Here is a 72,089-nt window from a genome sequence, read left to right as displayed (position 1 = left end):
CCAATCTTAGGTTTGTTAACTTATGATCATGATTAAGAGTTTGAGTGTTTCTGAAGTCGTGTGATGTGAGGAAGGAATGCGTTGGTATTTGTCTTTGGATACGATGTCTTACGGTTTGATCCGTGGGCATTCCAGAGGGTGGAGATATGGTGCTTGGTGCTGGTGGTGGCGTGGGAACTTCTCCGCCGTTGAGCCCTTCCCAGATAGCCCTGAGCAGGGGGAACTTGACACCGTGACATCCTCCGTGGAAGTCGTCTGTCTCAATGCTCCAAACCATGGCACCCTTGAGGCCTAGTTGCGCCGCGAACTGGGCCTGAATTGTAAGGAAGCATGATTAATAAGCTGAACATAGGTTTCTTACTTAAAGATAATGACCTCAACCAGAAATCAATATCCCAACAACATCCAGACAGCATTGTCGGCGTTACCGTATGGCAACCGTGCAATGTCTATGTTAATCTAATAAATATTGAATGCATATCTGTCAAATATACAAAGGACCCACCAAATAACGTTGAAGCGATGCCCAACAGTGTAAATGGAGGTCCAGGTCAAATCATCTCTAAGATATCTTCAAAACGCCAATTGAGAAGATGAGGGTGTGCTTATTATGGTTTTTGGTAATCCCCAGACATGGGTTAACGACATAAGGCCTGGCGCAGAATCCCCGGCGACAATACCCCCGCCGACATTAGGCCCGACGACAGAGCGCCATGAGGACATAAGGACATGAGGGATTCTGTCTCCGGCGTTTTGTCTCATCGGGCCTTTTGACGCCGGGGATTTTAGGAGCGGGCCTTTTGACTGCGACCCCTTTGGATGGGCAATTTTTTAATATCACGGATATTACAACTTGGATATCAATATAATCGTGCGAAAGTTCCACAGAGAAAAAAAACATTTGCCTCGACCGGGATTCGAACCCGGATCCCCCGATATCCGGTCGAGTGCTTTAGCCAGTCAAGCTACCGAGGCGTCATTCTTCCCTGTAGATATTTTCGGATTTTTTTATCCATACTTTCGCACGATTGTGCATTGCGGGTGACTCCCGTAAAAGTTATCACCGCGACTAGTCCCGGTATACTTTAAACTATATCAATATAACTTTATTTTTACCACTCATCGTGGATGCTACAAATAGGATATCTATGTAACGTTGTCAAAATATCCATCATGAAAGAACATTGTATTTTCGGATATATCAACCTTATTTATATATCCGATAGATATCGTCAGCTGCTAGGGACACAGGGGAGCAACCATTTTGTTGTCTTGAATATGCGTCTTGTTATTGACTAACTTTTGGCTTATGGATGAGAAAAATACCTCAATTTATATATCACGTTAACTTTTTAAGTTCCAGGATACCTCCTTTTTGTCTCATTTGTCAAACAAAATTTGCAAATGAATAATTTAAATGGAAATCTTAGCTTTGTACTGCTAATAGAGAATGATTTAATTTGTACAAGGGTATTGATACCTTTTATTCTAATGCATCATAGAGATTTGCGTGATTTGACAAAAACATCCGCTTGTTATCTCGTCAAAAGAATATCCAGTTAGCGAATGACAATTTAAGCTGTGAATCCCAATAGACCCATGTCCACTTAACAGGATATGAAAATGAATCGTTTTGCATATTTTTTATGCTTCTAGATGCCTTGCTTTGATATATTTATAATAATGGAATTTAAATATAGTTAAGGAATACATGCATTTAAAATTTCAAAGTAACGGCTTTTGTATACCGGAGTATGCAAGGGAAAAGTGCCCTGTCTCAAAACCACTGAAAAGGCCGGAGCTGTTTTGGAATTCTCAGCTTCAGTTTTTCATGATTTTTTAATAAAAAAAACTAATTTTGGGGAGGGACGCTTCGATCGATAATGATAGAGACTAGAAATTATAAATGAAAGTCCTTAATTGATATTTTCTAGTGTGCGATAATATTATTTAGCGTTTGAATGCCAGACAAAAAGTCCTCCTTTTAAGGGCGGAAGAATTTCAATTAAATGGCTGAAAACGCTAACTCCAGTATTTGATTGAATCTCGATGCTTAGGGATGGGCATAATATTGAAAATAGATTATTTGAGTTTATGCTTTTATTTTTTAATTAAAAATATTCTGCTGTGAATAATGTAAAGATATCGCTGTTTCCCAAATTATCATGGTAAAAATATATGAAAGGTTAAATTTACCTTGAGTTTGATGGAAGCTGGATCATCGTATCCAATCCACTGATTACCTTTATATGTGTATGGAGCCATAATGTATTTATCGTTGACGATTGTCCATTTGGACGGATTGGTCTTCATCTGGTCACAGAGCTGAAAAGGTAAAACGTGAATTATAACATTTGCATTCGCCTTTATCAGACACTGCCAAATTTGGATTTTGTGATTGTAGTTATATTGCTATTCGTTTTAATTCCTTGACACATTATTCCCCAGATTTTATGTAGGACTTTTAATTTCGGTTTATTCGTAACTCCGGTTTATTTTGGTCTAGTTATGATGAATTTTCAGGAAAAAATATTATATTCATTATCCAAGTTCCTTGTGTCCCAAGTGTCTTGTACCAGATGATGGCTCAGTGAGCCGAAACGCGTCGTACGCATTACATTATTGTGGAAAATTGCAACTACCTTTCATTTGGATATGTCAAACTTCCACTATATCGCGCCTGAATCAGTTGAACTTATTCATCATAATATATGATTTACGTAAGGCTGCGTTTAACGCTACGCTGGAAAAACTCCGGTAAATAAAATTAAGAAACAACTTAGCACAGAGCTACTTTATGCTTAGGGAAAAGCCCCGTGGTCCAACAAAGAATTCCAAGCGTTGCGTAAACGCAACATTTAAAATAAACATGATTAATGACAAAACTTAGAACTAAGAGAAAACATTATCGATATCGATTTGTAAATCATCATTTACAATTTCAATGCTTTAAAAAAATGCTAATTTTGAATTTAAAAAATTTTTTGATGAAAATTTTGACGAAAAGAGCATGATAAGAACTAGAGATGTTTCAAAATGTACGTCAACTGAAGAAAAAAATTATCCTGGAGTAAAAGTTTGTTCCAAGCATTAAGACTCAATAATGTTGCGTATACGCAACGCTGCGGGTTAATGGGTTAATTCCAAACGCTGCCTTATTGATTATTACTGAAGAAATGTAAACTATTGACAACAAATGTCTTTATCGATCATTATCCCCTGTACGTAATAGGGTCAATGCGTCAGGGTACGTTGAATAGCGAGCTTAAGTACAAAATCTTTATGCGATTGCCCTTATTATTTTTTCGTTGTTTTCATAGCTTATGTATCGATTCACCCTCGTACTTCAAATTGAAATAAAGTTTATGATCGATAATTGAGATAGTTTTGACCTACCTCGTTGTAACCTAGATATCCAGGCTCTTCCGTGTACGCCCCAGCGTTTCCGGGTTGGTTGGATGGCGCATAGAGTCCGTTTTCCTTGTTGTTTGACAGGGTGAATGAACGTCCATAAAGGCCCATACCCAAAACCAGCTTATTCGCGGGAGCTCCTTTCTGCATCCAATAGTGCATCGTGAAGTTCTGGAAAGATTTTTGAATTTATGATCAATCTACATTTCATGAATATGTATGTCTAGCTGATTTGATTGGAGGTAATTAGAATATTGTTTAACGTGTTCATTATTACAAAAATTCCTCTTTGGCTTTTATTGTCCCCTGTGGAGACTACCATTTCTGTAATGACAATTTTTTAAATAATTAATTTTACTTTTTTAGCTACACTAAATTTACTACCATCAGTGAATTTTGACTTGTAATGAAGACAATTACTCTATCAAAAAAATTGAGATTTGGATTTTTAACTGTCATTCGTTTCAATAAAGTAATATATGTTCGTCACAATATACTTTACGCGGGCAAATTGAATGGAACATGTCATTCAGTACTCATATGTGAAAGTTTGTATTTAAAAAACCATCATCATTTAAAAGAAGATTTGGAATTTATGGAATCAGCAAACACATTTCTCATGAATATAAAGTAGAAATAATTACTTAAATATCTTTTTTATGACAGACATATGTATGTAAATTCTTAAAATTAATTAGCTCAGCATTATAACTAGAGGATTTCGTTGTACTATGTGGAAAGAACGTTGGGAAGACTAAAGTTATTCCAGTAGTACTTACGACATTAAAGTAAACATAGTCGCCGTAATCCATTGGATGTTGATAGAGGGGAGCATTATGTCCAGTAACCGGATCCCATGAACCGTGATAATCGTAGCACATCACATGGATATGGTCTAGGTATCTAACAGGCAAGGAAATAAAAGTGCAGTAATTGTTAAATTAACCAATAAATTGGAAGAGTTATATTATGCTAGCTCGCCAATCTCCTCATTGTTTATGGTATAACGTTAATATGTAAGGTTTTACAAAAATAATTTTTTAAATGTAGAATGGAAAAGACACTTTTCGCAATGTACAGCAATTTCATGAATCTTTCACGGGTTCTCCTCCAGGTAACTAATTCGGTGGCCTAACTCTAGTATAGTGCTTAGGGCGTTTAGTTTGAAATAAAATAGGCTTTGTTGTAACCTACTGTGATTGCGTTCCACCTCACCTAACCGGTGGAGAACCCGCAAAATCTTCATTAGCACCATGCGACGAGAGAAAACAGCGTCCTTCACAGTTATTTTTCTGTTGTTTTCTTAATTGTTAGTATGCTCAAATTCCTCGCAGATACGAGGGTTCCGAAAATTACGTGATTCTTACAGTATATATCATAAAAAATTGTTTTACACTTTCCGCCTAAATGGCTGTAAGTGAGTTGTCGGCAGGCAGCGTTTCGACGCTAAACTTAGACGTTATGATCAGGGCATATAGTTTGAAATGAAATCGACTTTTTCGTGAACTATGGTGACACCATGTCCAAAGCACGACGCCAGAGGTAGGCCGGCTATCACCGTCTCATTTAGTCAGGGTAGATCCCAAGAAGTCTTCATAATCAACATTCGCCTGTGAAACACCATATCATTCACCCTCATGTAATTGCTGTTAATTTCCTTATCTTCCAGTCTAATGCGATATCCGAAGAAAACTGCCGATAATTTGATCAGTCTGACAACCAGAATCATGCGAACTGGGGCCGTATTCTGTATTTCGTCGGTGCCGCACCGGTCGGTTTCCCTTACAAGCCCACCGACTGGACATCAAACCGTACCGACAACGGATTCCGCACCGACGACGACACTTTCAGCGATTCTGTAAGGTCGTCGGTTTCAAACCAGTCGGTACGGTTCCCCTTCCTTCCCAAACAGGGAAAATCCGAATATATCCGAAGTTTCACGTGTCTCCACCAATGAAAGAAGGGTAAAAACAAGTGAAGACTCATAGGCACAGTTTGTTGTCATCATTCTCAATCTTTTTATTTGCGGAAATTACGACTTATTGCTAGATTAAGATAAACGATATTGGATAAGTTGTTAACAATGCTTATATAATGTGTGGTAGTAATGCTGTACCTACAGAATCGAAGGAAACAATATTACAACATCACAATAAAGTTTGTATGTGATGGAGATTGTTGTTGCTGGAATGAATTATTGAAACTATCCTTGAGATCGTAGTTTCTTTTTTTAAATATTGGTTCCGTATAATGCTATTTATTCATGATTTGGTAATATAGTTGTCATTAAGTAAGTTCCGTATAAATGTTATCAACGGAAGATTATGCCATTGGCACCGTAGCAGACGAAAATAGCATACCATGGAACGTGAACGTAGGATTCAAATGCAAATGTAATATTAGAGGAACAAGTTAGGAAATTGTTATAAAAATATGGAGCTGGGTGCAATTAAAAGAAGTGTAATGACGAGGAAGTAAATAAATTGTGATTGGGTGAAATACATATGTATAAGTTGCGCATTCCAAGTGAGAGAAAATGATAATATTGCGGTAAACCTCATACTTATTAACAAATATCTTCTTTTATCGTCAAGGGAATCAATGGCTGACGATGAAATGAAATATAGTTGCCCGTTAAAAATGAAAGAAACTGATACCGTTGTGGCAAACTTCAAACTTAAATAAAAAGATCTTATTTCTATGCCGAGAGAAACGCCAAATGATGATTGAGTGAAATAATAGTTGCCTATTCAGAGTGAGATAAAGTGATAACATTGCGGCAAAACTCATATTTAATCAAAAATATCTTTTTTATGTCAAAGGAGCAAGTAAATGATGATAAAGAGAAATAAAGCCTATTACAAGCGAGTGAAAGTGCGGTAACATAAATGAGAGAGTCATTATATGTTAGCAAACCTCATTTTTATTAACCATTATCTTATATTTCTGTCAAGGTAATTAATATAGATGATGACACAGTGAATCATAGAGGCGTATTCGAAGGGGCAGAAAAAGATAACATTGGAGAAAACCTCATTATTTACTCGGTGATGAGGTAAAAACAAAATAAAACGTACAATGCGCACCGGGGAATTCATGAAACCCACTAGTCGGTGGCCGTACCGACACCTCTTTGCTGTCGGTACGGCTACCGACGATCTCCCGTCCTCTCGTCGGTGCCGCACCGACCGGGTTCGTACAGAATCACACGACTTCTTACCGGGAGTCGGTGTGACGTCGCACCCGACGAATCGTTGCCGCACCGATCGGTTTGGAGTTACAGAATACGGCCCCTGAGTAGATTTAGCCAATTATTTCCGTGCTCCGTTGTTGCCTGAGCTAAAATCTTCAACCCCTTTCACTGAAACGACGAGACTAGCTCGTCATGACCTTCAAATGCCAAATCACGCGATGATAAGTGTAGTCCGTTTTCTGATTTTCATAATTTTAGCATTATTTCGGGGAACAATATAAATTTTTCGTAATTTTATCAATGTTAAGACATCCATAATTTACATATAGCATTCATATTTCATAAAATATGATGCATTGGAAAGAATAAAATGACTTTATTTGAGTTGTGATATCTGTATTCTCGATTTTCTTTCGCGAATCGTACGTGAACAACACGTAGTAATTATCACTTTTATTTCACTGCTCTGTTGACTACCATTTACAAAAGATTATTTCATTACCAAACATTCCTTTTAAAAAGAACCACAGAAAAAATATTAGAAGATAGGAGGACTAAATTGAGAAAATTCTAAAAAATTGTGTTCTCGATTTTCTTGCGGAAAGAGAGAGAGTTCGTGAACAATTTCTAATAATAATCACTTTTTATTTCACTGTTCTATGTAGACAACAACCTACAAAATATTATTTCATAACCTACCATTTCATTTAGAAAGAGCAACAGAAAATGAAGATAGCAGGACTATATTGTGAAAATGAATTGAAGTGGAATGGAATTAATAATTGTATGGGTAATTTTTATCTACAAATAAATTAATTGGGTAATTTTTTTTCTTTTTGCTATGGGTAATTTTTATGCAGCACTTACTTGCCCATAGCAGGGATGTCATAAGCGGGGTCGATCGTTTGCTTCCCGGCAGACACGGCAGCGGTCATCATGAGACCATGCTGGTCGAATAACTCTCGCATTTCCGAGAGGAATGTGGCGAAGTTTTCCTGTGACGAGGGAATTAATATGACATATTTTTTAATTGTATAGAGTGAAACTCGTTTATAGAAATCACGAATGTTACGAGACCCCGCCTATAACGAGGTGGGTTTGCTATGTATTTTATTGATACTGATTGGGTGATAAATCAAATAATTCGTTGCATGTCATGATAATAGGGATCGTGAATACATTTGTAAAACTTATAATTGGGTATTTTAATAGCTATTATTTATAATGTCTTCACTCGTAAGTATGTATTCAGAAAAACATTCTTTGTCATAGTCAGTTATTAAATAGCATTTTGCGGTAAAAACCGGGAAAAAACAAAAATTATATCATAGGATTTAGGTCGTTACAATCTCTTCCGATGGGAGTTTTCAATATTATACGTATTTTCTCTCAAATATCAGGTGGTCAATTTAATTAACATTCAGTGAATATTTCATGGCAATTCATACTCTTTGCGTCTATAATTACTACTTGTAGTTACTACAATTTTAAATGTACTGTAAATACTATGTACTACTATTAATAGATTCATATGCCGGTTTTAGTCATTTTTCATTACAAGTAATTTCAATTTTCTGTTAGAAATTATGAACATAGATGGCATATTAGTTATTAAGACAAGGACCAGTTATTCGACTGCGTCGTAGACTGGAGAATAGATTGTAATCTTTGCCTGTATGTCCATAAACACTCTTTGAGATCCATTTCAGCGTGTACGTTGCCATAACCAAAGTCTTCTTTTCTAATCGTCTCTTGCCTTAGATATTTAGGATTCCTATCCTTTCCATTGTCATCTTCTCTTATTTTATGAGAAGACTTTTAATCTACGTATAATCCCCTCCCCTGATAAAGTCAGAAGAATTAAATCGCAAGGTCACTCTTTGCTATACTGGAATACCGGAGCGGTATCATAATTAAATATTCACAATGAAGCATTGGCGGATACATGCGGGGGGCGCGCACCCCCCCCCTCTTGCGGAACTACAATTGTATTTTTTTATCGTAAGATGATATTGTCTTGTACATGTGTATAATCAATTTAAATAACTTTCTTAAACTTTGCACATAACTTTTTTATTTGATTATAATTATATAATTTTTAATTAATTATCTTTTTATTACGATAAAACTAAAGGTAACTCAAGATATCTTTTGCGCCCCCTATTCAGTTGTTTCTCTATCCACTACTGCAAAGAAGTAAGTTATAAAGTGTAGCTATTGTTAGCACATAAATACGAAATGTGCGTCGGGCATTACTTTTCTGAACTTTTTCATGAATTTATGCCCTCAACTAGATCTTATAGTGTATAATCTCACCCTGTCGGAGTCGTCACCGCCTCTTTGCGTTGGATATTCCCAATCGAAGTCCAAGCCATCGAAACCGTACTTCTTCAAGAAGTCCACTGCGTTCACCAAGAAGGTCTTTCTGCTTTGCGGTGTGGATACCATCTGAAAAAGGTCGTATTGCAATCACATATAGAAGAGAGAGACATATGGACGTATATCTTTGGATTTTGGTCGTCTCATTTTCTTCTAATGGGAATTTTCAATTCTATTCTCATTTTGTCTCAAATCAGTAACAATAAGTTATTGGCGCAATGGCTTCTACGTTGTTGTGTAATGAATGACAGCATCTTCTGGGGTTTATACCGTGTTCGTCGTTTATGGTGACAACTGTTCCTCCTCCGTTCCAGCAGATGTGTTCAGGTCGAGCTGGTGATGACCCGAGCGGTCTGCCTTATATAGGCTCGTTGTCTAGGTCCCTTGTCTCTTTGGCGCCAAATGGGACCAAGGCCGCAGGTCTATAGAGGTCTGTTTACGCGGTACATTAAAACATACGGATTAATGTCTTAATCTATAAACGCGAGAATGAATGCGAAAATGCACCGTCTAACCACCCAACTTGTGCGAATGCATGCACAGAAAATAGAACCTGTTCTAATTTGGTTCATCCATTCGTACATGTTCCGTTCCGGTCCACAAAAATCATTCATGCAAACAGACATTAACTTGTACGTGTTAATGTATCGTGTAAACAGGACTTATAAAGTGGACCACCCGAATCATCCATACTTCGACCTGAAGACCCCTTTTTACGCTGGCAAAACTGTTTTTATTATAAATAACAAACACTGTTGGAAACCTTAGAAGATATTGCCATTCGTAACGATAAGTAATGTTCTGTAACATCACATTAATTATGTACTCATCCGTTTGTATGAAATACATATCTAAGCATGCTCAATGACCTTAGGTTTTATTATGTGTTTGTATTTTAATGGTTCCCAGTGAATTATTTTTACAATATGTTACCAAAGAGTAGGAAATTTATCGTATTTCCTTAACAATTTTAAATAAAATAAGCATTTGTTGGGTTGCGATTCAAGTAAGTTACAATAGGATCGTATAAAAAGTTTTAATGCCTTGTGGTGATCAGAATAACTTGCAATAATATTGAAAACCAATCTAATGTAGGTAAGTCATCTATATTTCATTGATATTTAAAGTAAATATTTAATACAACGAAAATGCTAAATACATAGGGCTGATTTTATAATATCTGGCTAGCGTTAACCGGAACATGAAATCCTATTCGTGAGAATATTTTAAACTCTTAGTAAATCGAAGCAGTTGTGAAAAACGTTTATTTAAGCTCATCACATTACATAGCTGAATATATTTACTTCCAATTTCAGGCAAAATGAAACAGGGCAAAAAACATGACATTTTCTAACCCGCCAATAGTGGTGAAAACATTTTCTTTCCATGGCTGCTGTGAGTTATGGAATATCATTGCAATAATGGAGTCTCATAGGTATTTTAAATTGGCCGAGATTTTTTCATTTTGGGCTTCAAAGAATGCAAAAGCAAATGAGTGAATTGAAACTTACCTTTGAGTACTTGGGTGATCCCTCATTCCATCCACCGATTGCCAGGAGCGTTTTGAGCTTAGGATTTTTTTCTTTTAGCTTGCAGAAGCGAGTGAATGCACCTGTGAACAAGAAAAAAAGGAAATTAATCCATTACCGTTGTTAGGAGAACATAAATTTGCTGATAAATGTGTTCGCATCGAAAGAAAAGCTTTTTTGTGACATTTCGATTCCAATTTTTGGTTTCGGGAGCACACTTCATCAAAAAGTAATATTAATGATTCATCCTATGCATTAATATGGCTTCTGTTCTATATTGATGTAGTGATTTAAGTATAAGATAGGTTTATGATCGATAAAATAAATAATATATTAAAAATAAAGAACCGATTTTATTGTAGACCGACATGGCAACATCAGTGAAATGTCTCAAAATCGGTAGATTTTGTATCGGTACTTTAAACGTAGCAGTTCTTTATAAATGATAGTATGCATATATTTCCATAAGGAGTACCACTATTTGCAGCTGTTATATGCTACTTTCATTTTTGGCACGATGTATATTTAAAACAGTGGAAAATGTTAGTTTTAATCTATTTTTCCTTCATCTCAACAATCTTTTCGGTACTCACGAGTACATAATGCGTCATTATTCTTTTCGCTTCAAAGTGATTCTGTCACAGTCTCTCCTTTCACTCAGTCAGTGTTGCAATGCCTAAATTGGTTCTTTGGTAGGTGAGGGTAGAGCTCTACCCAGCCAAAGGCTGGGAGGAGAGGCCAGTTCTCTTCCCTGGGTCAGCACGTCCGAGGTTTTCGAGTAAGGGGGTCCGCGGGACTTCTTCTGGTATTTGAACCAGTGTCACATCGGTTACTTGTGAAACGCTTTATCCTTTTGGATGAGTATTAGTCACCAGAAGACCAAGGCCATATGGTTTTGTAAATCATCGTGAGCGAGGAATGTGGGGCTCAAGATAAAAGTAGTTGAGAAAAAACTTGAGCAAAACTTGAGGTAGAGCAATGCAACTATTTTGGCAGCACAGTAGCGGAAAACGGATACAATAGTAAGGACATCAGGAAGAGAATTGCATTAGCAAAGGAGGCGTTCATGAACGAGGAGGAGCTCATGAGAGGATCGTTATGCAAGAGTTTAAAGAAAAGGTTAGGGAAGACTTTGCAGTGAAGCTCTCTACGGTGCGGAAACGTGGACACTTAGGAAAGAAGACGAGAGAAGACTGCAGGTATGCGAGATGTGGGTGTGGCAAAGAAGGTGAAGTGGACGGAGAGTAGGAGAAACGACGAATTGCAGGATAGTGGATGAGGAGAGGCAGATTTAAGACGAGATACGGAGGAGACAGAAGGTATGGATGGAGGGAGTACTTAGCGGGGAGGGGATGTTGAAAACGGTGTTAGAGGGTAGAATGTTTGGTAAACGAGGGCGGGGAAGGAAGAGAATAGGATTTTTAGATAGATTGAAAGGCAGTAGCGTAGAAGGCAAAGGGATTAGATAGCCTTGGAGGGAATTGAAGAAGGTAGTGCTTGAAGGAAAGGGATGCTCCCAGAATAATTCATTGGAACTCAATTGAAACCTACTTAATCGGTAGAATAATATAATAATAATAAAATAATTATACACATTTTAATGGCATTTGGAATGCCGAACGCATCTCGGAACTGGTAGTGGTTTCATTGAATGGGCCTTAGTTTGTTTGTAGCTAAATATTTTTCACGCGGCACTTTTGACATGTCTTATATTATTCCGAAATCACTGCACTTTTGTCATTTGGGTCACTTAGTTTGGTGGTTAGCTTCGCTAATTTATATCGCGGGCAGAGGGTTCCGCGGCTCCATCATGGGGGTATACTTTGACGTCTTTATTTTGACGATCTGGCGCCAAGTTATTCGGTGTCTTTTACGGAAATACTTAAAGACGTATGTTCCTTTCCATTAACCTGCTATATTTCTCACGTATTTGTACACAACATTGGTGAATCTCAGGTTTATTTAATTGAAATACATGATAACAATGGGTTGAAAGTTGAAACTGACGAGCTCTGGATTCTTGCAAATGAAAGGATAATCTACGTTGAAAGAATCATTCGTAAATCCTACACATTTTGTTGTAAAGCCGTGTGTTGTAAAAATTTTGCGTGCTGAAGTGCGATTGTTTGGTGGTGTTCTAAATCGAAAAAAGCTCCCATTAACAAATATTAGTTCTATTCTTGACATAACTCGGTGTTATAAAATTGGTTAGGTAATTAACGCCTCATGGGAGAAATCATTTGTTGTTTGTGAAATATCTTTGAAATACCCCTATCTGTACTTATTTCCTCCATAAAAAATGTATTTGCGTTTCCATTGGAACAGATAAGATAGCTGTAGCTTGAGATAACCAATGATAACATGTTTTTTTTTAATCATTTCGCCTTTTAAATATTTCTTTTCGAAATTCGTGAAATATAAGTGCTCTAGCTTTTAAAATAGGTCTTCTCATTTAGCGCAGATAAGAAAGGAATATTTGAAATCATCTATAAACCTGATACGCTTGAAGCACTAATTATATAAACATAAAACTCTGTCTTTTATAATGAATGTCGTAATGAATCCTGTGGCCGAATCAATTTGTTTTGGTGATAAATAAATGGATCTAATTTTTCTTCGTGATTTTTGTCTTGATTGAAACTAGAGTGAGTTTGGGGTTTTTTGAAAAATAAAGAATTAAGTTCAATATCTCCAATTTCATTGGACGAAAGTTTTGATATACGACAATGAAACCTCATTTATAGGCGCTAATAGCTTTATATATGTATGTGGACCACCTCCTACTTTCTGTATTGATGCCAGTGTGTTCACTAACTCAGTCCTGAACTAGCATATTTCGTTACTGCAATAATTAACGGGTAAAGGTACGAAAATTCATCATCAAAGAATATCATCCATCATTGCCATGTTGCTGTCATTATCGAAGTTAGCCGACATTATGATCAAATGAAAACGCTCGCCGAAGCACGTGTATGTAAATGCATGTATTAAGGATCCGGTCCCAGAGCAGTAAAAATAATTTCTAACTCTAATCTATTGTTTCAACGAGCGACTCGCTAATCATCTTCAGGGATCCAGGAACCCAAGTTTGAATTCGGAGATACTTGAAAACCATGAGCAAGTCGCTCTCTAAAAGGTTGGAAGGAGATATGGTGTTGGCGAAATTGTCATCCGTCTTCGAGTCATCTAGAGACTTATTTTTGTAAGCCCTTATTTGCACTAGGCCACCAGGTGGGGCAACCAGCCGCGCAACTATTGACTCGACGGCAACAAGCGCAGGGCAACCGGTGGCGGAGCCAATCACTCGTTGTTCGACGGTTCGATAGCTCTTTCTAGAAACAATAGTCTATTTATTTTGTGTGTGTGAGTGAGCTTTCGTGAGATCCCGGACACTCTCGGAGGGCTTCGTTGACGGGGGAGGGGTACTAGTGAGAGAGAGGATGAGCGAACATAACGTTGCCAAATATACATAGCCGCCCTACTTTGTCACTGAAAACGTCTGAGTCATAGGTGGCCACAGGTATTTTGGCCCCGGCGCCGAGACAATATGCAATACAATATATCATTTGGAAGGCATTGCGGATAATCCTTTCACAGAAGAGCATGATATTGTTAGCTACCGTGCTGAATGACGCACTATTGGTGAAAGGCATACTTAGTCATGTACAAGGAGAACGCGTGAGGTTTGGCAACACTGCTCCACGAGCAGGTTCACGATGTTCACTCGGCGGAGGTCTGAGAGCGGCTCACTGAGGCCACGCCTACTGTTTGCTGATTGGCAAAGGCATAGTCACTTGTCGAGAAACTTTCCCTCCCCTCATCTTCAATTGCTTTGGCCACACCAGCTCACCAGCAGAGATAAAATGAACAGAGTATAATATGTTTTCTGTTTGTCTCGCAGTCTTTTCAGCCCTCTATTTTATTTACGGAAGTGTGTACTGTAATGCGTCAAGTGAACTGTAGAAGAGAACATAGTTCATCAAAAAGAGTATAGTACAGCCCTTTATATTCTCTTAACGATAGCACAGAGTGTACACGCTTCTTCCTCTTCCGTCGCCTTCTCCTTTTCATTAAAAGTTCAAGTAGGACCATACATGTATATTTGTTGACTGACATGTTCTCTCATCACTAGTGCGGTTTTGGGGAAAACCGATTGGTGGCGGGAGTGGCGGCGCCCGCGCCGCCGCCTGGCTGCTCATCAGTGTAATAGGTTTGGTATGATAATATGCCCCGCCACGACTCTGCCACCAGTGGCTGCCGACGTGGTGCGGGGCACGGCAGCAAGTCAGTAGCTAATTTCTGGCGACGCAACCGCCTGCTCTAGTCTAATAGGCTCCATAACAAACAATGTCCAATGACGAGCAGCGTCACCGGTGGCGCGACTGGTTGCGCCGCCAGGCGGGCAGCCTAATGTGGCCTAGTGTGATAAGGGCTAAAGGTATATAATCAGATGATTATAGATGCTGATTTCTCGGGGGAAAAACAAGTGAACTCTCATATAAAATCTGAGCTTTGTTACGCCAGATGTTGAGATTAGCACTCCTTACTTATTTCTGACTTCTTCCCTGTGGCACAAATTGATAAGAAATAATCTCGTATCATATCATTACCTAGTCCGTAATCATCGTAGAGGTCGTTCCATGGGTCCAAAGATATCATCACCCCTTTGTACTCGCTCAGTCCGGCGAAGCCGTAGATTGCATGGGTACAGATGAACGGGTCAATGTCTTCCACGTCGAATTTTCCTGCTCCCTGCCGGTATACAGCCCATGTGCCGTAGTAACATACGACTACCTTGTCATTTTCGGCAGTTTGTAAGGTCGCAGCTGCAGCTACGCCGACCAGGAATAATAGCAGGGCGATGCGGCCCAGGTCCATGGCTATCCTATCTGGTCTAACTGTTGATATGAAAAGTTAAAAGATGTTTATATCTTAGGTATAAATCTGATCAATTGTAGCGCTTTCCTCTTTTGTAGAAATTGAAGAGAATTAAGAATATGAAATAATAATAAGACGGGCTTTCGTTGGTGAACCTAGGCGGGCGTAACAAGTATGTACACCGTCTCATATGAAGTTTATTTTACACTAAGTGTCCTATTGCAGTGAAATTTCTCTTGCACGCTTTGAGAAATAAAATTTTTGATTGTATAAGACCAACTTGTTATTCAGCTAGTTTATTTTTATAATAGTGCTAATGTGAGTTTAAAATTTTTGAGTGCCGAAAATAACTTGCAATAAACGTTATCCCTCTTTCTTCTTTTTTTAGCTGATTGCGAATTTCTACATGGATAAGAACTTTATACAGATTATTTTCATGGAGTAGTCGTCGTTTTCTTTTAAATTATAGAAGTAGCAGTTTTGCTTTCATGGAAACAACCAATAAAATAGGCCATTTTTAAAATTATCAATGACTGACCTTAAGCTGATGTTTGATGCAGAATCTTGGAGCGGTCCTCAGTCCGCATTAGTGAGGAGTCAACGGCGGGATTGTCTTCTTATATACTTCAATCATTCTCAGCTCTCCGTATCTAAACGAATCTTGCGGATCTTCTTTCTTTCAGATAAGGTGGTTCAAGAAATACTCGTAACAAGATCTTAATCGAAATACACGATAGTGCATTTTTTGTATGGTAAGATCTGCTTAAGTTATCTTGACAGTACATAGTGATAAGAAAGCACAGAACTGAAAGATAAAGATTTCTATCTAACTTACGTATATATAAAAAAAGGATGTCTGTTTGTCTGTCCGCTATGAATTTCATTGCGGTTCGACGGATTCCGACCAAAATTTGTACGTAGTTTCAGCTTAGCCGATCAACAAAAATCTCTGGCTTCCAAACCCCGTAGTGCCACTTAATGTTACGTTAGACACGACCTTTGTGTCCTTATCTCATTACCACTAGTTACGTCGCGTCGTACAACTTCTGCGGTTAGACATAATTCCGTATAGGCACACCTCTTGACACGCTGAAAGAGGAAACATAAAATCCTTTATGAAGATGAAATGCAAGTTCCAATTTTCCCCCCTTCTCTGGGTACTATCCTTCCAGCAACGTTGGGCGGCCTGCTAGTACAAGGTGTGATCAATAAAATACCGGGCTGATTTTTTTTCTGCGCAAGCCGTTCAACGGATTGAGATGAAACAAAGTGCGCTAACTTGCGACATATCTGACTACTAAAAAGAGTGGTGTTGCGTTTGCTTGCGTCAAGTCACTTGTTCGTCGCCACGTGCAACGGCAGCAATGAGGGATCTGGAGTAACAGTGTGTCTGCGTTCAATTTTGTTTCAAACTTGGCAAAAGTGCAAAAAAGACGTTTGGAATGATTTAGTTCGCCTTTTTTAATGACGCTATGAGTTGAAGCCAATGTTTTAAGAGGTAGAGTCTTTTTAAATCGGACAGAACCTCGACAGATAAAGATTCGCGAACAGGGTGGCCTTTCACATCGACAGACCCGAACCACGCCAATAGAGTATGTGCACCCGGGAGGAATACGATTGAAATGCAGTTTATTCGATAAAGTGTATCGTAAATATCATTACTTTCGATTAACAGCATTAATTGTAGCTTAGTTTGTTTAATAATTAATTTTCAATATGCATTGTTTTCGTAACGATATTCAGCAGACGAAAACGCTCATCTATTGCCTCCTCGGTATGTGACGTCATTCTGTTCTATCTCATCAGCGTGCAAGGTGTTTATCGTGTTATGATCGTGTTTATGATACAATAAACTACGTGTGCATAGGAAAAAGTTGGCGGATCTGATCTGTGTAAAGGGAAATACGTTTAAGTGCTTATAATGGAATCAGGTTTCGTGAAGGTTTCTTCAAATAATATCCCGAAGGTGGATGCTTCAATGATTGACCGTGCTGATTATGTTGGACTATACCTACATGCCTCGGCACTAAGTTTTAATGTTGAACTGGAGCTTTTTTGTTGTTGCCTCATTCATAATAAAGAGCAATCGACGGGAAACCTCATCGGAAATTAGGTCTAAGTGAATTAAATAAGATTGTTTACATTAAGTAATTGGCCAAAAGTTTGTTAGCACGATTCGAAGGTTTACGGAAGTAAAAGTGCCGGTACGTAGATAACTATCGATATTTGTATTTTTATCATTTCAAATACCGATCATAATTTAATTTATCTATTTAACTATTTTCTATTATATTATTATTTAACCTACTGACTCGCTAAAAGTATTTTTTATATTCAGTTATGGCCCGTGGTGACTGGATGAATATCCATAGTTCTTTATTTAATTACCGCTACTGAGCTGGTTTCTTCTTCTTCTGGGCTATTTAAGGTTTGAAACGTAAGCACAAATAACTGAAGTTCCATTTTGGTCCAGTCTAAGCCGTAATCTGATCTTATTTTCTTTAAAGAAACGCTCTTTTTATCCACGTATTTGTTCTTTCGCAGAATTAATGTATTCAAAAGCAGAGTTCTGATTATCTCAATGTTTCTACAAGTTATTTTCATTTCGCTAAAAGAGATATGTCAGTTAGATATACATTTGCTTGGTTGAAGTTTATGAATAGCATTTGTGGGGTATATATAAATATAATGTTATAGAAAACTTGGCCCGGATGTATGTTAAAAATATCTCGGGCTGGAAATCAAATGTTTGATAGTTAGATCTGTTTGGTTGTGAATTTCCCACACAAAGTCGAGCCTCGCCACCTGTTCGCGATACCACGCGTATTCGGGTTTTCGTTTCGTTTTTTTTTTGTCACTCCGAGAACGTGAGTGAATTGTGCAGTCGTCCTGTGAACTTCGCAAGCGCAGGGTTGGAGAGCAACCCAAGGAGACGGGAACAGCAGCGGTGAGTGGTATGCGCCGGCACGGCTCGACTTTGATTTTAACAATATAAGTCGTAATATACTGTCCACATTTATAATCACGTTCGAGAATGATCATATGGTCCTTCGGGCCGGATTTGTCGTTTTAGAATCATTGTTGGTGTTAGAATACTTTTGGTTTTCCCTTTCTTGGTTGGTTTTATTAGGGAACGTTGAAAATGCCAGCGATCGACGATGTTTCGTATTGCATCTCTCTTAGCGAAGATGGGTCGTATTGATAATGTCGCTAAAGATTTCGAAAAGAATTCGAGTGATGTAAAAAAGAGGAATTTATTACGAGCTATGACAGACCAGGTTGATAGTCTTTTGGAGGAATTCAATGAGAGTATTTTGAAATTATCCTCGTTATACGCGAAACAGTCCCCTCCCGTCGAAAAGGACAAGGAATTGCGTAAGTCTACGGAGGAGTTCGAGGCTATGTTTTTTAATACTAAGGCAATTCTTCTGACATTTCCCAGATATAGAGCCACACTTAAGGTCAACGGGCCATCCTGCGACCGGGGAAAATAATACAACTCATACCGTAGCTCTTCCTAAGCTCGATTTAGTCGCGTTTAATGGCAATTTAATGCAATGGCAGTCGTTTTATGATGCATACCTATCTGCGGTTCATGAAAACCCGTCCTTGAGTGACGTGCAGAAATTTTTGTATCTCAAATCTATTCTTAAGGGGGAAGCACATTCGTATGTTTCGTCTTTACCTGTGTCCTCGGCGAATTACTCGGTCGCGTGGGAGAGTTTGAAAGCGCGCTATATGGACTCAAACAGGTTGACTAATGCCTATCTGGAGGCTTTGTTCGATATCAACCCGATCACCCGGGAAAGTCAAGCTATTCGCAAATTTTGCACATTAATTACCGAGTATGTTGGTGCGTTAAGCGCTGTGGGGCACAATGTCGAAAGTTGGTCGTTCCCAATGCTTTTTATGTTGCGCCGCAAACTCAATTCCGTGTAACGGGAGCGGTGGGAAAAGGTAGCGCTCAACGTTGGTGAGCCTTCCCTACAAACATATTTTGATTTTTAAGTGAGGAAGCCAAGATTTTGGAAGCAGCCTCATCGTTTCATTCAGATACTGGCCTGAATAAAAGGCCCCATAAGCCAATGCAATCTTTAAGGAAATCTACTAGTATGGTTGTTAATACTGATAGGCAAAGGGTTCAGAAATCGTGCTCAAATTGTTCGTTGCCGCATTCTTTGGAAAAATGCAGAAAGTTTTTGAAATTGTCAGTGGGATCTCGGCTAAGATTAGTTAAGGCTAAAGGGTGTTGTTTAGTTTGTTTCAGCCAAGACCATTATTTAAAATATTGTGAATTCAAAATGCCATGCCCTAAGTGTAAATTGCCTCACAATGAATTAATTTGTTTTGCCAATCGTGAGGGCTCATGTTCGAAATTAGATAAAGATAATACTGCGGTAGAGCAGAAGCAGCATAACCCTCAATCAGTGAGCACAGACCCAGATGAGACGAAAGAAAATCCAGTTCGAGAGGTGTCTTCTTTCCAAACGTGCATTCATCGGTTGGGGTCTGTCGTGATCCTTGCGACTGCTAGGGCGATCGTATTGGATATTGATGGCAATGGCCGCGTAATTAAACTCTTGCTTAACACTGCAAGTCAGGGAACCTTTATCACGGAATCTTGCGTTCGAAAGCTACGGTTGAATTCCAATAAAATTAGAACTCCTATTTTTGTGTTCGGAAATAATAATTCCGTGATATCGTCTGGAATTGTCAGTTTGGAAATGAAACCTTTGTCTGAAAGCACGTTGAAATTGGAAGTCAAAGCTATGGAGGTTCCTCATATTGCTCAATGCCCAAAATTATCGGTCTTTAATAGATCATGGCCTCATATAAAGGGGTTGAAACTTACCGACCCGAGCTATTACGATGAGGAAGAAATAGATATATTATTGGGGGCAGAATAATTTGCACGCGTGGTAGTTAACGCGCCGATAACACTGAACAACAAATTTGAGGTGAAAGTGTGTAAATTGCATGATTTTGAGTTAGTTATGTTTCTTTCAGTATAAAATGATACAAAATCATTTTCATAAATACTTAGCTCTAGTATTTCAAAAAAAGTAATCTACATTTTTGTATAAATAACTCACTAACTAAATATGCATTCGTGTTCCAAGATTCAGCATAATAAATTTTAAGTGAATAATTACTTTAACTCTTTTATGTGTTAAGCATTGATGAGTTTCAGTGCCATTCTGGAAGTACTAAAGTAAAATATTAAGAAAAAATGAAGATAATATTACATGAATGAAAATACTTTGTAAGTCTACTTTGTACCAAAAATGTGTGAAGCACAAAATGAAATATATAAATTAACTGGTCACAAATGTATATAAAGGATTACAAATGTTAAATGTCCATATGTACAGTATATACAATTACATATTTTGTTCAGAGATAAATTCAGAAGATGAGCATTTTCGCTTGGCTTGACGTTTATACACATACTCGGGAACATCCCTTATGACAGTCCAGCAGTAATCTGCTAAAATAGTAGGGCTCCACTTTCCGGCATACCTCTTCTCAAATGTGGCAATATCTTGATGAAATCGCTCCCCATGTTCATCACTTACTGCACCACAATCTTTGGGGAAGAAATCAAGATGGCTATGTAAGAAATGCATTTTCAATGACATGTTGAAACCAAGTTTTTCATAAGATGACAACATGTTATCTACAATTTCCTTATAATTTATTGCTCGGGTGTTCCCCAAAAACTGTAAACACACTGTCTTAAAACATTCCCATGCATGCTTCTCATCACCTTGTATGATTCCATCAAATGTATGGTCTCTGAAAAGCTCTCGAATCTGTGGGCCTACAAAGATGCCCTCCTTTAATTTGGCATCACTTAAGTAAGAGAATTTTTGCCTCAAATACTTAAATGCGTCACCATCTTTGTTCATTCCCTTAACAAAGTTTTTCATGAGACCCAACTTGATGTGCAAGGGCGGGAGCAGAATCTTTTTAGGGTCTACAAGAGGTTCACTCTAAATGTTCTTTATACCAGGTTGAAGAGATTTTCTGGTGGGCCATTCGTGTTTACTGTAATGAGATGCATGAGCTCTGCTATCCCATTCACAGAGAAAGCAGCAATATTTAGTATATCCTAACTGCATTCCTAATAGTAGTGCTACCACTTTCAAGTCACCACAGATTAGCCACTGAGAGTCATTATACTTGATGGCTTCTAGTAAAATTTTCATATTTTGGTATGACTCTTTCATATGCACACTATGCCCAACTGGAATAGAAGGAAGTTTATTACCAATATGTAAAAGCACTGCTTTTAGGCTTAACTTTGACGAATCAATAAAGAGTCTCCACTCATCAGGGTTGTAATTAATTCCGAGAGCCTTCATGAGACCAGTTATGTCTACACATGCCACAAGACTATCTTGCATGTTAAAAAAAGGAGTGAATTGTTGCTCTCTTCTGCGGTAAAATGAAACATTTACATTGCTTTCCAGAAAATTGCGCTGTTGCAGTCTTGATGCTAAAATCTCAGCCTTAGCTTTAGAGAGCTCCAAGTCTCTAATGAGATCGCTTAACTCATTTTGAGACAATTTTTGTGGCTCATCAGTTGATGATATATTTGGAATGAACTCTGGATCTTGTGATGTACATGGTTCAGGACAATCAGAATCCCCCTCAGAAGTAATGTCGTACTCTGTCGGTGGATCAGGTATTGGCAATCCTTCCCCATGTAGAACTGGACGTATGGCAGATGGAATGTTAGGATAGATCACTGTGTGCTTCTTCTTCTTAGACATTCCCTTTTTGATTGGAGGAACCATACAAAAGTAGCAGTCACTGACATGGTTAGTTGGCTCACGCCAGATCATGGGCACTGCAAAGGGCATTGAACGTCCTTTCCCATGCATCCAGTTCCTGAGGTTGCTTGCACAAGTGTTGCGTATCACATGTGGAGCCCAGGGTTTATCCTGATCACCTATTTTGCACCCAAAATAACAACTGTAAGCTTTTTTAATCAATGGAGTTATTTGCTGTTTTTGTGAAGCAAATGTCACTTCTCCACACACATAGCAAAATGTGTCACTACTGTTAACACAAACTCGAGGCATTTTTGTTCACTTCAATAGCAGTCAACTTGAACAGCTGGTAGTTAATCTGGAAACAAATGTGCAAAAATTATTACATGCATTAATAAAGTCACTGAAGGAGGGAGACAAAAATATCACTAAAATATCACTAAATATCACTAAAATTGGTATCAAAATATTTATATCCAAAATATTACACACAAGTAAGACCAGAAATAATAATATAATCCATTGTTACTAGTTACTATGACTTTGAGAAACCATTGTAATATATGATTTTAAAGTTAACATAAAAATGCGTGTATAATTATCTCACCATAATAACACAGTGTAAAATGAAAACTAGAGCTAATTTCGAATTTTCTTTGTGATATTCGCGATCAGCACATTAGAACGGATAGGAATTGGCTGCTTTCATTCGATTTACATTTTCATTGTTGAACAGTGTAATTGGTCCTCCAGGGACACCAGATATTTTGCCAACTGTCTTTGGTCATTGCCTAATGAGGAAAATTGAAAATAGAGTAAATCAAATCCGAGTGTTCTGCTCAACACTTGGTGATAATTTTGAAGGTTTACTGCGAAAGTTCTGGGAGTCTGAGGAACCTCCTAAGAGATATCAGTGTAGTCCAGAAGATGCTGCTTGCGAGCAGTATTATAAGAACAATATTTCTCGTGGATTGAAACAGTATGTTGTTAGTTTACCTTTTATCTCATCTACCCCTGAATTGGGGTTAAGCCATGGTTCCGCGCTGCAAAGGTTTTGTATGCTAGAACGCAGATTAACCAAAAACTCCGCTTTACGCTCGAAGTATAACGAATTTATGAAGGATTATTTTGAGCAAGGCCATATGATTGTGGCAACTAGTGCCCCATTGAGAACATCTTATTACATTCCGCACCATTGCATTTATTGTTCAAAGGCGGAATTATCGCGATTTAGAGTGGTTTTTGATTGTTCTGTGAAAACCACTAATGGCATATCATTGAATGATGTGTTGCATAAGGGTCCCAAATTACAAGTGGATCTAATCGACATCTTGATGCGCTTTCGATTGCATGAGGTTGTGGTGATCGCCGATATACGCCAGATGTATAGAAATATTAAGCTACACCCGGCCGATTATGATATGCAACGAATATTTTGGAGATTTAGTCCCGAGGAAGAGCTCCAAGAATATTGCTTGACCACTGTGACTTATAGAATGAAATCAGCTCCATTTTTGGCAATTCGGACACTTCATCAGTTGGTATGCGATGAAGGCGCAGAATTTCCACTTGCATCTCGAATAATTCGAGAAAATACTTACATGGACGACATAGTTTCTTCAGTTCGAACCATTGACGAAGCATTAGTATTGCAGAGCCAATTGAAGAAGCTTTTAGATCGTGGAGGATTTGAGTTGCGCAAATGGTTGAGCAACCAGTTGGAACTGCTAGAGAATGTACCCTCAGAATTTTGCATTCTGAAGCCAGAGTGTTTTACTTTTCAGTATGAAAACCAACCTGCCGCTGAAATTTTGGGTTTGGAATGAAATCCTAGAAAGGATAAATTTTCATATAAGTTTGATGCTGGATTTGGTGTCATCACGAAAAGAACCATATTGTCGGAGGTGGCTCGCTTATTTGATCCACTTGGATTTATTAGCCCTGTCACATTTTATGGAAAATGGCTCATCCAGCACCTTTGGCATTGCGGACTTGAGTGGGATGACTCTCCTCCCGAAGAAGTGGTTGTCAAATGGAAACAATTCCGACATGAGTTACCACTCATTTCGAAATTTGAATTGCGTCGTTGCTTGAAAGTAGACTGGGCAATCGACCTTCAGTTGCACGCCTTTGCGGATAGTTCGGAGAGGGGATATGCGGCGGTGGTTTATTTACGAATTGTGAATTCCGACCAGACAGTTGCCACGTGATTACTGATAGCTATGTCTAAGGTGGCACCGATCAAGCGGATATCATTACCTCGATTAGAATTATTAGGTGTGGTTTTGGCTACTAACCTTATTGATTACGCAAGAGATATATTGCTCCCTCACTGCATAATTTCTGATGTTGTCGTATGGAGTGATTCAATGGTTGCTCTTCAGTGGATTGAGTCATCTCCTCACCGCTGGAAATCATTTATCGCAAACAGAGTCACTATGGTGCAAGAGATATTATCTCCGAACAAATGTCGGTATGTTCCATCAGACTCCAACCCTAGTGACATAGCATCGAGAGGAGCCCTTCCTCGTCAATTGATCGAGGACGCAGGTTGGGTGACGGACCCGTTATGGCTAAGTGAACAATCGGAGGCATGGCCGAGGGCGCCCAGTCTATCTCGCCAAACGGATCGTGATGCCCTTGAAGTGGAAGCTCGAACAATGAATCTCCATACGGCACTAGAGGAAAACACGCTGACTTGGTTGTTGATGTTTTCCTCATTTTCACGACTGAAGAGGATAGTAGCACATTGGCTGCGATTCATTCATAATTGTAAGCACCCTAACGAGAAACATATTGGTTATCTCACTACTGGATAGTTGGACCAGGCTGAGGTGCGGTTGGTAATCTTAGTGCAGCGAATTGAGTTTCAAAAGGAATTAGATTTATTACGGAAAGAAGAAGTGCGAAGTCGCTTAAGAAAATTGAACCCATTCATCGATGAGGAAGGTGTGTCAAGGGTTGGAGGCAGATTGAAGCATGCCAAAATTGCATTCAGCCAGAAGCATCCAATGTTGCTTCCAAGTTCACATCATTTAACGGCTTTGATTATCGATTATTATCATGAGACCTACCTACACCCGGGGTCACTTCATTTGCACTGCCTTATCCAGTCGAAATTTTGGATCATTAATGCTAGAGACGTTGTTCGTCGAAGAATATTGCACTGCATTAAATGTTTTCGTGCAAACCCCAAACCGAAAGAGCAGTTTATGGGCAATCTACCGCCCTCTAGATTGAAAAAAATGAATGCATTCAGCATATATTTGCTTGTTCGTTTGCTTTGCAACAAAGGCAGTATATTTGGAGCTTCTTTCGGATTTTAGCACAGACTGCTTCTTAGCCGTGCTAAAGCGGTTTATCGCTCGTAGAGGCGCTGTGACAGAAATCCATAGTGACAATGGCACTAATTTTGTAGGGGCACAGAGAAGAATTGCGCCTTGGAGGAAAGTAACGTCATCAACTGACTTTAATGACAGAGCTGAACGATATCTGGGTGGAAGAGGAATCACATGGAAATTCATACCACCGGGCAGTCCTCATATGGGAGGACTATGGGAAGCCGGGGTAAAATCTGTGAAAAGGCATTTGGGTGCATCACTCGGCGGTCAAGTGCTGACGTACGAAGAATTTTACACGGTGTTAGTACAGATAGAAGCTGTACTAAACTCAAGGCCTATTACTCCAGTTAGTTCGGATCCTACCGATTTTGAGGCTTTGACTCCTGGCCACTTTCTCCTACAAGAGCAAATTTACGCACTTCCTGAAGAACTGGAACATGGTAATAGTGGATTGGGGAGACGATGGAGTTTGCTGCAACAAGTAGTAGGGACATTCTCGAAGCGATGGCAAAATGAGTACTTAATGACTCTGCAGCGGAGAGGAAAATGGACTTCAAAAAGTGGTAATATCAAGGAGGGTGACTTAGTTATATTGAAGGAACCGAATCGTAGCCCATGTAGGTGGAGACTTGGCCAAATAAACCGTTGCTTCTTGGGGACAGATGGCTTGGTTAGGGTTACTGAGGTTAAAACCGAGCAGGGAGTGTTTAGACGGTCAGTAAAAGATTTGTGTCCATAACCGCTATCGCATAATTAACGTTTGAGGTCAGGATTTCGTTTTGTTTTTTTTTGTGATGTTAGGTTTAGTACTTTAGTTGATAATTAGTGATTCGTATTTGTGAACCTTTCCTAGGGCTACCCATTCCTATTAAGTCTCCTTGATGTCCCCCTTGGAGTGAAGAATAAGCAATCCTTTCCTTTTTTGTTCTGTCTTTCCCTCTCCTTACCCAAAGTTGAAGTTGGTATAGTTAAAGTTGGACTATATGATCACATTCGAAAGATGAATTAATATATGGTTGTTTATCTATTAGTTATTAAATTAATTGGTAATTACTCTTGTTTTTTTTGCTTTGGAACGTCGTTCCAAGGGCGGGGGAATGTTTGGTTGTGAATTTACCATACAAAGTCGAGCCTCGCCACCTGTTGGCGATACCACGCGTATTCGGGTTTTCGTTTCGTTTTTTTTTTGTCACTCCGAGAACGTGAGTGAATTGTGCAGTCGTCCTGTGGACTTCGCAAGCGCATGGTTGGAGAGCAACCCAAGGAGACGGAGCCATGTCCCGCCCCCGACGGGAACAGCAGCGGTGAGTGGTATGCACCGGCACGGCTCGACTTTGATTTTTATAATATAAGTCGTAATATACAGTCCACATTTATAATCACGTTCGAGAGTGATCAAGATCAGACGATTTCTTTTCATTCATTCGGTTTCAATATGCTTCTCGAAGCATTTTTTAGCACAATTTAAAAATTGGTTCGTTTTACATTTCTTCTCAGCTTAAGTTTATAGGTTATCAAGGTACAACTGTCTTGTTGTGGCCATCCATTAAGCGAGTAATCCCTGCGCGCGGTGCATTTCCAAAAAGTAGTCCCGACTTGTGATACGTAATAAGGAGCTTATTTCACATCCGATTTGGAAAATGTTAGCATCACTGTGGTTAGAATTAAATTACAAACATTTTGAAAACCCAAACTATCACTTTTTATCGAAAATTAATTTTCCGTTTTTTAGTTAGTAGTACGGGTACTGTTACTGAGTCAGTTAATTACTAATTAGTGACTTATTTTTCACGAATTAAGTCGTACTATTTTCAAGGATCATCACTGTTTAATTGACTATTAGTATTAATGTCACTATAAATCTGCAAACGAACGCAAATGCGAGAACCGAGGAGTAAGAAATACGATTAGGTAGTTCAGGTAAAAAAGTTGATAAAGTCTTGTCGTCAGCGTAACCGAGAAATGAATGAATTAAAAGATGTAGATGATGGCATGTACACACTTTTAATCTAGTTCATAAGCCATTCTATGGCTTCTTTCCAAACTCAGTATACGCTGTAGAGGGGCTCACCCTAAAGAACAAGGTATGCCTGAGAACACATCGAGAAAAATGACGTCACAGCCTTGAGAATATGGCCGACTGGTGTTTCAGCGCATCATTAATTTTGCAAATTTTAATAATTAATATATCACTTAAAAAGTACCTCTCTATTCTCAGACTCGGAATTTAGCCTAATTGAGTTTTAAATTTTTTTTAAAGATCACTTCCCAAAAACGTGCACATACTCTATTGGTGAACGATTTGGTGCGGGAAAATCGCCGTTTAAATGTGAGGGAGGTAGCCAGAGAATTGAACATTATTATTGGATCCTGTCAGATAATGTTAGTAGATATTTTAGGAATGAAGAGCGTCGCATCTAAACTTGTCCCTCAGGAAGTTGATGATATGTGAATGCTTCCCGAGCCCGCAATGCTACTTCTGGTTGTGTCCGATGCGTTCTTTTGTCCCTCATTACCTTTAGTTAAGTCGCGTCATACTATAAAATAAAAAAATAAATTACTTGTTTCTATTCCACACTTTATTTTGAATAACACGACCCGAGTTTCAGCATCTTGTGCTATCATCAGGTGATATGATCTTGTGCTCAGATGATCACCTGATGAAAGCGCAAGATGCTGAAGCCCGGGTCGTGCTATTTAAAATAAAGTGTGGAATAGAACCAAGTAATTTTTTTATTTTATGCTGAAGCAATTCCACAAAGTAACGCCTGAGACCGTGTCTTACACGTCATACTGTTTCAGTGGCTGTTTGGATAGACAGGCCACTTAAAACGTTCGAAGGTAAAATGTAACTCAAAGGATTCTACACTTGAATTGGTAATAATCCTCGTGGTTCGTACCTTTTTGCTAAGGTATGCGTTCACACGATGTTTTTGGTCTACCCACGTTAAGGACACTTAACTATCATGTTTTGGAGGGGGGTATGAATTGATCGCGAGCGAGATTAAGGGATATCAGTTTTTCCATTGTTTTCTGTCACATATGTATACCATCATCATACCTGCCTTGTTGTCGTACCTAAAAATCCTGCCATGTGTCAATGAATTCCGAGTTCCAAGTTTCCCACTTCTCTGGGTACTATCCGTCCCGAACAACGCCGGGTGGCGTGCTATTGGCTCAAAAAATGCATTTTTCTATATTCACACAATGCTGAAAGGAAACTTAGTTTTTCTAATACATCACAAACCGCTAAATGAGTAATTTTATGAGCTCTTCGAGGACACAGTTCATTATGCCGAACATAGTACTCCCAAACAGACTGGAATTGTCAAGGGCAAAGGGACAGCGTGATGCAACAATGCAATTGAAGTCTTGCGCTAGTCAGAGTGCCGCGGCCAAAATGTGTTAAATGTTAAAAACGTTTGAAGAAACTTATTTCTTATTATTATTATTATTATTACTGCGAAATAACGTGAAAAATCTTTTCATTCATTTCATAGATGGCGCTTTTCATTTTATATCGTATACTATTAGTTAAATATCCCAGAGAGGATGAGGCATTTTTTAGTGCATCCCCCCAGAAATGTTTTTTAACCCTCCCCCCAGAAATTTCTCCAGACACCCTCCGGACTTATCCCTAGGACTTCTCCCGTCAAGGACTTTTCGCGCTAAGGATTTTTGCACAAGGGTCTGTGACTCAAAGGCTCGGAGACTCTAAGGCTCCGACCTCTAAGGCCTCGGACCCCCTGTCTCAACACTCTGACTGCCACACTCAGTCTGCGACCCTGTCATCGACCTTGGCACCCCACTCGTCATACCAGTAGTTCAACACTTAAATAGCAGTCCTGTTAACGATACTTGGATTTGCAAATCCAGGGAAAAGTTGGTGCTGAGGCAAAGTCTGCAGTTTGGAGTAACAAGTAGTCTACTTTTCACCTATCAAATCTCTCTCTCCCTCCGAGACCTCATTCTACCATTTATCTCCCCTCCTTGACTACCAATTGTCTATCTGAATGTCCCTCACCCTGCCTGGGAACTTACACCACTGAGAAGATTGTGGAGGAAGAGGTGTTCCCCGCCGAGTATGGTGTTTCCCCAACCATCCTTGGATGACGAGCACTGTTTGAAGTTTCCTAATAACCCGGTCGCTGCAGAGAAAATTGGTCTGTTTGGGCTGAACCGGAATTTGACCGGTGTCTGAGGCTGCCAGTGAACTCATTCCCTCCGACTGAGTTTCGCAGCCAGCCACTTTTTCTCTAAATTACCACCCCTCCTTCTACCGCGGCAAGTTAGCCTATAGGTGTTTGCCATACCTCTCTCTTGAATTGGCTATCGTCGGAGTAACGTCGCTTGAACTTTGAGAGAGATTCTCAACATAGTTTATGGTGCTGACACACTTACCGTTCTACTTACTGTTTTGTGTGTTCAAGGTTCGTTTTTGGTAGTACTAGTTATATGCTATTACTGAATAAGTTATTGCACCTGACTAATCAATTGAATTTCAATTACCTCAACTATTAGATAAAAGAAGTTGACATTTACTTATACTATATATTGTTCTTTCGTTCATTATTTGTATTGTCTTTGTTGAGTTTTTCCCTCACTCGATCAGTGGTAAATGAAAGGAGTTCCTTAAGTCTGGGCTTAAGTAAGAATTGCCATGATTTTGAAAACGCTACGTTACACTTGCTCCCTCCTACTGAACCGTAATCCCATTGTCAGGTGGAGTTGAAGAATAACACCGAATGACAGACTAGTGAGAGGAATTTAATCAACCACGGCCTTGGGTTTGTGGCGGTCCCGAAGGGTTGCGCGAAAAGGATGCGCGGAGGTGGATGAAAAGGGAATACGGATGATAGCTTCTCTGCAGTTGGGCGGGGGATGGTGGTATTGTGACTACAAAGGACGGTATAGCTGAAATGCCGTTTACAGGAAAAGACAGAGGGGTAATTAGTATATGACGCCTATTTCTACACCATCCACTGACTGAACCTCACTCCCCAATCTATATATATAATAGATGATGTCTGTTTGTCAGTCCGTTATGCGTCTCCATACGGTTGCACGGATTCCGGCCAAAATTAGTTCAGAGGTACATCTCTTGTTCCCGAACCCTGTAGTGCTACTTTATGTTGTGTCCAACGTCTCCTTTGCGACGTTTCCTCATGATTTGTTACGTTTGTTACGTCACATTATACAACTTCTGCAGTTGCAGACATGCTGCCAGGTAGGCGCATCTCTTGACTTGCACAAAGGGAAAACGTAACTTAAAGTATACTACACCAAACAATAAATCCTCTGGGTGTAAACTTTTTTCATCCACACGACGGTTTATGCACCTACGGACACGATTACGATTAATGACGTATAGCGCTACAAGAAGATTATTTACGGAAATCGTTTTTTGTATTGTTTGCAGTTCATCGTCTTCCGCTCCTTCATCGTTTATCACCATCTTGTCTCAATTTTGAGTCAAGCGTGGTATTTATTAGGAGGGACGGGGTTTATCAGGTATATACCTGCATAGCAGGCATATAGCAGGCATACCTGCTTTGTTCTTTTACCTTAAAATCCTGCTATGTGACCATGATTTCCAAGTCTCCCTCTTCTGTGGTTTCTATCCATCCCGAGCAACGCCGGGTGGTCTACTGGTTTCTAATAAAAGCCATTCCCATTTCGCCTTTTCCCCTCCCAGCCCCGTAGGATAGGAATCAGCTTAGATGCACCTTAAAACTTCCGTTACTTTCACTTATGATATGCCATTCATATTTCTACATTTGGTTGTGGTGGTCGTCGAACGGTTACCCCCTTCTACCAACTTAGGTGCATCAGAGTAAATGGAAAATCCACAGCAGGACTGGGGTTCTTTTTGATTTTGGGAGTTAGTTATTATTGTTGGTTGTTGCAAGAAGTTGAAGGGTAAGACAGTGGTGCACCGACGACAAGCTGAGAAGTTACGCGCGGTAAGCTTTAAACCACGATATGCCCTGCTCACAAGTGTTCCTGAGCAGTGCTCAGGAACACTTGTGAGCAGGGCATAATTCAAGTGTTCCTGAGCAGTGCTTAGGAACACTTGAATTTATCTCTCTCTGCTTCGTGGCTATATTACCCGAAATACTCGGGCAATCGGTAGTAACTTTTAATTAATGGAAAGGGAAGAGGAAATGTAAAATGAAAAATAAACAGGTTTCATATAGAGCATAATTTCATTCATGTGAGCTCAAACAGTTGAAGGAGTAATCTTCATTGCCTCAGTGATAGGCAAGGTGGGGATTCCTCCGGTGCAGAGGGTCAGACATCCCGGGACCTCGTACGCTGTAGTGCATTTTTCCGATACGGGGTCGAAGACTTGGTCGGCGCCACTGCAAGCCTGCGGTCTTGAAAGCTGCCACTCGCCAGAGTCAGCCTTCTCGCAGTGAAAGTAATAGCCGGCGCATTCCTCATGGGGAAGAGAGTTATTGCCCACATGCTTGCATATCTCGTCAGATGATGGTTGCAATCCGCGGTAGATGATCGCGGATTTGGACACCATCAATAAACACTGTTTGAGAATAATATTGCGGATTTGAAGAGAAGGAATGATATTTAGCATTAAAATGATCAGATAACGGTACTAATTTTTCACGAAGTAAGTTGGTATATCTCCTGTTGAGTACATTTTACATATGGTTTTGTAATACTGAGTTTAAGTGTTAGGGTTGTAACTTTCTTAAAAACCGCCACTTCATCATTAATTTGCTGGCTTTGGCTATGAAAGGTTGAAAGCTTCTGTCTGGTTGGTGAGGTCAAATGTAACAGATTAAAAGCTTAGCTTTTTGAGCACATATATCACATAATGATTCTTAAAAGCGATGGTCGAAGGACAAGTAAACGAATAGATTAGGAATGGGGTATCGAGGATTAGATGGGACAAAATATTTAGAGCGTGAAGGAAAAAATAATGTTCAAAAATGAAAAGCCTATCTATTAGGAGAACCTACATTAAACAAGTCTGTCACTTTTGACTCTATAAATAATAGGTCACATTGTGTGGATCGTATTACGAGTGCCAATACAGGAACTCCTGAAATATCTTACCATAAGTACGTTTGTAGTCAAATGTGGCCTTATTCTAGAGAGTCGTCTTTTACTTACGGGAAAAAGGGTTGCGGTTGTGGGTGATCTCGATAAGGGAGGAAACACAGTAGGACGTGTCAAGCGTGGTGTGGTCGGTACATCTCCTCCTTTAAGTCCGTCCAAGATGGCCGTGAGAAGGGGGAACTTGACGCCGTGGCATACTCCGAGGAAGTCATCAGTCTCAATACTCCACGCCATGACACCTTTGAGACCGAGGCTGACTGCGAACTGAGCCTGATATGATAACAAGTATAACGAGCATAAATGCCCTTAAGTGTGTTTCACTCATGAATGATCGTGCGAATGGTCAAAGAATACGGGCCATGGAAGTGAAGATATATTACGACGAAAAATATAATTATATGAAACATATGATATTACGATGAATTCCCAGTATTTGAACTTTTTCATTCTTCTTTCTTTACGAAATATAATATTTATATTCTTTAAATTCGTGTGCCTCTAGCCAAAGTTTCTTTACCTTGATCTTGATGAACTTCTGATTTTCGTAACTGATCCATTGGTTTCCACTGGAGGTGTATGGGGCCATCATGTAAGGGTTTTGCACAATTAGCCATGCGCGTGGGTTCTTTTTCCTCTGTTCGCAGATCTATTTAAAGGAACAAAAAATCATCATTTATAATTAACCTTAGAAGTGGATACTGGGGTCCAGTGGACCTCAGCAAATTATTTTTTTGCTGTTGCTTTTTCAAATAGCGAATTATGGGTAGCCCACCCAAATGTAAATTTCTTTCCACATTTAAAAAAGTCAATAAGTGTGATTGGTGCCGTTATTTGCATGCTATGTGTAATATAGAAATAATATTAAAAATGTTTTGGGTCTTCCGGACCCCAATGTGTAGTTCATGAAATAGAACTTCATTAAAACTTTTATTCAGATGATTTTTTCATTATTTACTACTAATTTACGAACAATGGTTATGTTTCCGTAAATATCGGGGCCCATGGCAGAGTGAGGGACTTACGCATAGTAAATCGCCATCTTCGTCGCAATTGTACATCAGGGGCGATGAAGAGGCATTATTGGCGCTGGAAGAAGAGGCGTGGCAGGAGTAGATGGGAGGCGATTTGTGAGGTAGTGAAGTGAATTCCGTGCAGGAGCAATTGGAGTCTGATACAGAGGAAGATTCAGACAATGATAGTGAAAGCAACGTAGTCCTACTGGAAGAAGAAATTCAAACAGTGTCAAAACTACCTAGAAGAAGCCAGTCGAAAAAAGGCATAAAGAAAAATACGTTTATTGTGGGCGTACAAAAGAGCACGAGAGACGACGTATGCCCTATCTAATATTTCCCCGACTAACAGTCTTTTTGCGCGAGCCAATTTATATCCCAATAATTTTATGAACGTTTAGGACATTTTGGACGTGGCCCATCAAAATTGGTTTCAACGATTGCATTCAAATAACATTACCAAAAGTAAACGAGCATCACGAAATACAGATTTCATGCGCATAGGCTTATAGTATATGCGGTAAAGTTGTCGTAGCATACGTGTTTTCTCGTTTGTAAGGTTAACAAATACCGACCTATAATTTGCAACCTACCTAAACGACGATAATTCTACGATCATTGGAGAGCACTCCGATTTATTTCAGAATTTTAAGCGTTGAATTCCATATTGCGGTATCAAATACCTTCTTAAATCGACAAACGCTATGAAAGTCGGTTTATTCTTTTTCATTCTCTCCTCTATGAGCAGTTTAAGTGCCAAAATTGCTTCTCTTTGGCCTCTGCTTTTCCTAAATCCGAATCGGTCCTCGTCCAGGAATTCTTCTGATATTCTTCGTTCTACTGTAAATGATTCTTGTCAGAATCTTCGACGCATGTGTTTTCAGGCTTATGGTCCTTATGTATTCGCACTTCTCTGCTATCTTCATTTTAGGTGTGCGATTGATGATGTTCTTTTCGAAGTCACATGGTAAATGTCCTGTTGAGTACATATCGCAGGTAGTTTTATTCAGTTGAGTTAAGACCTTTTCTCCTGCATTTTTGATAAGCCTTGCTGGGATTTCATCTATTTCTCGAGCCTTATTCTTTCCTGGTCTCTCATTGCAGTGTCATATTCCGATCGCTCACTCCCATGTCATCCGTCATCCTTTTCTACTTAACTTTTGTCTTCGAAAATTTTTGAGCTAAGTTTGCCTCCGTTGTATAATTCCGCCATGTATTCCTTCCATCTCTCGGCTTTGTCTTCGTTTTCAATTAAAATTTTTCCATATTTGTCCCTTACGCTATTATATCTTGTGCTTCGTTCGTTGAAGTGATTCCTCACTATTCTATTGACCGCTTCCACTCTCCCTGTAGAGGTTATTTTGCATATCCTCGCATAAGTTCGTCATTCACTCTTCTTTAGCTTTCCTCGCTTTGCGGAAAATCTCGTTCCTTAGTCTCTTGTAGAAAGCTTTTGATATTTGTCCAGCTTTTTTCCAATGATTTCTCAGTCTGATCTAATCCTATCTCGCTCTCTTCTACTTCTCTACTTCTTGAAAGGCCTGTTGATTTTTTGGCTCCTTTATTGTCTGTATTTGCCAGGCGTTCTTCGCTGATTTCCTCAATTTCTTGATTTTCAGATGGCATTTCATCATCATTAGATTCTGATCACTGTCTATATCCACCCTTAGTAGTTTTTGCAGTCCTTTATCTGGTTCCTTTTCCTCTGTTTCACTAAAATACAGTCTAGTTGAAATCTTGTTGTCCCCGTGGCATTTTCAATGCGTATCTTCTTCGCATATGATTCTTAAATAGTGTTTTGGCAACCACTAATTTGTGTTCTGTGCAGAATTTCAGGAGCCTTTCACTTCGACTTCCTTATCCATATTTTCCGGTTATTCTTCCATCCTGATCTTCGCCGACGACAGCTTTCCAATCCTTTAAAACAATGTTTTCTTCACCCCCTACGTATTTGATTACTTCCCTGATGTTATCGTAGACGTCTTAAAAATCTTCAACCTCGTAGTCTGTCATAGTCATGTAAACCTGTACCACTATGGTATCTCCCGGCTTAGTCTCTATCTTTACTATAACTATCCTTTCATTGCAAATGTGGCAGACTTATCATTTACTACGATTTAATTTTGTAAGTATGAGAGGCGTGTTATTTGTCAACTCACCTCGTTGTATCCGATGAAGCCAGCCTCCCTGGTGTACGGCCCAGAGGCTCCTGGTCCCAAAACAGGGGCGTAGAGATTCATGATATCCACATCTGATAGGGTGAAAGTTCGACCATGGAGTCCCACACCCATGACTAGTTTCTCAGGTGGTGCTCCATTCTGAATCCAATAGTTAATACTGAAGTTCTGCAAAAACGAGATAATAGCATAATTTTACTCGGTAATTGCGATATCAAAGATTGAATTTATAAATTCATTAATTTAGATAGCATTTATATAATATTTTAGCATTTGAGCGTTTTTAGTGGTAAGCCGTAATCCTGAACACATTTCTATGTATTATAATTATTTTATGGGACATTCAGTACCATTATAGACTGATAAATACACTAATAAGTGATGGACAAATATATATTTATAAATTTATTTAATTGAGGAATTCGCTTGCTTGTTTGGCTGCATCTTCACCAGTTAAACAGGAAATTTTCAAGATTTTCTTTTGTCACTGATATAATACGTTTACCGATACTTACGAAATATTCAATTACATCCATTTCTTAATGTTTTTGCGCTATTTATTAGTGATATTTATCAAGTTTATGTCCCAAGTTTGATTCGTGCAGTACACGTCGAGCAGTTTATTTTACCATGTGAAACAATTTTTTTCACCGAGAAGTGTGTCGAGAAGAAGGAATTGTGTACTCCTTAGTATGTATTCTACGTTTACTCGCGGACCCGGAACTAGAGCGGAGCTAGGGGGTCAAGTACCACGATCGGCTGATTTCAGGGGGGGAAGGGGGGACAAAATTCGAAAATTTTATTGAAGTAGTAACTTAATTATTCTAATCAAATTATTTAACAATAATTATTACATTAAAAATTATTGAACAATAATATTGATAGAGATTCTTGATAGCAAACATGTGGTGTATAATTTAGGTTCGAAGAAGAACCCGAAGAGAATGCAGAGATCATGCGGTGTATAATTTCAACTACAGCATTTTAAAAAAGGACCTTACGGATTTATCACATTTTAGGAATCAGGGACAGTGAGGCAGGTAGCGAGACGAGATTAGGGAGAGGGGTGGGACACTGATCTTTGCCTCCCCTGACAAAGCTCCTTGTGTCGAACCTTCTCACACCTGGTTATATTTTTTTGGAAATATATGGTCATGTATGTAAGAGTTACTCGTAAGTAATTTCTATACTTCAAATCACAAGCTATGGTGGACTTAATAAAAATTCTGAATACATTTTCAAATATAAATCGTGTTATTAAAGAGAACTATTCCAAAATTTTGCGGCATAGGGTGATTACGAGTTAAAACGTGAAAAATGGAATTAATGTATAACATTTTTATGTGAAGTTCAGAATAGCCCTTAAAACATATGCCAAGTATGCATTTTTCTCCATCTTTTATAAAAATCAGAATTATATTCCTATAGTTTTATTAAGTCTTCAACTGATAAATAGATACTTACGGCATTGTGGGACACATAATCTCCTTCTCCATACCAGTTTCTGTATAAGGGTGAGTTGTGAGCGGTGTATGTCGGCCAGGAATCGTGATAATCGTACGACATTACGTGGATGTGATCAAGGTATCTGTAAATATGATAACTATGGGATAAATTGTAGGATAACTAATCACGAACAGATCGAAATATCTGGCTCAAGATAAATTTTGATGTCTAGTATCTGATTCATCGATGTGAAAGAAGGAGTCCATTGATGCAGCTTGCGTAGAAAAAATGAAAATATTTTAAGATAAATTATTTTACAAATACACCTGAAGAAAGTAACTGTTGATTAAATCAGGAGGCATAATGAGACTTCAAATGGACTATATCTTGGCATAGCAGAGATTCATTAACCCTGTGAAAGGCAGCTAGAGCTCTCCTTGTGTAATTATTGATATAATACTATATTTTAATGATAAAATGCCACTTAACGTTATTGAAAATGAAGTTGATTGCCTATAATGTTGGGCGAGTACAAAAAACTGAAGAAGGCATCCACAGTGAAAACATTTTCTTTGTGCACTTATTTTCTGTGGTTACTCATGCGGCTGCCCCGCTAGGATAAACATAATTTAAATGATTATAAAGTTGTTAACAAGATATTTTCAACCTAAGAAAACATCATATTAATATATAGAGTGCAGCTTATAATGAGAATTAATCATTTTTGCTTGGAGTTATTGTAATAGCAAAGTAGTCGAGTTTTCGAGTGGCCAGCAAATGTCAAAACAAAAACGAAAGAGTCGGAAGAATAGCGGTAAGAAAATAGGTTTTCGTTGCATAGACGAAGCTAATCGAAGCTGGCTAGCTACGTAATGAGACGGGGCAGTATGGTGACTTGAAATCTTTGGAGTACGATTGAAAGAGAAGAACAGCAAATTAAAGTCACGTATTAGATGCAAGAATAACGCGATTAAGGGTGTAAAAGAGATGACTTATTTGTGAAATTGAAAGATTAGCCGGTTGGGAGTGTAGAGCTGTGTAAAATCAATTTTCAGTAAGCTGATTGTTTCCGATTATATCAATTTTCACTTCAATAGTTACAGATTCCTCTTATCATTTTGGCATCCCCTTAGCTTCGATTGATGATTTAATTGACTGTTTATGGCCTAATAAATTAACCTCTTTAAGACGGTCGTAGAGGGATCAATATTTTCAAGTAGTTGCACCTCGGTTTTTATTCTATTTTTAATTCGAAACAATATTTATATGTCCTTTGTAAATTTTGGTAATAATATCGTGACGGTTCAATGGCATACATATCTGTACTAAGCATATACTAAGACGCGATGTGCGTACTTACTTGGCCATGGCTGGGATGTCGTAAGCAGTGTCGATTATTTCTTTTATAGCGGAAACGGCGGCTGTCATCATAAGACCGTGTTGGTCGAATAATTCCCGCATTTCGGACAGAAATGTGATAAAATTTTCCTGCATTAGAGGACAAAATAAGTAGGGCAGGCAGTAGGTACACTGGTAATTATAAATAAAACAAACTGACACATCGTAAATAGTAGTTAAAGAATTTATGAATGATTTTATCTAAAGAGACATATTGTGTTTACGAATTAGACTCTAGAATTAAATTTTTATCTAGAATTATTGTTCACAATGAAAAATATCATTGAAAACATATTCCTCGAGAGAATTATTTACCTAATCATAGCGTTATGGTGGAACATCTTTTTTGGCATTATTATTTATAGCATTTACGATGAGTAATAAATGAATTATCATTTTTGCACTGAAGTTATTATGGTTGCGTCAGCATATATCATGTTGCGCTGAGGTAATTTATGCAAACCCCGTGTTCTTAGCGGTTGAAAAATTTACTACTTATTGAACAGTGTACATTTATATAAAGTGGTGCATACTTTTCACTCTCACCTTATCCTCAGGTTTTCCACCATTTTGAGTTGGATATTCCCAGTCAAAATCCAGACCATCAAAGTTGTACTTGTTCAGGAATTTCACAGCGCTGTCGAGGAAAGTCTTCCTACTTGAGGCTTTTGAGACCATCTGTAGAAAAAAGTGTTTTTACATCATTTCTCGAAGCCGTCGTTTTAACTCACTGGTCAACGTTTTTTTTAGAAAATCATAAACTTATGACCTTTTCCATGCAATTGGCGATGCTGTAAATATGTTCTGTTCAAATAGGGTAGATGGGTAAGAGATTAAGGCACCGCTCGAGAACCCAGCAATGTCCGCGTACCTGCTGTACGTCAAAGAGTAAACAATAATAGCGCAAGCGGTCCGCTCGACCGCTTGCGCTATTATTAGTGTCGGGTAGCACACCACTCTGAAAAATTAATTAATAACTAGGGATGCGTGAAAATCGCAAATCCGATATAGATGCGATGTGCGCAAATAAATGCGACATAGATGCGATGACTGGACTTGAAGATATTTTTACGCAAATTTGCCTTTTCGGCGGCAAAATTCGTACATTTTGTGCCAAGCGCAGTTTAAATGCTCCACCGACACTCACCGTTTAAAGCATGTGAGCGACTGGCCAGCTGCCAGCTAGCTGGGACTCTACGTGGCCGCGAACTACAAGTGGGCGCGGGCAAGCTACACCTCCGCCACAATATGTCTTATTCCTTAATTTTTTATTGCTCTACAGAATAATTGTTTAAAATATTCTGTATTTCGTCATATAACTATTTCACTACATTTTATCGCCATCTACCTCATTATGAAAATAAAAAATAGACGCTACAAAATGCGATAAACTGTTATTGAAAGTGCGATAAAATAAAAATGAAAATGCGATTTTCACGTATCTCTAATAATAACAGAAAGCATAATTTTTATTTTATATTACAGTTTTGATTTCTACGTGTAATTTCACCAAAATGGGTGTAAACACAACGGATTGATTAGAAAGATTATATCTATCATGGGCTAGATTATATCTTCATGAAGCAGTCATGTTGAGTATTTCTTTTTGAAATTAATATTGCCTGCCTATTTAAATTCAAAGTATTATTTTCCTAGTTTGTACATATTTGGAGTATTTATGAAGAATTGGACAACATTATTTCAATATTTCCGGGAGATTTCCTGTTCACTAGGATCTGGTGTTCCTACAGAAAGATGCACAATTTGTCAGGAACGGATTATTTTATTCAGTGTGTAAAGCAACGAATCAGACTGGTACATAATACTAATGCAAGAACCATTTGCAATTGTGAAAGCTTCGTGAAAGAGAACATTCAAAATTGGGGAGGGATTGATTTGAGTCTTGGTTCTACTTTTTATTGATCTTAGAGCTGTAATCAGAACAGAAGCCAAAATGAATGGTAACGGAAATAATTTGAGGTATTAAATCAAATTTTGAAAAATTGGAGACCGTAACTTCCATTGCAAACTTCACATGGAGTCACAGGTGGATAAGGTACATATTTTGGGAGAATAGTGTGGTTCATGACTTTCGGTAGCACCGTGCTGGAATGCAATGCCTCTCAGTGATTGGATGTCAGTAGACATAAGTCAAATAGTTATGCAGCAGTTGGTGGTTACTAAAACTTGTCTTTTGCATTTTTTAAGTGTCTTTCTAGGTGTAACATAACTACTTGACAATTCTCGATCGTGTTTAGAATATTTTTTCATGAAATCACACGTTGAGATCTTAACTGAATTAAAAATGAACAAAATACGCTTACTCTTCGGTGATTATTTCTCCGAGTGGGGTACGATTCGTGACTCATTACAGCGCATGCGGTCCACCGCACACCGGCTACTGATCGGCGGACGGCAGGTACGCGGATATGGTATGGCTTTCTGGGTATCTTTAATATCTTACCTTCCTTCCCTACTTGGACATACCAGAATTTCCTTTGCATTAATATAATTTAATTGACGCCACGTCATATTAATATGTAAAGAAATTATTCCATTTCGTTTCATACCTAATAAAACATGAAATTCTAATGTGATGATGTAATTCTAAAACATGAAAAAATTCCATTATCCGTGAGCTGACAAAGAAATGTGTATTATAAAGTAGCGCTAGAGAATACATTGGAATATGCGGGAAAATACGTAGTCAAACCTAAAAAATGAAAAACTTGCTTACGTCTGAATATTTTTTCGACGCTTCATTCCACCCGCCTATAGCAAGAAGCGTCTTCAGGTTGGGATTCTTCTCCTTCAGCTTGGTGAAACGAGTGAAGGCACCTAGTGAAATGAGGAGGATTGAAAATTATAGGTAATTATGTACTTTCCGGGCACGCGTCTTTTTGCGTTTTTTTTCGTCCAAAACACTCATAACAGTGCCCTGATTACGAAAATGATAATTTTTTGTGGCGGAAAAACCGGCAAATTACCTAAAAAGCGAAAAATTCGGGGGAAAGCCCATGGCGCGGCTTCCTTCTTATTTATGGCCTATGGCGCGGCTTCCGCCGTGCGCTACCCAACCCACCCCCATGGTCCGTCGATCATACACTGATTTAGCCAAGAATCGCTACGCGCGGTGCATTGCCAGAAAGTAGTTCCAGTTCGTAATGCGTGATAATGACCTTATTTTACATTCGATTTAAAAAATATTTGCATGACTATGTCTGCCATAATATTGCAAACATTTTAAGTACCCAAATGACCACTTTTTACGGAATTTTTTTCTCCCGATTTTTTCGCTTTTTAGGTAATTTGCCGGCTTTTCCGCCACAAAAATTTATCATTTTCGTAATCAGGGCACTGTTATGAGTGTTGAAAAAAATCGCAAAAAGACGCGTGCCCGGAAAGTACATAAATACCAAATTATAAATCAGTAGTGTACACCATCGATACATAGCTCTACATATATCAGATAGATAGATATATCCTCTACCCGAGGATGACTGGGCGACCAAGTTTATAGTACTAGGTTCCCGGCCCTTGTGGTAGTGACTTCCATGGAACTATCCTGGGCCTCTATCCAATTCCCAAAGCAGACCACGGATTGAATCACTGATTGCGTGAGTATCGAGTCACTACTATTTTGAAATAAAGACTTGCAGTTTTCCACGAATTTAATGTTATTCCGACCTAGATTTCGATGTTGCTTCAAAATTAAAAATTAGTTTCAAACAAATTATGAAGATCACAAACGTCAATTTACACCTCTGATTTCAACATGAAAGAAAGCGTTTACCAAACTAATTAATCAATTGCTTCGGATAAATACGTGAAAGAAATTATTTAAGCTTAAAATGGAAATCAAATTTTGCGTAACTTAAATCAATTCGGCTTGCAATTTCTTTTCAATTGCAGTATATTACCTAAGTTGTTCCAACAAAATCCTCAGAAAACTATTATTGGGCATAAAATATTGAACAAAGCATTGCAATACTGAACTGAAAGCAGACAACCTATTTCTCGGATGTTGCAAGGTGGCTCATAAATATGCCTTAATTCTGCTTTGAGAAACGCTATGAGTTTTTCCGTGAAATGAGGAGGTGGAGTAGGCCGTGACACATCGCACACGCAGCTTATGTAAGGGGCCTTGAAGTGGGGCTGGACGACGTGGAAAAGGTAGTCAATATTCACTCCGCAATAACTGCCCAATTGGTTATGTAATGCAGTAATTGAGTTTCAACAAATAAATAAGCGCGTGATGTGAAAGAGAAGAAATACGTAGGAGTGAAAAGATTAGCTGATAGGAGAACTGAGTGGAGAGCTGCGTCAAACCAATCCTAGGATTGTTGACCAGTGATGATGAAGAATTCCATGCAACATCCTATGGACCTTGTGATAGGTGTTGCGAAGTTTTTAGTTTAGAATAATGTTTACGGTGTGTGTGCAGCATCAAGTTATCCGTCACTAAGATTTGATCCGTGCAACCACTGAATAGTAGCATGATACTTTACCCACTACACCACCGGAACGATTGGGTTCTTAGGCAATCTCAATGCCCAAATGCCGGCTATGTCCACCGATGTCCCGACGAGAGTAGATTCCATTCTAGGTGAGTCGTGGGCGAAGCATGCTTAGTAGAATATGGAGAAGAATTTGTAGTTGGCTCTTTTTCACGTTGTCATAATGCAACGGATATGATTATTTCCCCAGTATAAGGGGCACATAGTTTTAAAAGTCCCGATTGTATGAGAGCATTACGAGGGCAAAATTTTGGAAGACAAGTACCTATTTCATGAACTGGCCGCATTCAAATGCCAATGAGTTTGGCGTTAATTTTTTCCGCCGCTGTACATTACGTCGTCGAGATTTTCTCATTTTGAAATGACCACTTGATATACTCCACGATTACAAACTTTTTTCCGACCTAGGTTTAATCATATTCGAGGTACAAAAAAACGTGTTTTATATTAACGTTATGCAATTTTATAACTCTTGTGGGGGAAAGTGGGGGAGGAAGCAGAAGGAAGAGAGACCGCTTATACTCCTCTTCAATCCGTTCATTTTCGTCTTCAGGTTGTTCCATCGCTTCCCCCTTCCTCTCCCCCTCAATAGCCCCTATTACAGTTGTAAATTGTAAAAAAATTGACCTGTCACATCATTTTGTGCGTTGGAAATATTGTAGTGACATCGAAATCTAGATCGGAATAAAATTTTATAATCGTGGAAAATTTCGAGTGGCCACTTACAATGCTGCAATGACGTCAATATGGTGCAATACTGTGCTATGTGCAACTCAAGTCAGTGTCATGCTGTATTATGGTGCAGTACTGCAAATACTGCAATTTACTTCAGTATGGAATAATTCATCTCCATCACGCTTGGATTTTGAAATTTTATTCCAGTCGTTACCTTTTCCGTGATTATCGTAGAGGTCGTTCACACGGTCCAAGGAGACAATAGTGCCCTGGGATGCACTTAATCCGGCAAACTCGTAGATGACATGAGTGCAGATGTAGGGATCGATGTCTTCGACGTCGAACTTTCCGGCTCCTGGTCGGTATACGGCCCAACTTCCGAAGTAGCACACCAACACCTTGTCGTCGCTTAGGGCCTTGGGCCTGGAAGCTACGACCATAAAGCCGACAAGCAGGAGCAGCAGGGAGATCCTGAAGTTTGCCATGAATATTTCTGCTACAATGATATATGGGAGAAAATAAAAGTTAAAACAGGCATCCTGGCCAAACAATTGTGTATCGCGCTTAATTTTCAACTAGGTGAGCTAGACATAACTAAGGTAAAATGGTACTAGGAGGTTTTGAAAATGTTTAAGCTTGTTATAAGAGATATATGATCTTAGTCACGAGAGGCCATTAAATAAAAAAATCCTTAGTATTGGTTGCATTGAATTTTTTGTGTGAAATATACTACATCCGATATGATTTTCCTCTAAAATGGATATTCTCCAATGTGCAAGATTTACTGGGTAATAATAGTTCCAATCCACTATCCCAAATATTTCAAAATAAAGATTCACTATTGAATAATGATTGGTACCTATTAATAAATATATGCAATTATGACAGAAATTTTCCAAAAACCGATTTCAATTTTATAAATTATGTACCATATTATACTCACCTCAAGTTCTGTGTCAGTGCGAGGTCCTGGATGGATTCTTCAGTTCTAATAGCGTCGGATGGAGCTCTTTTATATGCTATTCAATGGATGTCCTTGGTATCACCTAAATACAGGAGCCGTTTTTTAGTGGGTTATTTACAAGGATAAAGTTTCCGCTCATTATCATTGATGTTCAATTTTTTTCTTTTCTATACCGAATTTCAAGTGTGAATGAATGCTTCACCTATTCCCAACAGATGAGCTGTACTATCAGAGCCGATGTTTCAATGGCTAACTCTACCATTGTCCTGAGGGCGGTGAGTTCTGGGTCAAGATTTTTCCGCGTATTTATCTTTCGGCCGGTGTTATAGTCGTTCCTGATTGGCCATAGTCGATCTCATCGCTCTTGTTTTTCCGTGTTGCCTTACTAATCTTGAGCGCTGACTTCCAATCATGGCTGATTGACTTTCGAGCATCGCGGTTGATGCGTTTTTATTCCAACCTTATCTCAATAGTCAACCGGTGACAGTATCCGTAAGATCTGCAATGAAGTTTTGAGTCGTAAAAAGTCGTAAAAAACGATTTCCGGCTGAGGCGATGGCTGACGACTACTGGGGGTAGACCACATTAATGCATGTCTTGTGTTTCTAAATCCGGGTCTCAATAGTCCGATAAGTCTCTCCAATTTTCTCCTCTTCACAATCGCAGGGGATTTACTTTACTCCTTAGGTTTTCAGTCCAAGATTATCCTTAACTCTAGTTGGTTATCTTTTTAGTATCCACGGTGGCTTATGGATTGCCTCAATTCGATGTTTAACTAGAATCCTCGATATTTTCCAGGATATAGTGGAGATGAATGGGAAGCAAGCCCTCGCGACTGCATTCTCTTTTTTCTCTTTGATCCTCATGAGGATGTGGATATTTTCATCTGGCGGTTTTATGAGTGCGCAATGGATGTCTCTCTCACTGTTTTCATTCTACCTGAACATTTATCGTAGGTGTTTCAGTTCAGTGGACCGGCTTTTTTCATCGGCTATATTTCAGGCGCGTTGAGCTTAAGTTGTCGGGACTCCTCTTCGATGAACGGATGGTGGTGGTTCCGCCCATTAAAATTAAGATCTGTAAAACTTGGTTTACGGTACATAAGGTGACGCACGGATCCATCTTCCTTTCAATGTATTAGAATGTCAAAGAACGACTGAGATCCAATCTTCTCCTGTTCCATCGTGAACGTGTCATCGTTCCATTGTGGTTTTTGCCGATCATGGGGTGTAGGAATTCCTGGAGGCCCTCCTACCTCTAAGGGGCCAGGTGATCAAGGTTGTATCTCTTTAGCGGTAAAAATATTTAGGATTGTTTGGAGCGCTGGATGGAGCCTTCTCCTCAAAATCCTTCATAAAATGTCGGGAGAGAAGGGGGGTCTCAAGGGGACGTCTTACGTCTGCTTGGAGAATTTTCCATCGTGCATGAAGTACGTCGTTGTCAGTACAGGATGAAATAGTTCCACTGTGTTCTGGTCGAAGCGGGTCTCCAGAATCCGAAGCGTGTCCTTGACGGGGACTCGTGTGAAGACAGGCACGACATCAAAGCTCACAAGAGGGCAATCATGGTGCCGGCTTCGTTTACATTTAAGTAGGAGTTTGTGTGTTGACTGCTTAATGAGTTCAAATAGTTGCCATTTTATCATCATCATCATCATTAGAAGGCAAAAATCCGAAGATTTATTTGACGAATCTTCCCATTCATTTCGCTTATCAGCTAATTTCTAAACAGGTACGTAATTAATCTGCTTTGCTCCTTTTCATTCGAGGCTTTCCTTTGCGATTTTTCCGCCCAAAAGGCCGTCAAACAATTACGAGATAAGATGCAAATTCTGTAGCAAGAATAGAAACTGATTTTTAAGGGCCCCTGCTGCTACAGACTCCAAATGTATCGTCATCTGGTACGTAACCAGATAATTTCTTAATGGGGCTGTTTGGTTATGTTCTGAATGCATAAGCGGCTATTTGTTGTCAATCCCACTCAAAGGCGAAGCATTCATTTCTGCTTTATATATTTTGTTTGCACAATACTGCAAGTAATATTAACCAGTTATTTTCTGACATTGTGAAATGTAAAAACATCGAGCATTTATAGTCAGAGAAAGGTTTTCATTGGGTAAATATTTTCCTATATGCGACATAAGGGGAGGGGGTAAGCTGGACACGATCAACCTAGCGAAGCTATTCGCTTTTTGGCACCAAATGTGCGGCAGTTCGAGGATGTGGAGGTTGAGGGCGGGGTCAGTGGGGGAGGGATGCAAGAACTGATACTTTGAAACAATCATTTAAGATCGAGTTGTGGGATAAAAAATGAGTGGGAGTGAAACTTGGGGGGGGGGGGGGATGACGGAAAGTAGGGGGCGAGGTGATAATTTATTCTGAGGTCAAGGGGGTAGTGCGTTGGTCCACAAGGAAAGCAGGGCAAAAGGTGCTCTGAAGGAGGTAAATGATGTTGGCGGAGGTACCGGTGGTGAAGAGGGAAATAACGTGAGTCATATAAGTTTGGAGAGAAAAGAGGCTAAGGTTGGACAAAATATCTTACATGTTTTACATCGGGGACGGTTGCACGATAATGGTGTGGACTGTCTGGGATTTTTGAAGAGGGGGTTGGCTTTAAAATTGGCGCTTAGCTTAGGTTGTCTTTCATCGGTGATCCGTGGGCAAGGGAAAATCTGGGAGGTGAATTTCTGGTAGGATAGAATCGGGTAAAAGTCCTTTAGGATATCCTGTATGGTATCAGCGCCAGGAAAGTAGGTAGTGAGCATAGGGGGGAAATTTTTATCTGCGCGGGGTCTATACGGAAGATACGTATTTTCTTTTTTTATTGTTTAAAAGTATTTTGAGATACCCACGGCGAAGAAGATAGGTGTGTTCCTTGAAGGGAACTCCTGAAAATAGTCAGTGTTATTGCAAATCCTATGTCCTGGGATGGAGAGAGAATAAGTGATGGAACGTTTGGAGTGTGATGGATGACAGCTACTTAAGTGGAGACATTGCTGCTTGTTAGTGGCATACAGCATATGGGTCTGACTGCAGGTTTCAGTGCGCGAGTGCTTTCGAACACCCCCATCAAAAATACGCGAGTTGTCCCAGATAAAGGGATTGCATCCCTTAGCAAGAATTTTTAAATACATGCGCTTAAAGACCTACCCTCACATATATAAAGAAAATTTCCGCCAGAAACACTGCGAAGTGATCTTTCAAGAATGGTACAATCGAAACTGTTGAAGGAATGGAGGGCTGTCTCAGGCATAATGAAGTGGAATTCCAATATAATAACTCATAAACTGTGCTGGAAATTTCCCGAAAATACGCGGGAAATCGTTAGGAACTGTTAATTTGTGGTTTTGGCAGATGGAATATGAAATGAAAAATAACAGGTTTCCAAATAGAGCGTAATTTTATTGGTATGAGCTCAATCAGCTGAATGGTTAATCTTCATGGAATCAATGATAGGCGAGGTCGAAATTTCCGAGACGCATAGGGCCAAACATGCGGGGACGTTAGATGCTGAAGTGCATTCTTCTGATACGGGATCGAAGACTTGGTCTGCGTCGCTGCAAGCCTGCGGTCGTGAAATCTGCCAGTCGCCAGAGTCGTCCTTCTCGCAGTGAAAGTAATAGCCGGCGCAATCCTCATTGGGAAGAGGGTTATTGCCAGCATGCTTGCAGATCTCGTCAGAAGGTTTTAGTAATACACGGTAAGTGTCCACAGATTTTGGCACCACCAATAAACACTGTTTTAGAAGAATATTGAGGATTTGAAGAATAGGATAAGATTTAGCATTAAAATAATACAGACAACGGCATTAATTTTACAATCTATCTACTATCTATTTTTTTAATTGTTATGGTATTCATATCCACGTTGACCCCTATTCCTCTATCCTTTATATACTCCTTCTATATACCTCTCCTGGCCAGGAACGAGTCAGGAGAACAATCGTAAACGTGTAGAGGTGAATCGTAATCCTATATAATCGTAAACTGAGCCATATGTGAAATTTACGGCTTCTTAACAAAATTCTTTTACCTCTACTAGTTTTTGTTTTCCTTGCTTTAGGTGCATCATAGCCTTGTATTTGTTACTGCTTAGTAATACGACAGTTGGCTTTTTGTTAAATCGGATATGTGGTAATAGTCATTTCCTTTTTTGTCGAAGTCTTCTTCAAAACCGTCTCTTTCTCAGTTATGACCGCCATGTTGAATGCAAATCGCAGCATTAGTAGAGTTTGATATTCAAATACTGGATGCTTAATGAACACAGTTATTTAATGATTATAATTAGAAGAAAATAAAGAGGTGTTTGAAACAAAACGTTCATCAAATCATCTGACGTTACACATATTAATTCTCTCTCAGTGAATATTGATACCCAAATCCTTATTTATGATTACATTATCGGCTATCTCGATGTTGGCATTAAAAATTCCGGGGGACATTGCACAACCTTATCTCGCTCCTATTCTTGCTGCTTCATAGTCGGGGTCAGAATTGATAACAACTAACAGTTTTTTATTTAAATCTGTGCATTTACTACATTTGTAAGACAATTTGTAGAGCACTACAATGTCTTCCAGAAAGGTAAGCATTGAATTCCATTTCACATTTTCAAAGGCCTTCTCTTTCTGGATAAATGCTATGAAAGTCAATTTTTCCTGTTCAATTTTCTTCCCTTCGAGCAGAAAGGCCAAAATTGCTTTTCTTGTGTCCTTTCCTTTACCAAATCCAAAATATTCACCTTTCAGGTATTCCTCTGCTCTTTGTTCTACTTTCCTGTTGTAGATTATTGTCAGAGTCTTCGATAAATATGTGGTAAGGCTTTTGGTCCTAAGATCTTCACCTTTTTCAGATACCTTTTTTATGCATCGGTATGATGATATTCCGCACGAAATCACTTGGCATATCTCCTGTTGAGTACATTCTACGGATAGTTTTGATGTACACAGTTAAAGTGTCAGGATTGTACCTCTTTTGGTCGAAAGGCAAATGAACGGATAGATTAGGAATGAGAAATAGAGGATTTGATCGGACAAAATATTAAGGGCATGGAATACAAAATAATGCTGCAACAAGATGAGGTTCTCGGAATGGACAGCGGTTCCCAACCGGTGTCAAGCGCTCCCGTAAGACGCGCCCGAACACGGTAGGGGGTACGTCGAAAATAATCGGTAATGGCTGACGCCAGTAACTTATGTACCTCATGATGAATTCTTCTCAGGTTCTCATCCAGGTTAATTCTTTCATATAAGTCGACGTTTCGAGAGACGACTTGTCTGCCATCTTCAAGGACGTGTTACTCTATGGAAGTCCAATTTCAAACGTCGGCTTATATGAAAGAATTAACCTGGCTCAGAACCAGAGAGGAATACATCAATAGTATTCACCAGGAAAAATTTAATCGTTTTTATCTATCTCTTAACCAAGAAATACGTATGCATATTATAAGAGGTATTTATAACAAATTTTCTATTTGTACATTATTTTTATATCTATAAGTATCACCTACCCTTAGTGAAATTATGTATTAAAATTGACATTACATTCATGGAGGTATAATACTTATCAGTTATATACATGTGGAGAGGTTAGGAGGTAAAAAAGGTGGGAACTGCTGTTCTAGGGAATGTGGACGTAGAGCTACATTAAATAAGGCTATGACTTTTGACTCTTTGATTAAATAATTGGCCACAGTAAATGAATCTTATCATCAGCGACCATACCTGAACTCTTCAAAAGTATTACCATAGGTTACGTTTGTAATTCAGTGCGACCTTATTTTAAAGGTTCGTCTTTAACTTACGGGATGGTGGGTTGTTGTCGTTGTTGTTGGGAACCGAGGACCTTGTGTAGGCTCGCTTGGTGGGATTGGTACATAACCTCCGTTAAGTCCGTCCAAGATGGCTGTGAGCAGGGGGAACTTGACGCCGTGGCATTCTCCGTGAAAATCATCGGTCTCAATACTCCACGCCATGACACCTTTAAGACCGAGGTTGACTGCGAACCGAGTCTAAAGGGAAATTTTTTGTAAAGTAGAATAGTTAAAATCTATTAACACATCCAGCAATAGCTGACATCATACTGAGCCTGTTGTGACAACAAGTATAACTGCCCATATGCCCATAAATGCCCTTAAGGCGGTTTAACTCAATGAATGATAAAAGAATTCCGGCGATTGAAGGGAAGGTATATAAGGACGAAAAATATAAAAGATATATATTACGGTAAATTCCCAGTATTTGAATATTTTCCTTCCTCAGGAAATGTGATGTTTATGTGTTTTAAATTCGTATGCGTCTCTCCAAAGTTTTCTTACCTTGATCTTGATGGACTCCTGGTCTTCGTAGCTTATCCATTGGTTTTCATTATAGGTGTACGGAGCAATTATGTACTCGTCATGCTCAATGCTCCATGCGCGTGGGTGCGTTAACCTCTGATCGCAGATCTAAGTAAAAGTTCAAAAAATCATCATTTGTAATTTAAAAGAGTATATTGTATGCCATCCATGCTCCGCCTTTATCGGTCGCAGTGGCATATACCTAAAAACCAATGAACCGCTGGACTGGAAAATTAACTTTATTAATGAAGAGATAAATACCGAAAGGTGCATTGATATTTTCCAATAATTATGCCTTACCGAGGTACCCAGACGGCACAGAATCCTCCGTATCTAATTCGTATGCAGATAGTATCCATTCACTGCTGCTCCGTCGCTTTTCGTCAATGGATACTATCTGCATACGAATTAGATACGGAGGTATCTGTGCTGTCTGGGTAATAATTCTCAAATGTCAAAACGATAGTTTTTGTAGGTTCCATTTAGGAATTCACACTTTATTTATTTTCTCATCTTGCAAAAAATTAATTTAAATGAGCAAAAGTTTAAATGTCTCTATTAGTGAAGTTTACCCTGCTGTCACTTTTGCGGGTTTGTGAATCTACGTAACCAATATGCGAGTTACGCGTCCAATAATGTTCGGAGAGCGCAACAATATAGTCATGCATATTACGGAGAATACAGCTCCAGCCTACATTCGAATGGCTTTTTCTCAGAAACGGTAAATCTTAGAGAAAAAAGTGAATTGACAATTTTGTAGATAATTATTTGATCTACAATTTTGGTCTGTTCAATTTTTATCATAAAACTAACCGTTTGGCCAAAAAATGCAAAAAAGTCATTTTTGTGACCTTTGACCTTGAATAAAATTTTTTGCAATCACGGGATCGATGGGGACTTTTCAGGATTTCATTAGAGTGGTATCCTTGAAGTTCATGGAAATTTTCAGCTTGTTGGCAATTTATGCAAGGGTCAATGTCTATTATGGCCGGGCTATACGGAGTATACTCATGGACACCAATCTAGCAACAGACCAGACCCATAATCAAAACAAACATGGGGTTGGCCCAGAGACTGGTATCGAAAATTTGAGCCCTGGACACTATAAAGAGTGTCACACGATAATTATAGAATATTTAGTCAGTGTCGAAGGGAAGCTTGTGTATTTGGCCATCGTGCGTTTCAGCATAGAGTAAGAATATACTTACTCTATGGTTTCAGGCAAGACGGCGTGTCGCTGCGTCGTAGTTGGCGCTGACCACGTCGTAAGCAACAGGAAAGCCACACTTACTAAAACAACAAACTTTTATGTTTTACTGTTAACTACTACAATACTTACCACACCCACAAAATAACAGTCCGCTAGCGCAAACGGTTCAGCCGCGGGAGAGGGAAAACGTTGGTAACTTTCGACGCCATTGGCAGAGGTGAGTTTAAATCGTTCATAATGAATCGATTGAATATCGAATATGAATTAATCTTGTATACGAGTGAATCTCAGGGTATTCAGAGACCGAGAAAATCGGGAATTGTGCGTGAATTTTCAGTGCCTGGAATTATGCATGAATTATTCATTAATTTTTGTTTCAACCTGGAATTTCAAAGTCTTTTTTTTTCAAATTCATTTCACATAATATGATTGAAAAGAATTGAAGTAATTTTGGGTATTTTGAAGTTCTTATCTATCGAAGTAATCACGTAGCATTAACTTTGAATTTTGTAAACTTTCCCTGGAAATTTCTTGATTGAAGCTTTCGCGGCTCATGATGATTAAAAATAACTCACATACGGGTGTATGCCGCGTGTCGTGATGGAGATAGCCCCGACGTTTCGCGACCGACTGCTGGTCCCTTTTTCAAGGGAATAATGTTAGGATTGGGTTTTTGCTGCCTTTTTATATTTCAGGTGGGAGGAGTGGGCGGAGGGTGTGGGGAGTTAGGACTGGAGGGGGAAGATAAGGAAATAGATAAGGAAGATAAGGAAGAGGGCCATAGAAATAAAGAAAAACAAGAACAACTACAATAGAGATACCGGATTAAGAATCAGCAATACCTGGAACCCAGTCATCCGCAACATTTCCTCATCTTCCCCCTCCAGTCCTAACTCCCCACACCCTCCGCCCACCCCTCCCACCTGAAATATAAAAAGGCAGCGAAATTCTAACATTATTGACCCAATCCTAACATTATTCCCTTGAAAAAGTGACCAGCAGTCGGTCGCGAAACGTCGGGGCTATCTCCATCACGACACGCGGCATACACCCGTATGTGACTTATTTTTAATTTCCCTGGAAAATTTGGAAATACGGATGGATTTTTTAGGTTTGATTGGCTGGACACCCTAAATCTGTCAACTTACTGCATTTAAAATATTATGACGGGTACCTTTCACAGTGATTATTATTTTGCATGTTAACGATATCTTTACTAACTTCTTTCCTGATTTAAAAAGTACTTCAAATTTTTTTGAACATTATGCTATGCGAAATTAGTAGTCCACAAATAATAAATTTATTGCAAAATGTATGAATACAATTGAAGCCACTCTCCGTCGCCTTAGCCGTAATTTATACGTTATCACTTCTGTATTTCCATGTGGCGCTGTAAAATATTGCAACAATAACTGAACAACAACAGCAACATTGCACTGTTCTCCTACCCTCAAATTGGTTATTCAACTTTTTTCAGATTCGAAATCTGCTACTTGACAGGGGTGGCACTAATTGCAATCAAAGGAAGAAGAACGGAAGAGCCGATAAGAGCGTAAGAGCACAAGAGCTTAGGGTGCACCCTATGAATTGGAACACGGCCGTCGTTTACGCTAAAGGAAGGAGATATTTTCGAAGATGAAGGCAGATAAGAGAGGTTGTCGAGTGGAGGGGAGCGTAATGCCTCGTTCACAATACGATTGTCTGAGCGATCGTCCAAACGATAGATGGCCAAACTAGCCGTGTGAATTCATGTCCTGACAATAGTTCACGTAGTTCCTTAGGTTGCCGCTTTACGATGGTTAGGCGCTGGGAGACCGGAAAAGGAAGCGACAAGAGAAAGACGAAAAGCTCGTGAAGCTCTCTTCGCTCTATTTTTTTCATGGATTTGTCCTTTGAAGGAAGAATATGGACGGAAGAAAAATTATTCGGTAAATACACGTTGAACACAGTAATATCTTGTCCCTGCATACCTCAACAGGTTTGCTAACCAACAATTCCCGTTCGTTTTAGAAGTCAGCACTAGCGGGCAGCGCAGGTTTTAACCATCGTCGTGTGAATGCACGATAGTTCCGACAATGGCTGGAACAATCGTAATGTGAATGAGGCATAAGCGGATGTTGTCGCTTCCTCCCGCTCCGTTTACGCTTTGTTTCCCTCTTTTTACGCACCGGAAACCGATACATTTTTCGCAGGGATAGGCGCCAAGTGTAGGCAAATTCAACGGCGTGGAGATTGAAGACGGAGTCTGAGGTAGTAGGGATGCAATAGCCGAAACCTTGAAACAAGAGTTGAAGAGCGTATCGTTAGACAAACAAAGCGTGGGTACTGTGAGTGAAGCATAATGGGATGACGAACAGCAGGAGGCAAGAGCATTATTCATTCAAACCACATCCCTTTCCCTCGCGCAACATATTCCTTTTTCCTGGATCTCACGTACCCAAGCAGTATTCTCCTAATAGTTGAGAAAGAAGCCAATAGCTTCGAAAGCTCCGGATATATTTTTTTCCTGTGTGTGTGTTCCGTTTTTCTGTTTCATTTATTAAGTGCAAGTAACTTACTTTTTTATTATTATGTTCTTCACGCATCATTTCCTACGATTTAATGAACCATGTGATTATGGGAGGGGTGTTTTTTGTCAGTTCACCTCGTTGTATCCGATGAAGCCAGCTTCCCTGGTGTATGGCCCAGAGGTTCCAGGTCCCGATGCTGGGGCGTAGGGATCCGTCTTATCCTCTTGTGATAGGGTAAAAGTTCGACCGTGGAGCCCCACACCCATGACTAGTTTTTCAGCTGGTGCTCCATTCTGAATCCAATAGTTAATGCTGAAGTTCTGTGAAAACGATTTTATTGGCATTATTATACTGGGTGACTACTAAGTCAGAGTACAATCATGGCTTAAATTAAAAATTCATTCATATTTTATCATATGAGCGTTTTTAGTGGTAACCCGTAATCTCGGACAAATTTCAATGTATTATATATTTTTATGGGATGTTAAGTACGAGTAGAAACTAATAAATACACTAATAATTGAATCACAAACATATATTTATACATTTCTTTCATTGAGATTATCGCTTGTTTGATTGAGACTATCGATGTTTGGCTGCAACTTCACCAGTTAAACAGAAACATTTTATAGTTTTTCTTTTTTCACTGATTCAGTACGGTTGCGCATGCTTATGAAATATTCCATTTCAACCATTTCTAAATATTTTTCATTATTTATTAGTGACATTTTAAAAAGTTTAGATTCCAGTTTTGATTCTTGCTGTTCACTTGGAACAGTAAAAATAACACGCGGTTATTCTATCAAGTGAAACTATTTTTTTCGCTTGTAAAGTGCATGGAGAAGAAGGAATTGATCACTCAATGAAGGGTTTCCACACAAATGTTAAAACCTTAAAACCGTGAATAAGCCGTGAATTAGTCTACCGTGAAAAAAAACCTGGAGAAGGCCGTGAATTTCATCATAAAACCTTAAAAATCTCTCCAAATTGGTTGTAGAAATAAGATTGACAGATGAAAATAAAGATTGATGTTTGGAACATGTTTCAAGGACGAGTCACGTGCAGATACTGTCCACGCATTTATCTACACACGTGTATTCGAAGAGCAGTTATTGGTCCGTGTGCCATGTCGACATATTGACCTTAAGCCTGTGATTGGAAGACTGGTATTCGGTTAAGTGTTCATTAACCCTAGCGAAAAATGGGACACTTCTTCACTTCCCTGCCACACTACTCCTTCCATTTTCCCCGTCACAACCAGGCCCTTGGCATTTGGCTAACAGAATCACTAATTGCTCTCCTAGATCTTCATCTTCAACTGTTTCCCGATATAGACAATCACGGCGCTGAAGTCGACTTAAAGCTCAAGTGTAGCTACCGCACCACACTTAAGCCGTGTCCCAATTGGCCATTTGGCTATGCCAATTACAGGATTTAGCCATGACGCCATCTTGGAAGGATGTCCCAACTCGTTAGCCAGCATAAGGGAGAGACTTTAGGCAGCTAACGCGGCCGCCAGATTTAGGCATCGTGGAGTGCATCCTTCGCCCGACTTTTCCCATGATTCAAAGCGTGCAAAGCGTCTTCAGGAGAAAGGGCATCATGGCTGTCAACAAGGGATAGTACTTGTTTGCAAGTAGCGTTGATATTTTGAGACTTGTTCGAATAATTATTAATTTTTATTTTGTTTATAATAATGAAATTGCGTTAATGGAAGGGTAATAATTACGGAGAAATTAGTTAAAGAGTAGGCGGCGTTAATTTTAATGCTAATTAATGTTTATATGCTTCTTATGTAGGTATGTATATGTTATTTTATAACTTTTTATATCGATCACATGTTATCTTTTGCTACCGTTTACTTTTTTAACGTGTTTAAGAATGCTTCTTTATGTTTATATGCTTCTAATATATACCTACTTAATTATGTAACACCTTGTCTAAATTCTTATTTAACACTTTTTGTACATTTTTTTTTTCCATTTTAATTTACTTTAATGGTGGAGTTATATATATTTTTTTTTTTTTTAATTTATTTATTTTTTTGTTTATAAACACATTACAATACATCAAAAATACATATCTCAAATATTAAAATATATATAATACATTAAAAACATTCCCTTTACAAATTCTTAACACGCTTTTCACTATATAACCAACACATATTCTGACTTATTGGGCAAGGAAAGATAAAAGAGAAAAACCCTGATATTACAATATTTTGGAATAAAAAATATTTTTACAATTAGGAGACCTTCTGAGCCAAAAAAGGCTCATCAGCAGGTTCTCCATAATTCATTTACAAGAAGTTAAAAACATCAAAAAACAATGAAAGAAACGATAAAAAACTAATGTCTGAAAATTAAAAATTAAAGTCCTCAAGTAGATAATTTAAAAGTTTACTTTTGACATCCGAATATGTGGTTAAACCATGCATTTCTTTAGGTAATTTGTTAAACAATTCAGGAACACTAACCACCATTTTGTTTTCACCGTATTGATTGAAGCATTTGGGGATTTTATATTGGTATAGATTCCTCTTTTCCATTTTATGAAAATTGTCTTTCAGTGTTTTGTATTTATTGGAAAAATAATTATCTATTATTAAAATATAGGTTAGAAGTTTTTCGAGTGGTAGTATTCTTAGTGTTTTATAGAAATTATTTGTATCGTGAGAGTCTGAGTTAGCTGACAAATTATTATCATTTTTTTTGTGGTATGCAATCGCTTTGATGATCCGGTTTTGTGTACTGTATAGTTTTAATTTATGTACCCTACAGGTTTTACCCCAAATAGTAACGCCATATCTTAATATTGATTCAGCAGTTGCGAAATACAACATCTTTTTAACTTTAATATGCAAAAAATCTCTAATATGATACATTTGATAACTAACCTTTCGTAATTTACTACATATCTTCTCACAGTGTTCCCTAAATTTGAATGTCTGATCTATTATGATACCGAGATACGTATATTGTGTTACTTGTTCTAATTTGTTGCATTTACACACAGACTTGGTTATTTCAGTATGCAGGCATTTATAATCATGTATTGTTATGTGAATCTGTTGAACGTTAGCTGCATTATTGGCTATGGACATAACTTTAGACTTCTTCATGTCGATGGAGAGGTCATGGTCATGTGACCATTTTGTTAAGTTATTTACATCATTTTGCATGTAGGCAATGGCAGTATTTAAATCTCTATGAGCAGATATCAATACAACATCATCAGCATAAAGTAAAATATTACAATTTAAAATACATTTAAATATACTATTAATATACACAGTAAAAAGGATTGGTCCTAAAATAGAACCTTGAGGTACACCATATTCTACATTTCCTTGGTTTCCAATACAGTTTTTAAATTTCACCCTGATACTCCTCTGCAGGAGATAGCTTCTAAACCATTTCAGGATATACCCTCTAATTCCAATTTCCTGCAGTATATGCAGCAATGTGGGCAAATTGACAGAGTCAAAAGCTTTTTTATAATCCACATATGTGACTGCTACTTTATTATTCTTATCAAGGTTGGTATTTATTATGTCGGCAAAATTTTCAAGTGCATCTTTAGCTCCTCTACCTTCCACAAATCCATATTGGTAGTCTGAGATTATTTTATGTTTTTTCAAGAAATTTGTTAGATACTGTGCCACGTATTTCTCCATAATCTTATTGATAGTTGGTAGCAGGGAGATAGGTCTGTAATTCGCAAAATCTTTGTAGGATCCACCTTTATAAATAGGTCTAACCAATGCAATTTTTAGCCCATCAGGCACTATACCTTGGGCAATGCTTCTTTTTACAAGAGTAGTTATAATAGGAAGAAGTATAGGGTTTGCCTTGATATCTCTGATTCTGATTCTATCTTGACCAGGTCCCTTATTTTTAAGCTCTTTTATAATTTTTTTAATGATATCTTCTGTGGGTTAACATTAGGTTAACACCCGTAATAATAAAGAATTATTACCTATGTTATTGGACAAAGTCCCGAAATTGGAATCGGAATAAGTAACAAAAATTAAAATCTATAGTGATTATAAGATGATGCCGAAACCTGATTTATGTACGTAAACCATACTTTAAATAAATTTTGAAAATAATTCCCAAGTCAGACGGTAACCGTTTGAATAGACTAAATACACCTGTTCTTAATAATACAAAACTAGAAATTAAATTGCTAAAATAAAAGGAATTCGAAAAAGTGCTTGGTTGAGAGACGATTGGATATTACAAACCAATTAAAAGGAATATACGCTAACATTTCACCACAAACTTAGCTAAAACCTCTTTAACAAAGCCATACGGAACTAAAAATACGAATTTGAAAGTATACCCCACCTACTTTACTATTGCAAAAAGGTTGTCTAAGATACTAAAATTATGATTAAATACTCTTCTCCGACATCTAATACTCAAAATCACTTGGCACATCACATTTCAATTTAGGGTGGGTTTTGTTCATCATTTGTTCAAATCATTCCGATTATCTCTTGTTTTGCATTGGCCTAGTACCCAGTAGATGGCAGCACCTGCGTAAGGATGTCCCAATTCATGCTCCCTTGTGGTTGGCTGCCCAGAATCTGGCTGGCTAAATACATGATGCCTAATGGCTAACGAGTTGGGACACGGCTTTAAGATTAGATTTAAGTGAAGTCACTTAAATCTAATTTTTATCACTTAATCTAATTTTTATAATTAATCTATTATTCAATAATGCAGTTTAATCACTTAATCCTAATTAACACAAGTTTCTTAAAGGCATTTGGCTAACGACAGGTGACGTCATGTGAGATAGCACTGACATTACTGCGTTTGCATTCATGGCGTCTGTCGCGTTTTTTCATTTTGTAGTTAACGTGCGGCAGATGTTTGTTACGTGATCAATATTTCTACATAAAATGGCGTATCAACAGACCGTGAATTTGAAGTTTTGAATTCAGGCCGATTTTCCTGGTTAATGTTATATCTAAAATACCAAATAAGTAGCTAATAACACTCACCATTTTATGTCAATTTCACCTGTGCTACGATAACCACTGCTGGTGTGATAGATTCTTGGTAAAACACTTCGATATGAACTAAAAATATGTACTTTTCATCATCAAAAACTTCATAATAGCGCCTTCTTTGTAAATATAACCCAAATGAACTCAAATTGACCTATGCTACTCCCTAGCGCATCTTTCACGTAATAGCGTAATAGATTACTTTTAATCCCCTATGTGGAAGCACTTGCCGATAGTTCCTAGTGTTCCTAGGTTACACTATGCCCTAGGTACACCACCCCCCCTCCTACTAGTATATAACTGCTATGTTTAAAAGCAAAAGCTAGAGAGGACTTTATAAAAATTCTCTATGCCTTTTCAATTATAGTCGTTGTAATTTGAGAGAACTATTTTAAAATATAGGGTCAAGGTCCCGTCATCATATTTCTTCAGTAGTATTCTTTCTGGGCTTTAGCTGAACCGTTAGCGAAAATTATAAATTCATGGCGACATTTCGTAAATTTAAGTATACATATGGTGTTATATTTATAAACTGGCTATGCCCATGTCGTAAAGTAAAACTCTCCCCGTTCACAATTGGAATTAAATTCTGGGGATTTTAAAATTTCTTTCCCAAATTACAAATTTTCTGCATTACGTTTCTTCCCTATGAAGATTTTATTGCGAATTTAAATTGCATACGTAATGGTATTCGCAATTTTACAATAATGCAGTCACGCACATGATGTGTTACAGGTAAAAATGGAGAGTGAAATTTGTATGTAACATATTTTTACATGAAGTTTAGAATTGCTCATACACTCATAAATCCAAATATGCATTTTTTCTCTATCTATTAGAAGAATCTCTAGTGTATATATGTTATTTGGTTAAATTTTCAACAGATAAATAGATACTTACGGCATTGCGGTTCTTTTTATCAACTTCGGGAACCCAATCTTCAAATAAAGGTGAGTTGTGGATGCAGTATGTCGGAAATAAATCATGATAATCGTGGCACATTACATGGATGTGATCCAGGTATCTGTAAATATGATAACTAATGACATACATATTCGAAAATATCTGGCTTGGGATAAATTTTATGTCCATTTTCTGATCCATCGGTGTGAATGAATGAAACCATTGATAAGATTTGCGTAGAAATAAATGAAAATTTTCTAAGACAATTATTGTACAATCATTATACAACAGTATATATTTACTATACCTAAGGCATCCATTTATGAACAAGTTATCTTCGACCTTAGACAAAATTATATTAGTATAAACCCTGCAGCTATAATACGAATTAAATATTTTTTAATTAATTACATTTTTTGTCTAGAAAACGAATAAACATTTTGTAACAATTTCATTTTTTTCGTGAAATGCAACACTTAAAACACTAAACTCGTTTATGGACAAGTGAAAGAGAAGAACGGCAAATGAAGGGCTTTATGTCATGTAGAAGGAACGCGATTTCAGTTGCAAAAGAGAGAATTTAAATGTGAGTTCGGAAAGATTAGCTGGTAAGAGTGGAGAGCTGAGTAAAATCAATTTTTTGGTATGCTGATTGTTACCGATGATAACAATTTTCATTTCAATGGTAATAGATTCCTCTTATCTTTTTGTCATCCACTATCTCCTCAAATTTGATTGATGGATTACTTTGTCTGTTTAAGGCTTAATAAATCAACCTCTAAACTGTCGTAGAAGGATAAATTTCAAGTATTTGTCCCATGGTTTTTCTTAAATTTTGAATTCGAATCAATATTTCTGTGCTCTGTGTAAATTATGGTAACTATATCGTGACGGTTTAATGAAGTCGATGAGCAAAATAAACATTTGTTTAGTCGCGATGTAGGTACTACTTACTTGGCCATGGCTGGGATGTCATAAGAAGAGTCGATTATTCCTTTTTCAGCGGATACGGCGGCTGTCATCATGAGACCGTGTAGGTCGAATAGTGTCCGCATTTCGGACAGAAATGTGACGAAATTTTCCTGCATTAGAGGACACGTCAATGACTAGTGCAGACAATTTGTACACAGAAGTTTAAAAATACCGCAAACTGACCATATCATTTATAGTGTTTAAGGAATTTATGAATAATTCTATGTAAGTAGACATGTTATCAATACGAAATAGTGTCTAGCCTTAGCTTGTTATTGAGAGTTTATGTTAACCATGGAAAATGTTAGTGAAACCATGTACATAAAAAGGATTTTTTAGTTTATTTCATTTGTACGGTGGAATATATTTTACGACAATCTTCTTTATAATATTTAGAGTTCGTATTCAATCGGAAACCATTTTTGTGCCAAAATTATCATTTTCAGCTGTCAGCATTATTATATTAAGCTGAGGTAACTTATCTAAATCCTGCTTTTAGCGATTGAAAAATTTATTAAGCATTGAATACTGTACATTCATATGTAAAGCGGAGCATCTTATTCACTCTCACCTTATCCTCAGGTTTTCCGCCATTTTGAGTTGGATATTGCCAGTCAAAATCCAGACCATCAAAGTTGTACTTGTTCAGGAATTTCACAGCGCTGCCAAGGAAGGTCTTCCTGCTGGAGGTATTTGAGACCATCTGTATAAAAAAGTGTATTTACATAATTTTTCGAAGTCCTCGTTGTAACTCACTGGTCAACGCTGTTTTTGAGGCAATAATAAACTTATTATCTTTTTAATGCAATTGGCAACACTGTAAATATAGTCTGTCCAAATAAGGAGGGTGGGTAAGAGATTAAGGCACCGCTTGAGAACCCAACATTGTCCGCGTACCTGCAGTCCGACAAACAGGAACCGGGGTTTGTTCGACCGCGTGCACTATAATGACTTACGAATAGCACTGCACTCTAACAATTATCAACTAACATACGCTTAATTTGTATATTTTTAGTTTTTATTTCTACGTGTATATTTATGAAAAAAGAGTCCCGTCGGATTTATGTGAAATAGTTATGCAACAGTTGGTGGTTACAAAAAATTGTACTTTGCATTTTTGTAGGAGTCCCACAGTCTTACATACTTAATTGGCAATTCTCGATCGTATTTAGAATATTTTTTCATGAAATCACATGCGTAAATCATGACTGTAATATAAATGTACGTAATACGCTTACTTTAAGGTGATCTTTTCTCCGAGTGGAGTACGATACGTGACTCATCATAGCGCAGCCGGTCGACAGCACCCCGGCTACTGGTTGACGGACGGAAGGTACGCAGATAAGGTTGATGATATGATGGCATGGTAGGCGGCGGCTCTCTGGGTAGCTAACAGAGAGCCGCCGGGAAGGCAGGTAATCTATATTTGGACAAACTATAATTTACTTTACCATAACTATATATAATTTAATACTCTAATTTAATTGCCGCCACGTCTCATTAACTTGCAAAGAAACCATCCTTGTGAAAAAAAGAAAATATGTGATGATGTAATTCTAAAATATGAAAAAATCTCTATTATCAGTGTGCTGACAAAGAAATTATTATAATAAAGTAGCATTAGAGAATACATGTAGGAAGATATATGGTAAAACGTAGAAAATGAAAAACTGGCTTACGTCTGAATATTTTTTCGACGCTTCGTTCCACCCGCCTATGGCAAGAAGTGTCTTCAGGTCAGGATTCTTCTCCTTCAGTTTAGTGAAACGAGTGAAGGCACCTAGTATTATGAGGAGGAGTTAAAATCATAAATGAACATTGTACTTCATCGAATCATCATTCTATAGTTATCTCATACTCAATCTGCACCTGCGGTTTCTTAGAATCTAGGTATCAATTAGACCATCTTTCTACGGCACATGCCTTACAAACTTAACGTCCGACAGCTTTGCATTGGACTTCATACCAAAAGGAAGCATTATTATCGAAAAGTTTACATTTCTCCTGAGGTGACATAATTATTATTTATTATTATTAAATAATTAGTTACAAGTCGACCATGTAGTCGGGTGGTAACATAAAGTTATTACACAATAATATACATAAACCAAAATGCAAAACAAAATACTTACTACCACAAAATTTTTAAAAAGCCCTCAACAAAACCATTTTTACACAATACATGTCCCCGTATACCTAGCACCAAATCAGCAAAAATACTTTACATATCTACATTTACGTTGCCCTCAAAATCCATTTCTACACAATAATATACTAAGACCAAAGAAAAAAAACAAGAAACACAAAATTTTAAAAATATACAATTACAAAGCCCTCAAAATTCAATTTTATCTACCCTTTTGGTAAATATAGAGGCGTGAGTTGAAATGGCTCAGAAAAAATTTCTTCGGGTAAGCCATTCCAATCCTCTATCCCCCGATGTAGGAAGGAAAATTTTAGTCTATCTGTCAGCTGCCTTGGGGCCTTAATCTTATAATTATGATCCCTCCTCCCTAGATAACTTGGTCCTTTTAACCACTTCGTTAGCTCCCTCCACGCAGGATCACCACTGTAAGTTTTAAATACACACTTCAAGCGTGCTTTCTTCCTCCTTGATTCTAAAGAATTCCATCCCAGCGTTTTTAACATTTCCGTGACGCTTGCCTTCCTTCTGAAATTTCCCAAAACAAATCTAGCTGCTAATCGATGAACTTTTGCTAATTGCTTGATCTCTCGATTCAAATGAGGATCCCATACTGATGCCCCGTATTCTAGAATGGGCCTAACAAACGTTTTATACGCGAATTCCTTTGTTTTTTTTCAGCTTTTTCCAAGCGTCCTCGTCAAAAAATGTAACGCCCTGAAAGCTTTGGTCGCAGTTTTTTCGATATGAGTTCCCCATTGCAAATCCCAGCTTAATGTCACTCCTAGGTAATTACAACATTTGGTTTCTGACAGTAAGTCACCCATAATATGGTAATTATTTTGTACACAACTCCTTCCTTTCCGAAATCTAATTAGATTAGTTTTGCTGGCATTGATGATCATTTTATTTTCTTTAGACCATTTATCCAAATTATTTAGGTCATTTTGTAAGATGATACAATCATCTACTTTGTCTATGACTCTATAAATAATGCAATCATCTGCAAACATTCTAATTGTGCTCTTTATATTCCCACTAATATCATTTACGTAGATAATAAATAGCAAAGGACCTAGCACACTTCCTTGCAGTACCCCTGAAGTGGCATTGAATTCATCGGAAAAAATATCGCCGACTCTAACACGTTGTGATCTACCTACAGTAAATGAATTTATCCATTTTACGACCCTACCATCCAAGCCGAGCGCGTTTATTTTTTTAAATAGAATCTCATGATCTACCCTATCAAAAGCTTTTGAGAAATCAATCAGAACCCCATCGATTTGCTTCCCGTTGTCAAGCCCCTCCACCAAATCCTGATAAAGAGATGCTAATTGACTTTCACAGGAGTAACCCTTACGGAAACCATGTTGTCCTTCCCAAAACCAGTTCTTTTTTCTTAATACCTCCTTGATATAGTCCGCGATCAGATGCTCCATTAATTTACACACGATGCAAGTTAGACTAACCGGCCGATAGGAATTGACACTATCTCGAGGCCCTTTTTTGTAGATGGGAGCTATGTATGACTGTTTCCAGTCATCGGGTAAATCACCATTGTTAATTATTACCGTGAACAAGTGTTTAAGAAAAGGAACTAGAAAATTACCCAACCTTTTAATTAATTCCCCCGGAAGACCGTCAGGTCCACAGGACGCGTGACTTTTTATTTTTTTCACTCTATTTCTTATATCACTGCCTTTGATTTCAAAGGAGTCAAACGAATGATCTTCCCCAACTATTGGTGATAATACTTCATCTTCACTGTACACTTTGGAAAAAAAGTTCTTAAAAGCTGTGGCTTTTGAATAATTATCGTTTACAATACGGTCTTCACACTTGAGAGAAATATTTTCTAGAGCATTATACCCTTTTCGTCTCCTTCGAATATATTTGTAAAGCCCACTCCAGCCCTGGTCTTTTAGTGAGTTCCTCAAAAATGTATCCTTGGCCTTTAATTTTTCGGCGTTTAGTTTCTTATAGGCATCCTTATAATCACTTAAATATACGCCCCCTCGATGTCTTATCTTATGAAGCCTTCTCACTCGACGCTTTAGCCTTCTGATTTTTGCGTTATAATATTCGGGATCGGGGTTTGCTTTTAATGCTTTGGAGGGAACGTATCGATCTGATCCTTCGATTAGTAGGCTTTTGAAATGTTCCCATACTTTATTTACACAATTCCCATTCCCTACCCATCCCAAGAATCTTTCCGCTAGAAAATCACTAAAACCAACCATATCCATTCTACTATATTGCTTGCACAGTTTTCCTTTTAAGGGTTTTTTGGACTTTCTACACTTAACAGACAAGGAAACCGCCTTATGGTCGCTTATGCCGTCAAGAACATCGGAAGAGATAAACATATCAATAGGCCTCACTAAAAACACATCCAAAATATTTTCCCCACGGATAGGGTCCTTAACTACCTGAGAAAATCCCCCTAGCCTTACAAGGTCATTTACTCTCTGCTGCGCCTCGCCTCCCGTTGCAGTTTGGGCTTCCCAGTCCACATGAGGTAGGTTGAGGTCCCCCACTATAATTACCGGATTATCCCTCCCGCTCGCAACTTGGCCCTCATACAATGTGTTTAAACGGTCAAGGATACCTAGGCCGTCATTTGGAGGCTTATAGACCGCAGTTATTTCCAACTCCCTGTCGGTTCCGGGAAACAGAAGTACGCTAATCATTTCATAGGTCTCATCCACCCTATGCAGAAGACAATGTATATTTTCCTTTACGCCGAGAAATAGCCCTCCCCCTCTGCCGGCCCGGTCTCTTCTGTAAACCGTAAATCCATTCGGAAAAACCTCATCATTCATCATATCCTCATTCAACCATGATTCAGTGCCAATGATGATATCCGGACATTGTATTTCGACAATTGAACTCAACTCAACTGATTTGGATGCGACACTTCTACAATTTAATTGTAGTAATTTCAAATATCCATTCAACGACTCCAACATCTCAACTGAATCTTGGCATTCCCCATCCAAAATATTTAAATTTGTTGATCTTGGACTATAATATCAATTTACATTGATATTATAGTCCAAGTTTTGTGTAGTAACCTTGTTTGTCTTTTTAACATCTCTCAAAACAACACCTCCCGGACCCCTACTCAGTTTCCCTTCATTAGGACGGAGTTTACCACATCACATAAAAGTCCTCCAAACTTCTTTGTACCTCTTCTATTTAGGTGCAGTCCATCTCTACCCAGATCATATTCCTTAACCCAGCAGTTTGGATCAACAAAAAGCAGTCCTTTTTTCTGGCAAACCCACTCGATCCCTTCATTAATATAATCAATTCTGTTTGGGTCGAAATTTCTTCTTCTTAAGATACCACTGATAATAATTGTTGCACTTTTAAACTTTTTTCTTGCCGCGGAGCACAAATCCCATAAATATCCAGTTATGTGATCGTCAGATTTAGCATGTTTAATATCGTTGGTACCAACATGCAATACTACCACTTTTTCGTCACGCCGATCATCCAAATTATTTATTCTTTTCTCTAAATGCTCTGTTCTAATTCCGGGTAAACAATCCACCCGAAAGTTGTCCGGGCAAAAATCACTAACAAATCTCAGCAAAGAGTCTCCCATAATACGTACATTTGGCTCAGCACCATTCACAACTAGAGACTCATTTGCTTCTAATTTATCCCTAATGTCCCCTCCTTTTCCTGAATCATTGGGCTCACTTTGATGCATCGACCCAACACCGTTTTTACGCACGGATGAACTTACGTCCATCTCAGCAACAACCCCACTTCTTTTTCCTTTTGCTGTTGATCGTGAGTATGATCTCACATCAACTTCAGACCTCTCACATCTTGTCTTACCTAGAGTTTTTGTTGTTGTAGCACTGGGAATCCGCCCTCGCAGTCGGTTATTCTCAGCTTCTAGCACTTCAATTCGTCTCCTTGCTTCGTCCAGCTCCGTAGTCAACCTCGCGATTTGAAGTTCCTGCTCAATGGTGAGCTGTCTCTCCCGCTCGACTCCACACTCCCAGCAACTCCATCCATCTTTAACGCATTCTTCCAAGTTTGATATAGAGCAGTTAAAGTGGAACCAGCAACTACACACTACACATTGCACTCCATTCCGTAGGTGTTTGTGACAAACGGAACATTTAACCCCGACCGTAACTTCCGACTTCCCAGACTTTGTCATTTCAAGGCAAATTTCCCTTCACCACGAGCAACGCGGCCAAACACGTCTGGCCCTCACGACGGCCCGGAGATGACTCAAATTACTTAAAGATAGCTAACAATATGGTGAACAAAGAGATTTTGAGTTTCTGTATGTGATTTGAACAAATTTTCGGCCCACTACGTACTTAACATGAGGCGAAAAATAAATTAAAACCACTCGATAGTATTCATCAGCATGTCAAGGATGTAGACATTGACATTTCCCTTAAGGTAAATTTTCATGATAACATTTAAAAGCCAATTATCCGTCTGGTTTCATCGTCGTCGTCGCATTCAATATGAAATTTCATAATAAAGAAGCCAGAACCACAGAACACTGCATTTTATGGAGGGAATAGAATTTTTCTCATTCAGTATTGGCGATAAACTTTACTAACCTCCACTTCATTGTTGTTTTTTTGCATTAAATTTTTTTTAAATTCGTTTTTCAGCTTGTGCGTATTGAATTAATACATTTATACGACAGCAAAATATTTTGTCAACATATATTCCAGCGAAGTAATTGTCATTTACTCTAAAAAATTTCTTTATTTGCGTCGTCTTTCCTGCTATCCCAAATCTATTTCTTTTAGCTACACCATCTGACGCTATGCTATGAGTTGTTGCATACTTTGTCAGGATGCCTGCCGGTGGAGCGGAAGTTTGGCATCACTGCTCTCCATAAGGCCCGTACTGTCAACTAAATGTGGAACGCACTATAGTGCATTAAATATATACACAATATTTAACTTTTTTGAAGGGTGGTCTGAAGAAAGAGAGAGGCTTTTCAAGCTATTTTCATCTTCAGCTAGCAGTGCTACGTCGTCTGCAGAGGCTGTCACTGATTTTTATCCCTACATCTATCCCTTGATATTGAAGTTCAACTTTGGTAGGGAAATTTCTAAAGTAAGATGAAATAATACAGGGGCAAGTCAATCTCCATCGCTAACTCTAGTTAGTACATTACATTGTAGGGATATTGTCATTTTGAAATAAACAATAGATTTTATAAACTTTTTTCCGACCTAGGCGTCGATGTTTCTACATCATCTTCGGGAAACAAAACAGCGTGTAGAGAGTTCAATTTATACAATTGAAAACTCTTGCGAGGTCGATTAGGGGGAGGGGTGAGAGGAGGAGGAGAGACCGCTTACTCTCCTCTCTATTCCCAACACTTTCTTCTTCAGGTTGTTCCATCTCTTCCCCCTACTCTCTTCCCTTACTTGCACCCTCTACAGTTAAAAATTGTAGAAATTTAATGGCCAATCACTCCATTTTGAGCCATTTTGTACCATGAAGAGGTTTTAGTGACGTAGAAATCTAGATCGGCAAAAAGTAAATAATCTTGGGCAATTGCGAGTGACTACTTGCCATACTGCAATTCCGTCAATATGGTGCAATATTGCAATGTGCTATTCTAGATGGTGCAATGCTGAAATTTGCGTCAATGTGGAAAAGTTCATATCCATCACGCTTGGATATTCGTATTTTATTCCAGTTGTTACCTTTTCCGTGATTCTCATCGAGGTCGTTCACACGGTCCAAGGAGATAATCGTGCCCTGGGTTGCGCTTAATCCGGCAAACTCGTAGATGACATGAGTGCAAATGTAGGGGTCGATGTCTTCGACGTCGAACTTTCCGGCTCCTGGTCGGTATACGGCCCAACTTCCGAAGTAGCACACCAACACCTTGTCGTCGCTTAGGGCCTTGGGCCTAGAAGCTACGACCGCAAAGCCGACAAGCAGGAGCAGCAGGGAAACCCTGAAGTTGACCATGATGTTTTTGCTGCCATGAAATATGGGAGAAAATAACAATTGAACAAGTATGCTTGTCAATAATTATGCATCGCCCATAGTTTGCAACTACCTGCACTTGACATAAGTAATGTAATATGGAACTTTGGGGTTTTTAAAAATTTTAGTTCGATGCAAGAGGTAATTAAATAATACATTTTCTTTGCATTATTTCAGTTGGGTGTCTTATGTGAAATGTGATAAACCTGATTTGATTTGTCTCTAAAACGGATATTCTTCAATGCGGAATATTAACTGGGTAATAGTTTCAATTAACTCTTCCCAAATATTCCCGAAGACAAATTTATGCGCAATACTGATTTTCCGAAAACTGGTCCCAGTTTTATATATTATATTCCGTATCATACCCACCTCCGGTTCAGTTTCAATTTGAGGTCCTGGGAGGATTCCTCGGTTCTATTAGTGTCGGATGGAACTCTTTTCTGTACTTTTCAATGGCCGTCCGTGGTATATGCTGAATTTATGGCCCGTTTTTTACACGGAAAAGGTTTCCGATCTTTTAAGATCAATTTTTCCTTTCCGTTACCCAATTCCAATTGTGGATGAAAGCTTGACGAGATTCCCGACCGTTGATCTGTACTATAAGAGCCGACGCGTCGCGACGTCTCAATTACTAACTCGGTCGTCGTCCCCAGGGCGTTGAGTTCTGGGTCAAAAATTTTCTGCGTATATATTTATATATATCTTTCATCAGTGGGTGGGGTCATTTCTGATTGGCCGTCGTCGATTTCGTCGTTGACGTTTTTCCATGAAGTCCTTATAATCTTGAGCTCTGGCTTCCACGCATGGCTGATTGAGTATCCCGTATCGCTGTTGATGTTTTTTTCTGCCTGTTTATCTCTATAGTCTCCTTTGCCAACCGGTCGCAGTATCCGATACATCTGCAAAGACATTTTGCGTCGCCAAAAACGATCCGATTGTTCCGGCTGAGGCTGTGTTCCGCAACCGCTGACGACAACTGGGAGTGGGCCTATCTAATGCATCTCTTGTGTACCTTAATCTTTCGTAGGACGCAATGGATCTGACTGGCACAGCGCAATTTTTTTACTCCTTCGTGCCACTAGGCGGCATAGACGCTTGACGCTTATAATAGATTTTGGTTTTGACCCTCTCTATGCAGCCTTACGCTTTTTACATTTATATCGACTGATCAGCGTCGTATTATTCTGCATAATTAATCATAAAAATTGCACAATTAAGTGATAGGTATGAAAGCAAAATTAGATATATAAGATATAAACAACAGTGATATAATAGAATTCGCATGCTATAATACATTACTATAATAACACTTGATAGCCTTAAGAGCACCATAAATCGCACCTTGCTGGAATGGTCCGGAGCCGTATGACGCCATGTAAAAGGGTTAATGCATAGCATGAAATACATTATGTAAGTGTTCGACTTCACTAATAATGTGGTTTTTACTTTAAAGGTGAAATAGTTGCCATTTTATCATCATCATCATTAGAAGGCAAAACTCCGAAGATTGATTTGACGAATATATCCACTCATTTCGCCTATCAGCTAATCCCTAAAGAGGTACGCAATTCATCCGTTTTGCTCCTTTTCTTTCGAGGCTTTCCTTTGCGATTTTTCCCCCCAAAAGGCCTTCAAACAATTACGAGATATGATGCAATTTCTGTAACAACAATGGAAACCTTAGGTTCCTTACTATTTTTTAGGTGCCCCTGCTTCTACAGACCCCAAATGTATCGTCATCTGGTACGTAACAAGAAATTTCTTAATGGGGTTGTTTGGTGATATGTATTCTTGATGCATAAGCAGCTATTTTGGTGTCATTCCCACTCATAGGCAAAGAATTCATTTCTGCGATATATTTTGTTTGCACAATGCTGCAAGTAATATTCCACAGTTATTTTCTGGCATTGTGAAATGTAAAAACACCGAACATTTATTGTAAGAGAAAGGTTTTCATTGGTTAAATAGTTTCCTATATGCGACATAGAGGGAGGGGGTAAGCTGGACACGATCAACCTAGGGAAGCAATTCTTTTTGGCACAAATGTGCGGCAGTTCGAGGGTGTGGAGTCTGAGGGCGGGGTTGGTTGGGGGAGCGATGCAAAAACTGATAATTTGTAACAATCATGAAAGAGCGAGTTGTGGGACAAGGAATAAGTGAGTAGGGAGAGAAACGTGGGGGGATGACGGAGAGTAGGGGGCTCGGTCATAATTTATTCTGAG

At 38.6% G+C, this 72,089-nt stretch overlaps 2 protein-coding genes across 2 annotated transcripts in view; both read right to left on the bottom strand.

Moving 5' to 3' along the window:
- Positions 1–16,029, bottom strand: part of LOC124165744 (chitinase-3-like protein 1) — a 21,047-nt gene extending 5,018 nt beyond the window's left edge. The window contains exons 1-9 of the mRNA XM_046543229.1: positions 15,929–16,029; positions 15,123–15,410; positions 10,495–10,595; positions 8,921–9,052; positions 7,472–7,599; positions 4,191–4,314; positions 3,397–3,582; positions 2,197–2,325; positions 113–313 (exon numbers count right to left, since the gene is read on the bottom strand). Of these exons, the coding sequence (XP_046399185.1) occupies positions 113–313; positions 2,197–2,325; positions 3,397–3,582; positions 4,191–4,314; positions 7,472–7,599; positions 8,921–9,052; positions 10,495–10,595; positions 15,123–15,390 (1,269 nt within the window). The 5' untranslated portion in view covers positions 15,391–15,410; positions 15,929–16,029. The remainder of the gene's footprint in view (positions 1–112; positions 314–2,196; positions 2,326–3,396; positions 3,583–4,190; positions 4,315–7,471; positions 7,600–8,920; positions 9,053–10,494; positions 10,596–15,122; positions 15,411–15,928) is intronic.
- Positions 16,030–48,188: 32,159 nt separating this feature from the next.
- Positions 48,189–70,523, bottom strand: LOC124164907 (probable chitinase 2). Its single transcript, XM_046542137.1, has 10 exons — positions 70,237–70,523; positions 69,576–69,856; positions 63,404–63,504; positions 62,296–62,427; positions 61,707–61,834; positions 60,750–60,873; positions 54,964–55,149; positions 51,089–51,217; positions 50,576–50,782; positions 48,189–48,509 (listed from the first exon to the last, which is right to left on the bottom strand). The coding sequence occupies exons 2-10, from the start codon at positions 69,844–69,846 to the stop codon at positions 48,189–48,191; spliced, it is 1,599 nt and encodes a 532-aa protein (XP_046398093.1). The 5' UTR covers positions 69,847–69,856; positions 70,237–70,523.
- Between the last annotated feature and the right edge of the window lie 1,566 nt (positions 70,524–72,089).

Source organism: Ischnura elegans, chromosome 9 (assembly GCF_921293095.1).
Source record: "Ischnura elegans chromosome 9, ioIscEleg1.1, whole genome shotgun sequence".
Lineage (NCBI taxonomy): Eukaryota > Metazoa > Arthropoda > Insecta > Odonata > Coenagrionidae > Ischnura > Ischnura elegans.
This window is presented reverse-complemented; position numbering and strand designations above follow the sequence as displayed.

Coding starts and splice junctions, on each gene's coding strand:
- LOC124164907 (XM_046542137.1), bottom strand. CDS start 69,846: ATGGTCAACTTCAGGGTTTCCCTGCTGCTCCTGCTTGTCGGCTTTGCG. Junction 63,505..69,575: donor CGATGAGAATCACGGAAAAG/GTAACAACTGGA, acceptor TCATAATACTAG/GTGCCTTCACTCGTTTCACT. Junction 51,218..54,963: donor GCTTCATCGGATACAACGAG/GTGAACTGACAA, acceptor ACTTTTACTTAG/ATCTGCGATCAGAGGTTAAC.